The sequence below is a fragment of the Lytechinus variegatus genome, chromosome 1 (assembly GCF_018143015.1).
Source record: "Lytechinus variegatus isolate NC3 chromosome 1, Lvar_3.0, whole genome shotgun sequence".
In the NCBI taxonomy this organism is placed as follows: Eukaryota; Metazoa; Echinodermata; class Echinoidea; order Temnopleuroida; family Toxopneustidae; genus Lytechinus; species Lytechinus variegatus.
In genome coordinates this window covers 41,840,942-41,913,030 of record NC_054740.1, presented here as the reverse complement: position 1 = coordinate 41,913,030, position 72,089 = coordinate 41,840,942, and the positions used below count along the sequence as shown (strand labels likewise).

At 37.1% G+C, this 72,089-nt stretch overlaps 1 protein-coding gene across 1 annotated transcript; it reads left to right on the top strand.

Annotated features, from left to right (window-relative positions):
- The first annotated feature begins 46,156 nt into the window (after positions 1-46,156).
- On the top strand, positions 46,157-69,410 carry LOC121414291 (carbohydrate sulfotransferase 14-like). Its single transcript, XM_041607422.1, has 2 exons — positions 46,157-47,472; positions 64,054-69,410. The coding sequence occupies exons 1-2, from the start codon at positions 46,798-46,800 to the stop codon at positions 64,882-64,884; spliced, it is 1,506 nt and encodes a 501-aa protein (XP_041463356.1). The 5' UTR covers positions 46,157-46,797; the 3' UTR covers positions 64,885-69,410.
- The last annotated feature ends 2,679 nt before the right edge of the window (positions 69,411-72,089 follow it).

Here is a 72,089-nt window from a genome sequence, read left to right as displayed (position 1 = left end):
AATAATATTTGATGTTTTTACAGTAGCTCCCACTGTCGGGTGACGTAATCTTCTGCAATTTAATTCTGGATCGCATAATTAGACGAAACTATTGTAACATAAATGCCAGTCGAGCCTTGTACGTCTTTTCCTGCAACACACAATACATAATTTTATCTTAGAGCGCGAGATGTAAAATCTGGCATCTCGGAGAGGGGGGGGGGGGGGCGGTTAGAGGGATAGGGACGGTTGTCAGAAAATTATTGAACCAGCCATTTTCATGGCTGAATATGAAACTTAATTAGAGCAAGGTTAAAACGCGAAATATGATCTTGCTTTTTATCTTGGATAGTATGCGGAGAGTGTGTTCAATGTACAGGCGAAGAGTATGCATGGACGCAAAAGGAGGGGTCACCCCTTACCTCCTTGGAGCTACGCCAGTAACGGGAAGCGGTATATTATCGTGATGGTGCAGGTTGACGCACATCCCTGGCACACGTGATAATACGAGTGATTATGGGTTATGAAACTTGTCATAAATATAAACCAGACTTTAGTATAATTCTTGCATACTGTCTTATCAATTGTAACATGTTACAATTATATTTTTCATTTCTCTTTTGCTTTCCCTTCTTTATCACCCCCCCCCCCCCCTTCGTTGAAAGACAATTTCCTTTGTACACAAGGAAACAAATCAGTTGTAAATGCACGTTTATTGTCTAATGGGAATACAAACAAAGTAGAATGAATGTAACGATGAAATATACTTCAAAATACAGATTGCTAATCCCTATTCATGCTGGATAAGATAAAGTTATGTTATATACTAGTTTCTATTCAGCATGACCAATACATTTTTTTTACATTCGAAATTTGTATCGATTTTCAAAGATTTTATAACATCAGAAATACTGTATGGATAAACACTAAGATGAATAAAAGTACTAATACCATACGCTCAATTGTCATAATTATGGATGAGAATAAATGGTATCATATTTTTGGTTGGCAAATGTTTTACTTTCATTTTACTTGGATTCCCTCTTTTTACTCATGGAAGTGGAAAGGCGAATTGTAGCTCGCTTGCTTTGTTCGGTTACAAATCTTCATAAATTTTGCGTAGTATGTATCAAGAAGTCCTTCTTATGCACCTACTTATCATGCTTATTCTATTTATACTGTGCTACTGATCAAATGAGTGCATTACCCCCCCCCCCCCCCACCTTTGAAGATGGTTGGAGCGCGGTCAAATTTTGGCAAACCCCTAAATTGACCTAAAATTGAAACGGTAAGAAAAAAAATACCTTAATTATTACGATTATCAAGGAATGAGTGTCGCAGTCGAACTAGATAAAACATTATAAAAGGGACGAAACTCAGCAAAAAAAAATTGTAAAACTAAAAAAATCGGAAAGAATGCCCACTTTAATAAAACTGAAATAACAAAGAATATGTCGTAGCAAAATTCTGATGCTTTTTGTATAAATAGGTCCATGCTCATAGCTATCTCATTCCATCATGAGCAAAATGCTGTAGGCACAGCAGCTTTAGACGATGGTGAGCTTCGAATGTTTTTATCATTGATCACGATAAAGGTCTTGAGACACATCACTTGGGAGACCTTCCGTCTCATGGGGTCTGCATACATCAGGAAATACCTCTTTAGCTTCTAATCGTTTCGCTGCATCAAAAAACTACCGATTCATCACACCCCGGGCCCTGCGCGCGCGGCTCAGCTAAAAATAAGGCGGGAGAAAGGGAGGATTGGCGCAGATAAGGGAGCTATAATGAAAAATGGTTTTAAGATAAGACAAGGTTGGGACTGGGAACATTGCCTGAGGATTGGAAGGGGGAAGGGAGAGGAAGGGAAAGGATTGAAACCAAGAGGAAAGGGGAGGGTAAGAGGGTGGGGGAAGGGGAGGATATAAGTTCGATTCAGATGAAGATAGCTCTTGACTCGTTTAATTGCCATATCTTGAAAAGCAAACTTTAGTGTTTCTTTAACAACGTTATCGTAACTATCGTTATCAGTGACGACATTAGGCAAATATTTTAGGGTGCAGATATTTTTTAAATATATATTTTGAGAGAGTAATTAAAGGCAAAATATATATCAATACATGTAATTGATAAGTAAATGATTTCGTCGTACGTTGGCAAATCTAAAATCGGCCAAAAAATTATAATGCCGTATAATACTCGATTTGTGATTTTTCTTTGGGTTTGAAAGAGAGGGAGAGAGAGAAAGGGGGGGGGCTCCTTTCCAATACAATCGAAAGTTTTCCGTTTCAATTTTAGTATTAAATTGCTTTCTTTTACAAGCACTCAGTTTTACCACCGACCTGATCATTACAGGGGCGCGGAACGGTTTTCAAAGTGGGGAGGGGCTGACCATGGAAATAATCACAATCGCATGGTTATTTTTGCGTTTTTGTACATAGTTTTGGAAAAAAAAATGGGGGCTGAAGCCCCACCCCCCCCCCCCGCTTCCGCGGCTCCTGCATTAAAACAGCCCGTAATTCGAAGATATCGGCAAGCAAGAATATCTTTTAGCTTCAACATGTTCAACTTAGTGAAACGAGGAGTATGCCTCTGAAAGAAAATGAAAACCAAAAAGTACACGAAACAACAGCATTCCTTATTAATACAAAGCCAACATGGAAAAAAGAAACCCAAAACCAACAAAGCAAAAATAAGCTGACTTGCTGTGATAATAGACGTCTTCAGGCATCTAATAAAAGACAGATGAAGGGGGAATTATCTACAACAATTGTTAAGTTGTATAAAAAATTAAAGAGACTAAAAGCAGAGAAGCATAATGTCTCATTAAGAAATTTTTGCTCCACACAAACGATGGATTCAAGAACATAGAAAATATATTGCCAGATTACCTTCAAGACAAAGAACCCCAAGCTAGAAGTCTTTGTCAAAAATTGGTGAAGCACATAAGCATCTTCGTCTTGGACTCTGAGCAAATTTGCAATTTTTTCAATTTTTCGTTCAGTTCCAAAACTTAGGACCAAATTGCTGTTCCGGTTCATCAATTTTCGACAAAGACGCACCAGCTGTTCTTTGTCATTTGACGGGTAGTTTTAATACATTTGTTCTTGAATCCATCGTGTGTCCAGTAACAAAAGCTCGCTATTATAAAAATGGTGCGGTCAGGTTGGAGCTATCAAGGAGAAAGGTTAGAAAGAGGAAGAATCGAATAGGCCCGGAGACGTATGAGATAAAACGAAACACCGTGAGCAAGGATTGCTGCTTTCTGTCCAGCCCATATGGGCATATGAAATATGATTATTTTTATATGGACATAATGGAGCTACCGAGCTAGTACAAATTATGTTGCTACTCGCATGGTTTGGTAATGATGTTAAATAACTTGACCTCTAATGAATCACTGAACTCCATTCTAAGAGTTCTAAGAGTTCAGTGTTCAGCTTACAGGATAGATCGTCACCCAAAGACCTTCAAGAAAAGAACGAACTTCATTTGCAAAGCTCCTATGGACAATAAACCTAACACGAATATTTATGAACATGGTAACGACCTTGTACTGAAGTTTAAATAAACTGCATTACTATTTAGCTATGATTTTGACATTGATTTATTGCGCACCAAACTTGCAATGTCAAGGACGTCATTTCATTCCAATAACCCATTGAAATTTCGGTAAGGAAACCGGGGAAGGAGGGGGGGGGGGGGGGGTGGCGGTGGTTGAAAGGAAAGATGGAACGATTCCTTTGATTAGATTCGTATGGAAGCTTAAAAGTGCCACCGAGATGTTGAGATAATTATCTTGGGAAGTCGACATCATGATAGCAAAAGATCAGATGACAAGATCCTGGATCTCGTCATGTCGACATATTGTAGAAGAGATAATCAGATGACAAGATCCTGGATCTCGTCACGTCGACATCTTGTAGAAGAGATTATCAGATGTCAAGATCCCGGATCTCGTCATGTCGACATATTGTAGAAGAGATTATCAGATGACAAGATCCCGGATCTCGTCATGTCGACATATTGTAGAAGAGATAATCAGATGACAAGATCCCGGATCTCGTCATGTCTACATCTTTTAGAAGAGATGATCAGATGACATGATCATGGATCGAAGATCTTGTCATCTGATCATCGCTTCTAAAGGATGTCGACATGACGAGATCCGGGATCTTGTCATCTGATCATCTCTTCTACAGGATGTCGACATGACGAGATCCGGGATCTTGTCATCTGATCTTTTGCTATCATGATGTCGACTTCCCAAGATAATTATCTCAACATCTCGGTGGCACTTTCAAGCTTCCATAGCAACGTCCACAAATGATACGGAATTGTGCTTATTTTGTCTGCCGGGATCTCGTATTGGTCCTACACTCATCCTTGTACCCCATCAAGGTCGCCAGCTCGCTTACGTCCATGCAAACAACTCAAAAGTGTTAATTAAGCTTGTTCAGAAAATTTTTGGATTGGTCATCAGAAATTGGGATAAAACATATCAAACATCATCTAAAGAGACGAATGTTTCCGCGACCGACTCAGAAGAGCCGATTGAACGCTGAGGAGAGCGCGTAAACCCAAGTTCTCCGATATAAACCAGCAGATGAAAATAATAATTGATTTGATTTGATCTGATCTATTTATTTCAACATTCCAATAACAAAAGCATATACAAAGTGTAATCATTTTTTTCTTAGCATAACATAACAATAAGCAAATGGCATGATTGATAAGACATGCTTTATATATACATGTACAATCTAATAATCTAATTGAAATATATTCATACCTGATAAATTTCTTGTTTTTTTAATTATTAAAACAAATAGCAGAAAAAATGATATATATATATCGACATAATGCATTTTAAAATGTGGGAGACCCTCATCTTAAGCTTAGAGCTTGAAATTGATAAGGCCTCAAAAGGACAGGGGAAGGAAAATCAGACAAACATAATTCGTATTCAACTATCTACCTGATTAGTGTTAGATGAACATTCATATTAGATATTTTAATGTAATTTGTATGGCAAACTCTATCCAAAATCTATTGGCCCAACTTCATCAAAGATGGGTAAATAACAATTTTCCCTATGCCGAATATAATTTCTGTTTATTTTTGCGCCATTCTTCAATAAGAGCCTTTTCCTTGAAATTGAACGCATGTCACACCAACGAAATCAACCACAGACTGATACAATATTGCGTTATTTCGAATGGCATATCATCAGATCGTCGTCAGTTTGGAAAGGGTTCTGTTGGTGTGACTGTCTCTGAAGCGGGATCCTTCTCTGGCTACCTGTCCAGCAGTGGCGTACCTAGGATTTTCCACAGGGGGGGGGGCAAAACCGTCCGCCAAAAATTTTGACAAGCAAAAAAAAAATTGACAAGTAAAAAAAAAAAGGTCTTCAAGATCGTCAGGGGGGCAATAAACGTCTTCAAGCTAGTCAGGGGGGGGGGGGCAATAAAGGTCTTCAACCTCGTCAGGAGGGGGGCAAAAAAGGTCTTTCAAGCTCGTCGGGGGGGGGGGGCAGGGATACGTCCTTTGCATGGGTTCTGGCTCGTCAGGGGGGGGGGACAGACTGCCCCCCCGAAGGTACGCTAGTGCTATCCAGATATCTTTTACCACCATGACCACAGTAGCCAATCTGTCAAAGGAAGCCGTTTCCTCTCCGGTTCAGTGTATCAAAGTCACCTGTGAAACAATGTCAGTTGGTTGAAGGCTTATCGTCTCTAAAAAGGCATTCGAAACAAAGAGGTGAATATATTTGGATTAAAAACAATTATCACCTAACGCAGGCTATATCAGACTTTTATTGATGATAATGGTTGTTAATTAGACCTAGTCCTTCGGTCCATCCGGTCACTTCGATAGTTCCCTTTTCTCTCTCTCTCTCTCTTTAGAACAAGACACTGCACAGACAGTCAACATGCTTAATTATTTATGAGTACTAAGGCTCATCTTGAATGATAAGAGAATGAGAAGAAAGGCTTGATGACCAAAATTTAATGAAAAATAAAGTTTGCATAATTTTTAATTGTTACTTTTATTATTCAATTATTGTAGACCTACATCATGGCCCTAGGAAGTGGGAATGGGGTGCTATCATAGCCAAGAGGGGCAGAGTCAGGTGATATGATTATGCAGCATAGGTAGCACCCCCTAGAAATATTTTTTTTGCTTCCGAACAACCCTTAAAAACCGTTCCCAGGGCCCTGAAATACATCCTTATATCGGATTATGATAATCATAAGCTATTCAACATCGCAAATGACCGTACATAAAAATGATAATTCCTTCGCGACATGACAATATCTTTTTTTTTTTTTGGGGGGGGGGGGTAAACAACAACTACATCCGTCATATATTCAATCGCGGGGTTCGGGGAATAACTACTTTCGATTTGAATCAAATGCCAAATCGAGATAATTATTATGGTAATTATTGTCAGTCAAAATAACAGGTCTCTTTACCCCCTCCCTTTTTATCGTCATTAAAGCTTGTGTATAGTTTTGGTAAATCCACCAAAATGCACCTATCACTATTCCAATTCATTGCTAGCTAATATGAATGGATATGCCCTATAACAGTTATGATGTGGAGGATATGAAATGAAAATGTGTTTTACAGGATAAATTTTGCGATTTTAAATGGAAATTTAACTTGATCGGGTCACCCGATCAAATTAAAATATCTGTGTGTTTTTTTGTCTTTCAATAAAATCCTATTCCAAATCATGGAATGGGCTGAAACTTTCAAGATATGTTCTTTGTCTGTAACTTTTGGATATCTAATCACTAAATTTATAAGATAAGTGCTTGAATGCCCATTTTTTTTTTATTTAAAACAAGCATCGCCGAGAGAAGGCGCTATATATATCCAAGATTTGAATATTTGAAATTTTCTCAGAGAAGTGCAGTTGGAAAAATATCTAACGGTCTCTACGCTTCAGTAAGACTGTCATATTAGATGATATTCGATTATCAATTACATTGTTGACCCTTTACCAAAGCTATGCACAGGCTTTAATATCCAGTGCAAGCAATATCCAAATGAATAAGAAAAGGGATGAATTTTCGAAAGAGATGTGCTTTATATTAATGTCGACATTGTCATTTTCATTGGCATTGTTAGTTTCTTATTTATGCTAAAATCCAGAAATTTCTAAAAAAATCGTGTTCAGGATTTAGTGATTTGTCCACATACAAAATGTCCAATTCTGATGTGCAAATTATCGGATTATAGAGCTATGTAGATACCCCCCCCCCAATGTCACATTCGGTAGGCTATAATGGTATCGGACCAATTTATAGGCCCTGCATGCTTTATGAATGACGTCAAATAGGCCTATGAGTAATATGAACGTGTAATACAGTACAGTTCATCAAAATTATGTTCCATCGTAAAAGCGGTTGATGTCAAATGCCGAGTAAATACGGTCTGTGCAATAAATACCATATTTATGATTCAATTTTCCACTGAATACAAAATACATAGATTCAATGTGCTCCTGTAGCCCGATACTATACTTAAGTTATTGATTGACGTCACGCAGTTTATATTTTACACCTGCAATAATTTTGAGCTCCAACATTAGGAAAGATACCAAAGTCCATCCCCTTGTTAATCCAGCCAAGACTTAAAATAACAGCCGGAATTATGTCATTAACACCTCATGTAATTGGAGCGAGTTCAAAATACTATCCATGTGTATTTTCGTATAACCAAGCTATTCAAGTGAATCGGAAGTCAATTTCCAAGTCTGGAAGAGAGTTAAAACGGAAATTATTGCTTACAAATTATACGTAATAATGAGACACACCAGATTCACATTAGTGATGATGTCATGACAGGAAGTATAGTATGTGGGACCTTGTGGGCGTATTTAGAGGCCCAAGATTTGCTCGGAAAGTTGTTGATTTGTCTGTTTATTTATTCAATTTCTTTATTTCTCATTTTATTCACGGTCAATAGAATGTATTTGATTCTGTCAACGTTTTATATATTTTATATTACTGCAATAAAATTTAATTTTCACGGTTTGGAAAAAAAAAGAAAGAAAATATTTGTAGCTCCTTATGCATTACCGACCCTGAATGATAGCCAACACATGGGCCCGAATTCACAAAGGTGGTTTCATTTGAAACCATGGTTTCTGCAGAAACCACCTTTGTGAATTCGGACCATGGCGTTTGCACTGTGCAAGGGAAATAAATGATATGCTGATAGCACATTAAAGGGGAATCCAACCCAAATAAAAACTTGTTTTTATAAGAAAAAGAAAAATCAGACAAGTTGATAGGTGAAAGTTTGAACAATATTGGACAAACAAAAAGAAAGATATGAATTTTAAAAAGTTGTAAATATTGGTAATCACTATACCCATGGAGATTTCAAATTGGCACATATGGGATGTCATAGTGATGTAAGGCAAGGACTACTCTTCCATGTACTCCAATACATATTATGCCTAAAATGTCATTTTCTCAAAAGTTTTATTTCAAATTATATTTTTCTTTCATGAGGACATAGAACAATATACTACATGGGTTATATTTAGATTACTGCACCAGGGGAATGGGTACTTAGAAGAAAACCACAAATCCCTGATAATAAAGTACATGGCCTATGGGAAAGTTGTCCTTGCCCCTTGTCATAATTTACTTCCCAAGTTGCCAATTTGAAATCTACATAGTATTAGTGATCTCAATTTTAAAGCACCTATAACTTTCTTATTGCTTGTCCAATTTCTTTCAAAATTTCACCATTCTGTTTAATTTATATTTCTCCTTCCCAACACAACATTTTATGGCCAAGGCTGGATTCCCCTTTAACGTACTGTGAATTCATATATTATCATTTTGCGAGGGAGCGAGTTGCGATGGGAACGAGATTTTTTTTCAAATAATGTAAATGGTAAAACATTTTATTGTAGAGCAAGATGGGATACTGACTTATATACACGTAGGCTTACAACGCTTGCATTACCTACATGTAGATTTTTTTTCTTGTGGTCACATTTTATTTCTAGTTTTATTTTATTTATTTATTTTTTTTGGGGGGAGGGGGAAACTGAGCAATTTCTTTTAGGGGCGGGGCTACAAAGCTCCCACCCAGCTCCCGCCCCCGTGAAACCACACCTGGGGTCGACATTTGACTTTAGCATTTGAATGACGTGACCAAGGCTCGAACCTCTGCATCTTTTTTTCAGAACCTACCCTACCATGCCTATATAATGTGGTCATTCGAAGATTGCAGGCCCAGGCCGTAAAACGGGTTATAATACAAACAAACACAAGAGGACGCTCGACTGTTTGTAATGTTAGTATCCAGGAACACTATGTTATGTCAATGCCAACCTCAGGATGTAAACATTCATGTTAAAAGGCACTGTTCGAAAAACAGGCTCAATTTTGAATTTTTACCAATGCCACACTGAACACATATATATTTTGGAATTTCATAAGTTGCATCTGTGGCTTTTCTCATGAAAAGAAAGTCTACAGTTATTTTTCAGTTTGATCGTAAAATATTGGAAACGAAGAATGATGCGAAATGAAATCCTGCAGATAAAAAAACCTTAAATCACCTAAATCAAATGAATTACATAAAACCAGTGTTGGGCTAATTCCGCATCTTATTTTATGAAAAATCAATCAAATTATCATTATACTATTCAAATTTTTGGAACCTAAGCGATACAATACCTGATTTTGATACAAATTCCACCACTTTTGTTTTGTTTCTTTTTCGCAGAAACCTTACTTCCAATTATTGTACTATGATATTGAGTAATTTTCACTTTGTCAACTTTATTGTAACCCAATTATTCTTTGTTTATGATGTAGATATGTGCTATCACTCTGATCACTATCAACAATCATGATTATATGCAGATGATATTTATATTTTCTTTTCATCAATCAAACTAGCATGAACTAATGCAAAACAAGCCCTGTGCAATTCTGGAAGGTGCATGATGGACATTGACACTTGTTTAAATTCGAATTCGTTACTTTTGAATGTGTGTTTTTAGTTTTTGACTCAAAGTCTCAAAAATTGGGAAGAAAATCACCAGCTTTGGAACTTTATTTGACTGGCGGAAGGATTCTGACTATTTTACTGTTCCAAGTGATGACTTTGATCCCACAGGAGATATCTTCATAAATGCCGATTTATTTTTACAATGAGCCGGTCGATGGACCCTTTTCTTGTCAGATATGCATCCCATCCACACTTGAAGTAAAGATTCGACCCCCGAAATTTATATTATTGTTTATTTGAGTTTTTAAAAGTGCCACTTTAACTAGCATGGGGAATGTTCTAGGCCCGTGAAACCTTGACAAGACCCCGTTCAGTCACTTTTTCCCCTTCTAAATAAACAGCGCCATCTTTCTTGCTTAATTGAACAACAGGCAATTTGTCTACTTATTATTATTATTTCATTTGGCAGAATATCAAACAAGTCAAATACAATGATAAAAAATAATTGTATCAAAATGTTATTCCACGAAGATGTTTAAGTTTGTAGGACCTACTAATATGATAGGTGGATGGGTGACTAATATTAATACGTCATATAATCGTCACCAATGGTTTGACGTCGTATGGATCACTTTCCTTTGCCGACGATGTCCTACTTACGAAAGCACTGGCCAGCGCGTATAATCTGGAGAGATTGAAGAGCGCCATCATATTCAACAACAACATCAACAACAACAACAACAAAGAGCAAACTGTATTTTCTCAAATCGAGCAAATAATCAAGTTAGCATTAATTTGAATTCATTCTTTTCTGTTTTTCTTCTCCCTTCTTGTTGTACTTGCACATATTGAGCTTTATATCTACTGGAGATATGCCTGCGTTTTGTGAAATAGGACGGCTTTCTTTAATTTCATATTTTAAATGAATTGTTGATTCAGTTAGATTAAAGTTGATTCATTTATTCATTTTGGGGTACTTTTTCTGCAATATTTTGTTCTTGTTTTCATAGGTTCGAATGTTTGATTCACATTTTATCGGTCTATGCTGATGACAACAAATCATTTTTTATTTATGTTATCACAAAATATCTTTAATTTTCATCAATATTATATTTATTCTTTATCATCATCATCCTAAAACAAATAAGACTTTTTTTGTAAAGTACATGATACAAGAATGGAAGAGGAAGGGGTGTCAGAAAGAACGGGAACGAAACGTCGGGCATGTCGGGTGAGACAACCCAAAAGGATATGCGGATCGAGAATAATTATCGACATATCTGCATGCCTGAATGAACAAGCAGCAAGATTGTCCTCTTTTACATCTCGGAGGGTGTTTAATTAGGAGGTTCAATACCTTACCTTCCTTGCCCCCCCAAAAAAAAAAAAATGAAAGCTCTTATTAGACCTGCACCTTTCGTCTCCGAAAAATAAAGAGCTCCCCGAAATACTGTTTTCCTTTATTTTGCTTACATAGGTATTATAAATATATTAGTTCTATATCGGGTTTTTAAAACAAATATGATAGTAAATGGATGTTACTTCATTCTTTATTTACTTGAGAGAAATTTGATGCATCGTTATTGTTTGAGTTCATTCCCTATTGTATAATCATATTTTGAAATTATTCCACTCAATAAAGGCATTTGGAGGGCTAAAAAGTCACATTTTTTCTAGCTAAGGAAAATTTAGTGGGTTTGACCCCTCCCCCCGAACTGGTGTTCGTAAATTGGGTTGTATTTATTCCAAAATTCTCATACAGTTTGAATCAACCTCTGTCGATATTCTCGTTAAGGTGATCCGAAATGCATAGTTAAAAATAATTCAAACGCTCGTTGTTTAGTATGTGAATCGCACAGTAGTTCTTTAAACATTTCAAACAAGTGTTTATACTCTTAAACAACAAAGTTTAAATTCAAATATCTTATTATCAACAATTTAAGCATAGTTGTTTAAGATTTTAAACACTTTGTTGAAATGTTTAAACAACTACTGCGCGATTCACGTAGTAAACAGCGTTGTTTAAATCATTTTTAAAGGGATGGTCCGGGCTGAAATATTTATATATGAATAAATAGCATGAATAGAATAGAATTCACAAAGCAAAATGCTGAAAATTTTATCAACATCGGATCACAAATAACGAAGTTGTTGAATTTTAAAGTTTATCAATATTTTGTCAAAACAGTTATATGCACATCATCATGAACATTCATTAGGTGAGCTGATGATGTCATATCCCCACTTTCCTTTTTCTTATTCTATTACATTAAATCATAATTGTTTCATTTTTCATACATGTGTAAATGATGTGTATCCATTATGATGAAATAAGTTGCGGCAATAAACAACTATTGTTCATAATCAGTTGTCAATCCAATTGTTTTAGTTCTTGGTAGAAATATTTCAATTAACCTAATTTCATATACTAAAATACAAAAGAACAAGTGGGAATATGACATCATCAGCACACCTAATGAATATTCAGGAAGACGTGTCTAGAATTGTTTCATCGGAATAATGCAAATCTTTAAAATTCAAAAATTTTGTTATTTGTTATCCAATTTGATCAAATTTTCAGCATTTTGGTCTGTGTAATTTACTCAAATTGTTTCATTATCTCCAGCCTGGACTATCCCTATAACAGTGCGCTCCTGTGGTAACTGATCCGCTTTTAATATCTCAGAGAGCATAGGGATAGAGTTAGCATTGTAATTGAATTTTTGGATCAGAATAATAGGCCCTATTCGGGGGCCCTATTAAGATTAAGGGTTCGGTTTTGGAGGTTAGGTTCTATGTTTGGCTTTTCAGATTTGGCATATTTTCAATCGGAGCAATAATTGTAGACGGAGCTTGTGTCATGGAAGCCTCGTTAAAAAGTTGTTCAGACCACTGTGAAAAGTTCGATGTTTTAGACGGAACGTTTTAGAGGGAGGTAACAGGGAGCTGCTGTATAATAATAATATCCTGGGCTGTGATTTGCGCTAAGTCAGCGTGTTGCGTCCGCCGGCAGGGGTCACGGGCATTGTCAAACCGTAGTCTAGAAATCCTGACTTCAGATTAGAGTAAAGAAAGTTATCGTATTTTTATTCTGCAATTCGCCCTATGTCCTTACGTACATCCCTTTCATTTGGACGTAATAAAGCTGAGACGAAGGCGTCGTTGACTTCTCTCAACTTTCAAACGACAATTATTGAAGACGAAGTCGGAATAATGAACTGAAATACGAGTGAAAGTTCTTGAAGGAAAACAAGTGACTCAGAGAACTCAGACAGGAACCGTGATACGTGGGCAATGACACTACTCGGTGTAGTAACATGCTGGTTGTACTGAATGTCAACACCGCGGAGTTATACTCTTCTAAATAGGATCCTGTGGCTTACTTATGAAACCAGTAATGTCATTACCTTGGATTTAGCATATTGATATTTTTGTATGTGTTAGCAGCCTCTATCGACTGACAGAAAGTGTACTGCTACCCGCAAAGGGAGAGAAACTTCGAGATTGAAATGGAGAAAGAACGCGAGTGTCGAGATGATGACAATGGAACGGACTCCCATAAACGATTGCTCGATCTTCATCACGATGAAACAATTACGAGCCTGCATGGCACGGAGCAAAACTTTTCTAGCTCGCTGGATCTTCTGCAGCCGAATCCAAAGAAAGTTGTGAAAGGAACAATGGAAGGAGAAAGAAGTGTGGGAACACATAGAACAAGGGGAGATACATGGGAACATATCAGACTTATATGCCGCAGAGTTATGGCGGGAACTGAACACTCGGCATGCCGTCTGCTCGTCGGAAGCGGTGCAGTACTATTCCGAAACACACGATCCAGGGGGATGTTCCTGAGCGCGTTGTGTCTACTCACGTTGGCCTGCATGCTGATAACAACAATGTTTATAGCTCCAGTGACAGATTTGAACTTTGAAGTTGACTCGTTGACCGAAGGAGGCCACATGTCGGCGAGGATGAGACGAATTAAAGTAGAGGTAAGTCCAGTGCCAACGAGCCATGGAGACGCAAATGGAGGTAAAAACCTCCACCATGTCTATGCTTCAATGCTTGTCTTCATGAATGGAAAACTAATCTATGTAATCATTCATAACCTTGACAACACGTAGAGTCATCAGTCATGGTCGTGAAACTCTTTGGATATTGCATAATATCCTCTGCTCATCGAAACAGAGAATTGGGTAATTTTCTCATCAGCAATCAGCTTTCACTTCTTCAGCAAATGACCAACAATGGGTACTCGTATTGATCGAGGTATGGATTTACAATACATGTAGTTTCATAAATATAGATAAAAATAGATTCGCATGTAATAAAGCGGGTAAGATTGTAAAAACATGATTTGGCAATTTTGGGAAGTATTACAGACACCTTGACAGAAAATCTACATATGGGCCTAATAGGCCTATAATTCAAAATAGTTCATTTGTCCGATTTCCGATTCTTAAAATGAATACGGTCCTTTTTTCTCTCTTTCAGGCACATCCCCTGTTTCCCTATGTACTCTCAATTCTAAAAAGGTTGGCATCTCGTATTCGTATGGGATGATTCAGTGGCTTATTTCCGATTGGTCTAATGCTAATTCGTCCAATTCCCAACTCGACTACTTTCATTTGGTCTACCATCAGTTCGTCCGCTATCCACATGGTCTAATTGTCATTTCGTCCACTGGCTTCATTTCGTCTAATAACCAGCTGGTCCAGTAGCCATTTAGTCCGTACTATCTGGTCTAATTGGAAGTGCTAATTGGGCCTTGGGCGAAATGAATGAAAAGAAAGTGGTTATTAGACCAACTGGTTAGAAGACGAAATGGTCATAGACGAACTTGTGATTACACAAAGTGATTATGGGACCGAATCGCTGTTAGACGAAATGTTGATGGACGGAATGGCATGAGACGAAATAACGATAGACCATGTGATGAGTGGGCGAGTTGACAACAGACGAAACGGCAGTTTGCCGTTCCAGTCGCACACAGTAATACAGTCACATTACTAAACTGACTCCGAGGGTATGCCATTCAAAATAACATTTGATCGATCTGTTAGTGGTCTCAGCTCCGTCCAGTGTGACTGAGTTTGCTTCATAAGCTAGTCATAACATCAGTCCATTATAAAATGCCATGGACATCTGTGGTGGTATCTCCAAGTTGATAAGAGGGGTTTTCGTTCAGTGATGCACGACGAAGGATTTAAGAACATAGAAAATGTATTGTCAAATGCGAAAGAAGTCTTTGTCGAACTCGAAAATCGGTGAGTCAAACCAGCAGTGTGTTTAACCCTTGATTCTAGACAAACAACTATTTTTCGTCAGCTGTGTAACGAAAGACGGATTCAAGAACACAGAAAATGTATTGAAAATGCCCGTCAAATGACAATGAACAGCTGAGAAGTCTTTGTTGAAACTTTGTGAATCTGTCCTTAGTTTTGGGACTGGCAAAAAATGCAAATAATTATGTCGTCGTTTTGAGTCCAGAGCGAATTGTTGTTGTGATTCACAAATTTTCGACAAAGACTTTTTAGCTTTTAGTTGCTATTTGTCATGAAGGACATTTGACAATACATATTTTATGTTCTGCATTGCGCCATGAATCGAAAAACTATCCTTGAAGGGGGGGTCACGTGTATGAGTGCAAAATATGGGGGGCTAGAGAAGGCTAGCTTGAATGGCAATAATGCTATTCCAACATGTACAAGAATAGTAACGTCCAACCCTACGCCAGAATTGCTGCTCCAAGGACTTTAAAGGGGGTGAAATCTGGTAAGTCGCTAATGATGATAACTTCCTCGTTACCACTTTAACCCAGACATGCTGACGTGGTGAACAGGGGAATTCCGTTTGAGTAAATAGGTGTTTGAACTTTCAAGGTACATACTCGAGATTTATCACAAATTCATTGAACATAATTATATATTTAGCAATAAATAGCATAATGGTAGAAAATAGAGTTCTTTTGAAATGATTTTACCGGTGAAATTGAATATACCTACATGATACACTTAACGTGAAAAGAATATATTACATGGGCCAGCATGCATGTGAAACGACTGTACAATCATAGAGCTATGTACAATGACACTAGCTCTGTAAACCGTGGAGAATCTTTTTACTCACGGTAAAGTAGCAATTCGAACACATACTATCTAGAATGATAAGGGCGACACTGCAAGTGAAAGGTCATTTGTATGTTATTATTTGCATAAATGAATAACCTATATCCCACATCAAGATTTTTTTTTAAGGTCAAGTCTACCTCAGAAAATTGTTGATTTGAATCAATAGAGAAAAATTAGAAAAGCACAATGCTGAAAATTTCATCGAAATCGGATGTAAAATATGAAAGTTATGACATCTCAAAGTTCGCTTATTTTCAACAAAATAGTTATATGAACGAGCCAGTTACATCCAAATGAGGGAGTCGATGATGTCACTCACTCACTATTTCTTTTGTTTTTTTATTGTTTGAATTATTCAATATTTCAATTTTTACGAATTTGACGATTAGGACCTCCTTGCCTGAAGAAAAAAAAATGTTAAAATAATGGAGTTCCACATGTTCAGGGAAGAATGAAACTTCATTTCACATGACAATGACGAGAAAATAAAAATATTTCATATTTCATGTAATAAAATACAAAAGAAATAGTGAGTGAGTGATGTCATCAGTTTCCTCATTTGCATACCGACCGAGATGTGCATTTAACTGTTTTGTGAAATGAAGCGAAACTTTAAAATGTCATAACTTTCTTATTTTACATCCGATTTTGATGAAATTTTCAGTGTTATGCTTGTTGAATTTTTCTCTTTTTATTCAAATCAAGTTTTTGTTGGGGTGGACTTGTCCTTTAATCTTCTTCTTGTCTATTCCTGTTCATTGATCAACGTGGCGGAGGCAGGATGATTTTTGGTCTATATTACTCCGAGGAAGTAAGATTTGGTGTAAATAAATTAATATTTAAACGAGTTTACAGGGATGTGTGAAAACGCTTTTAGTTTAATTGTTTGATTTTTTTTATGTTCTCAATAAACATGTCTTCATTTGATATTAAACCAAATAAATGTCAGTCTATTACTGTCGCATTTTTATATGTTTAAACACTTCCCCTTGTTTCCTTTGTAAACATCTACTGAGAGCGTTGATCCGTATTTTCGTTTGCTTCACTTTGCTATCTTTATCAAACATCATGGAGCACTTGAAGCTCTTACAGCAACATTTTGACCATTCTTCTTCCTTGTTGAAAACTATGATCTCTGCAGCCTTGTTTATTGCATTTATTCATGGCGACAAACTGACAAATGACAACAAAGAAGTATTTCAAAAAGTAGAAAATAAAAGCAAATAAATAGGCCTACACAAAAATTACTATTTGTACTGCAGTTATTAAAAATATAATGGTCAAGTTCAATTCTAAAAAATTGATGAAAATGAATAGAGAAGAAATCAAACATGAATAACGCTGAAAACTTCATCGAAATCGGATGTGAAAGTTATGACATTTTAAAGTTTCGCTTATTTTTCACAAAAACGCTCTATACTCAACTATAAGTGATATGCAAATGAGAGAGTCGATGATATTACTCACTATTTCTTTTGTTTTTATTGTTTTGATTATACAATATTTCAATTTTTACGAATTTGACAATTAGGACCCCCTTGCTTGAACCACGAAATGTTAAAATAATGGAATTCCACGTGTTCAGGGAGGAATGAAACTTTGTTTCTCAATACATGCATGACAACGACGAGAAAATCATAATATTTCATATTTCATATTGTAAAATACAAAAGAAATAGGAAAGAGTGAGTGAGTGATGTCATCTGTCCCCTCATCTGCATACCGAACAGGATGTGCATATAATAAAATGTTATAACTTTCTTATTTTACATCCGATTTTGATGAAATTTTCAGTGTTATGCTTGTTGGATTTATCTCTTTCTATTCAAATTCCCTTTTTGTTGGAGTGGACTTGTCCTTTAAGTGCTGGGATACAGTAATACGAGTGAACGGAGTACTAATTACCTCGTCAGCAGCTGCAGTAAATATAGACGACATGTATAGAATGGAATGGGGGGGGGGGGGTGTGAAAGTGATTTAAAGCTGCAGTAGACACGAGGGGTTAGTATTACAAAGAAAATAATGAATATGTTAAAAAGCTGAAAAAGGCAAATGCTTAGTAAATCACATATGGTTGGTTTGATTGATTGATCGATCGATCGATTGATTGAGAAATAGTATAGGGGAGGGGGTAACAAGTCCAAGAAACAGTGATTAATATAAATCAATGATTCAATGCATTGTTTAGGGGGCCTCCCCCTTTCTCAGGGTGAGACAAGATACCCTTGATGAAGGAGGAGGCCCCCAAATGGATGTTAAAAAGTTCTAATGAACAAGCATGCATTGACTCATTGGTTGTTATCGCAAGAATTCATATTATGCTTATTGTTACGTGTTATAGAACCAGACAAATTAGTTGGATTCAAATGTGAATATCACCTTGACGAAATATAGGAATGAAATGGTTGGATAGCTGAAGATCATGGCATACAAACAAACAGCTTTGCACCTTAAGTCCTTAGCTACTCATATCTGACCAGAAGCAGAACCCATGATGCAATATTCTATTTCGTATTCTTGCATTGTATATGCTGTCTTGTTTTTTATTTCTGAAAGTGCCGAATAAACTATTACTAGTTAATAATAGATGAAATTGTAGGCTAATTCATTTTCTTTATCATGTTTATTACAGGTAGTTATTTAAAAACGTTATACATTAAAACCAACAATTTATAGCACACAGTCAATGGGGGACCACATACAGTGTTGAAGAGTTCGCTCCCCATTTACAGGTAATTTTTCAATTAATTAGACGGACCTCTGTCATTGAAACACATCCAGGAATAGGTCTTACATAATGGGAGGCAGAGGCTCATTAGACACCTAGGAAATACACCGAAAAGTAATTATCACTTGGCAAAAATAAAAATAAAAATTAGAATCTACGGTATCTTCAAAAGCAGTTCTGTTTTTCATCAGCCGGTACAAACAAGGTGAGCTTATCAATCTCTTTCATTCGAGTGGGACGAATACATCAAATTTTACGAAATAATTGATCGAACTGATACACTAATTCTGTCACCTGTTATTTTTGTGTCAAGATAATCCCATATTTTTTGCCTACTGTCTGTATCTGGAGGAACGTGGTATTTTTTTTTGGTGGGGGGGGGGGGGGGGGGCGCCTCCCATCCCCACCCCTTAGAGTAATATGCTACATCCCCGAAAGTGAAACCGCAGACAGACACATTCTTGTAAACAATTGTAAAAAATGTTCAGTAGAAATGTGACACATTAAGGGCAGACCAAGGAGATATCACCTCTCTCCTTGGGCCGACAATATCACGAAACGAAACTTGACAATTTTCGTCACAAGCCGGTGTGGCATGGTGGTGGTCAGTGGGTGAGGTCCGGTCTGCAGGCACAGACCCTGGCTGAAACTTTGATCAACAAATGGGTCTGCACGCAAAGGCTAGCTCATGTAAAACTTGCTGTTTCAAAGCGAGAGGGCCTTCAGTACACACGACATTGTAGGCTGCACATTCAGACTCTTAACTCGAGTGAAGGGTTTGCACGGGAAACTAGCCTTCCGTATTGTAACGCAGATTGCAAATGAGATACATCCTCTTATAGATTTGCATTTGAATTTAGTATTACCATTACCTTACTCAGAGACAGGGAAGCACAGGGGAAAGAAGTTTGAATTAAACAACCCTTTCACAAAATCAAACCAACGAAAAAATACTGAATGCATACCTGAACCGACCTGTGTGGCTAATACATGACAGAAGATTTTGCGTTGAAAACAAATGCAATGAACACGAATGGTATTTAGACCCTCTTTTAAAATTGACAAATGAGGAAGAATGGAAAGGGAGAAAGTAATGAGACGAACTATCATCAATCGAAATAGAAAAAAAATGACATGCTGAATTACTGTACAGCAACTGTCCGACAGATGACAATTGGTACGTGGTTAGACCAATATTTGATGGTTGAACCAACAAAAATAATAATTAGTTTTCATCATGTTACCATACCCTCGTCCCATTAATAATGATATTAACAATAATACAACCCAATTGTGTATGCATTGGAATCGAGATCAGCGCCCCCAGTGTGTTTTGTCCCCTTTTCTTATTATCTTTGTACAATACATGTACTTTTATTTTTTTTAAATCTTTTTATAGCTAATTATTCACAAACCATTGCTTATGCCTTGTAAAGATTGCAATTTTTACATGGTTGAAAAGAAATTAACTCAGTGACATTAATGAGAGAGTCGATGATGTCCATCACTAGCACTCACTTCTAGTATTTCTTTTGGTGTTTACTGTTTGAATCATACAATATTTAATTTTTTTACCAATTTGTCATAAAGGACCAACTTAACTGAACCATAAAATGTTATAAAAATGGTAATACCACATGTTCAGGGAGGAATAAAAATTTGTCATAGGAAATGAGAAAAATTAGAATATTTCACATTTCTTATAATGAAGTACAAAGAATAGTGAGTGAGTCATGTCATCAGTTCCCTCATTTGCATACCGACCAGCATGTGCATATATCTGTTTTGTGAAATTAAGCGAAACTTAAAAATGTCATAACATTCTTATTTTACGTCCGATTTTGATCGGAACTTTGAAACTTTCAGTGTTATGCTTGTTTGATTTTTCTCTTTTTCTTCAAATCAACTTTTTGTTGGGGTGGACCTGTCCTTTAATAATTTCGCTCGCTAGCAGCTTTGGACGAATATTGCCCCATACGTCATGTCTGGCCCTCACAAAATTATAGCCCATTATGCTACCGACTGTGGTGAAAATGAATTAAAGCCTCTTTGTGTCAAATATTCACCTTTCAATTCGTTCAAGTTCACTTGTTTCCGTCGACTAAGCAACTGCTTCCTTTGGATATTCTATTCTTGGATTTCTTGGTCAAGTGAGCCGATGTCATTTTACACCATTTCAGTCCATGAATGATTGCGTCGGTATTGCTTTGCGTTTACAATTTCTTCCCTTTAATAGTGCGTCATTTCCCATTCTGTAAATAAATACTGGGTACTTGATGACAATGAATTTTAGAGATATAATATGCTGCTAAACTTTCTTCCTCAGTTTGGAAACAGGTTAAATTATATTATAGTAAAGTCCTTGAAACTCGTTCATTTTCCTTTCAGCCAAATAAAACTGCATTAGACTTTAACGCACGGCTAACGAACATTAATTGGAAAGTGTCAGCTTCGCTTTTTTCAGCTTTGCTGCTTAATACAAAATTGATCTTTTTAACCCATTTTTCGAGAGCTAATGATTTGTGTTCACACTCGCTAAATTGTTTTGCTCAACAAGTATCGAGGAGAAGCTCAATGGAGCAACCCTCAGATTTTGGAGAGCGCCATCTACCTACCATAGAGGCGAACTGGAGCAAAAGACTCTGAAAGCAGCTTTGTAGCAATGCACCGTAAATCTATTACAGAGAAATTGACAAAATAATGAAAAGGCTGGAAAGAAGTAGCTTCCATGTAATATATGACAGGCCTACGTAATGAAGAAAAATGAAAAGGTCTACAAGAAACAGAGAACAAAACACTGAACACGGGAAAAAAATCATAATAGACAAACCAGGGCAACTTATACATAAATTATTGTGTCAATCGAACCAGTTACTAAATAGCCAATCATCATAAAACCATAATAAAATTTTCCAATGAGCCTTATCTTATCCGATATACACTCGCAATCAAACAATATTCTCCATAATTCCATGTCTTCATGGAATTCATTCAATTTTCTTCTTTTTCATAAAGAAACTTAATTATTTCTTTTTTAATTCTTTTTTAAATTTTCCGCGCAGAGTGAGATTTTATAAGGAATAACGAATACACCTTCTTTTTTTTCTCATTCGCTTTGAGCATCTAATTAAATTGGACATTTCGTTTAAACAAATCCTATAAATTATGATTATTGCTATTATTATCATTTATTATTATGACCTATTAATACATCTGAGGTAAAGGCCATGCCTTGTCACCGAATTCATATTTTATAGGGATATTGTTACATCTCTCCCAGCTTATTATTTCATCTGGAGCGCATATGACCTTCATAAATGTACTTTGCGACAGGTTCAACTGATTAATTAGGAAAGTTTAGCTTTCTCTGCATGGTTAAATTATCACGCCTATTGATACGTTACCTAGATATTGTTTTAAAAATGCATCGATTCGGTGAAATAGCTCTACATAATTAATTATGTCTTCGAATATGCAATGAATACACAAGCTGATGACGTCATCTCCTCGTTTATTCTTTTCGTATGAAAATCATACACTCTATCTGGTCCCTAATCATACTCCCCTAAGAGGGAGACGCGGGACCATACTTTTTGGATTGTGATTTACATGTTTTGAAAGTGGATTTACCTCTTTTGGGAGAGAAATTATCGATAAATTTGGAACAATCTCCCCTACAAATTCGCAATGCTAACTGTGTTAATACAGTTAAAGTTATGCTTCAAACTCATCTTTTTAAATCTTAAATTGATCATATCATATATGTTTATTGGCCCATTTGTTGGTATTTCTTTATTCATGATCTGGTGAGAAAGTTGTAAATTGTAATATTAGTTTTGATACATTTTGTTGTGCAAATTGAGTATTCCTATTTCTATTTCCTTTATACTTCATTTTCCTTTCTCTTAAATGCAAAGGACGTATCCCTGCCCCTGCCCCCCCCTGACGAGCTTGGAAAACCTTTGCCCCCCCTGACGAGCTTGAATACCCTTTTTGCCCCCCCCCCTAACGAGCTTGAAGACCTTTTTTTTTTGCTTTTCAATTTTTTTCTGGTACAATTAAAGACTTTTTTTTTTGCTTGTCAAATTTTTCGGCGGACGGTTTTGCCCCCCCCCCCCTGTGGAAAACCCTAGGTACGCTACTGGTAAGTAATGATAGATAATCATTGATGAAATGACTATTCAATGGATTACCTTCACCAATATTTCAGAAATTATTTTCTGCTATTTTTACAGCAAACTTTTCTTCAGGGTGAACTTCCCCTTTAAATAATGTTCATTCAAATTAATTATAATAAATGTTACTGAGTTACAGTAGGCCTAATGCTGAGTGAAACAGGTGGCATTGAAATTAACTTTCCACCACATCGCGTCGCAGCGTCTCTCTACATCACCAATCTGGTTCCTAAAAAAAGAAGAAAATTATTAAAATATTTTACTTCAGACGAGTTATGTGAAAGATGATTTGCCCCGACGTTGAACCGGATATGGTTATGTGATTCGCAGAACTGCACATGGTTAGATTTAGAATGTGGGCAACATTTCCCAATTCCATGCTCACACAATGTCTGGATAAATATAGGTTAGTTAGGGCATGGACCTGCTCGTATAGGTCCATGGTTAGGGCGGCACAAGACTAATGGTCGGGGGCAGGGGGTAAGACGATCATACACAAGGGCGCCGGAAGTGGGGGCAGGGGGACACTTGCCCCCCCCCAATATATATATATATATATTTTTTTTTTGGGGGGGGGGCAAAATCTCGTTTTGCTCCCCCAATGTGCCCCCCCCCCTAAAGAATAAAAAATGATGAATTATTCAAGGACAAATTAAAGTAAATGATGAAGGCACTTTTCTCCCTAAAACTTGTCATTTTCATTGTCAAAAATGAAAAAAATTCGCCCCTGCCGGGGCAATTACATAATCATAGTAAGCCTCTTGTCTTTTGACTATCATGTCCCTCTGTGAAACATACCTGTGATAAGCCCCTTTTCCATCTTATTACAGTGTGATAAAGTTTAACCTTTTAATGAATACATTTTAGACTAAAACCGAATGGCAAATTGAAAGTAGTTCACCAATGCAATGCTGGCTGTGTCGGCTAACAAACGCGCGGTCGCCCAGACCGGACCCGATATCACTAACGCGCGTGAACGCTAGTTACTCGAGCAACGTATGGAATCTGAAAATGACTGTAAAACAGAAAAGGTTCAAGAGTTAAAGAGGCTTGAGAAGTTGGATTATTGGATAAATGAGAAGATGCTAGCTTGAGTCGGTGAATGGAGTGCAGAGCAGGAAGACTTATCTATTAAATACTCAATCCTCTTCTACCTTTTCTGGTTTACTGTCTTTTTCAGGACTACGGGCATTTAAACAAAAAAATTACTTGACTATCAACTGTTCACTTCCTCCCCTATCAATTTCACTTCTTCCTCTATCCACTTTTTCGAAAATTCCAGATGGTGTACCGCTAACCATATCCGCTATTGGAATATAATTGTTTCTTCTAATATTTAATAATGTTAAATAATGTACATTAGTTTGTCAAAGGAATGGTCCGTGCTGAAAGTATTTATAGTTTAATAAATAGAGTAGAATTCACTGAGCAAAATGTAGAAAATTTCAAAATCGGATAACAAATGACAAATTTATTGAATTTAAAAGCGTAGCAATAGTTTGTGAAAACAGTCATCATGAATATTCATTAGGTGGGCTGATGATGTCGCATCTCCACTTGTTCTATTGTATTTTATTTTATGAAAATAGGTTTGTTCAATTTTTTTTCCTCCAAGAACTAGAAAAATTGGATTGACAACTGATTTAGCGCATCATATATTTATTGCTGTAACTTATTTCATTATAAGGGAGACATATTATTTACAGAAGTATGAAATAATTAAAAAAATATGATTTTATGTAATAACATAAGAAAACAGAAAATGAAGATGTGACATCATCAGCCCACCTAATGAATATTCATGACGACTGTTTTCACAAAATATTGCTAAATTTTAAACGTCAATAACTTTATTATTTGTTATCCGATTTTAATGAAATTTTCGGCATTTTGCTCAGTGAATTCTACTTTATGTATTAAGATATAAATATTTTCAACCCGGGTCATCCCTTTAATCAGTTCATGATTATTTACAAAGTTCTTGGAATTTGATAATCATCAATTCCTAGTTATGTCACATTTTCCCCAGAAAATATGTAAAGAAAAAAAGAAGATTTTGAAGGGGTCATCTAAAAGAGCTTCCCAGCCTTACAAAACATGCAAAAGGACACACATAAATCGAGTAATGAATGTTTTAAACTTTAATGATTTTCAGAAAAGTCAGAAAAGATTTAAATTGTTAGACAATTAAGCTTGACATATTTCTTTTTCCTTCAGTTACAAAATATGAAATGCATTGCCCATGCATGGATAATCAGGGACTATCTCCAATGCTGATTTCAGAAGTGATTTGCATAGAATGGGTATTTCAGTGCTTATCGGCGTCTGCCACGTCAGAACAGTATGACATTTTGAACTTGAAAAGACATTCATTAGAATTTATTTTGTTTCTGTTGTTGCGCTTCTTCTGCTTAATACACTCCTTGTTCTGACAGGAATTACTTGAAAATTATGATGATTGTGCTCTCTCGCGTCGTCCGTGTATGTAAATATACATATAAATATTACTGAAAGGATATTGCATGAAAAAATGTAATTTCTGGTATTTTGAGTCAATATAGGAAATTTAATTGATCAGACACAAAAAAAACATTCCGAAGCGATCGTTTTGAGCGTAGATTTCATAGGTTCTCATAGATTGTGAGTATAGTCTTTCGTAGTGAATTCTAGTCTTTTGTAGTGAATTCTATGTTTGAATTTCAAGAAATTTATTTTTGAATGCTCTTAGAAACGCAATTTTATACTCCATTTTTACACAAAGTCCTTACGGGGGGGGGGGGGGGGTCCAACACCCTCTCCCACTCGATCGCTTCGGTATCTTATGCTGTCAAAATATTGTGCCCCCTTCGGGATTTTGCCCCTCAAAACTGAAAGTGTTCCGGCGCGCCTGACCATACAGGGTCATTGTAGAGGTTCACATGCCCAGGCGGGTGTTTCATAAAGCTGTTCGTAAGATAGTAAGATACCAATGACCACGACTGGTGATCCTTTCTTGTGCAATCTGATATCCCTGTATAATTGATATATGACCTAAGAACATGTTCCAGTCGTGCGTAAAGTCGTTCGTAACTTTACGAACAGCTTTATGAAACACCCACCAGGGGAGCGTTATATCAACAGTTTTTTTTGTCCGACAAGTTGTCAGATCTGACAACTTTTCTGGATTTTGATTGGCTGAGAGGCACAGTTCCTATGGTAACTGTCGGATAAGATAGGACATGTCGGATAAAACGTCTGACAAGTCCTTTCATTAAACGCTCCCCTGGCCTCACACTTCTCTACTTTTCACCCTTCTTTCTTCAGTCCCCTATTACTTTCCTTTTAATTCTCTATATTTCCTTTGCTTTGGTCATCACTTGAAGTTGAAATCGGAGAAGAAAAAAAAAATTTGGGCGGTTGCCCCGTGGCGCCGCTCCCGTGTGTATTGTGTAGGCCTATGTCAATGAAATAGGGAAGGAGGGATACAGGTATGCAGGAGACTATATGAAGGAGAGGACCACAAATTTAAAGGTCAATTCCACCCCAGAGAATTGTTGATTTGAATCGATAGGGAAAATGAAACAAGGAGGTGCCGTGGCCGAGTGGTCTAAGGCGCCTGACTATATACATGGAAAGTCCGGGGTTCGATCCCCGGCCGCGGCACCTATTCCCGTGAGCAAGGCAGTTGATCTACAATGCTCTTTTATCCTGCTTTCAAATAAATGGAAATGCTGTATGCATTATTGGTAACTAGGTGTGCACTTGTTAAAAAAAAAACAAACATAATGCTGCAAATTTCATCGAAATCGGATGTAAAATAAGAAAGGTATGAAATTTTTAAGTTTCGCCTATTTTTCACAAAACAGTTAAATGCACAACTCAGCAATATGCAAATGAGAGAGTCAATGATGTCCATCACTCACTATTTCATTTGTGTTTTTTTATTGTTTGAATTATACAATATTTCCATTTTTACAGATTTGACAATAAGGACCAACTCATACTTACCATAAACTCTTAAACTAATTGTAATTCTACATGTTCAGGGAGAAATAAAACTTTGTTTCACTTGACAAGGAGGAGAAAATAAGAATATTTCATATAATAACATACAAAGGAAATAGTGAGTGGGTGACGTCATCAGTCTGCCAATTTGCACACCGACCAGGATGTGCATATAACTGATTTGTGAAATTAAGCGAAACTTTGAAAAGTCATAACTTTCTTTTTTTTACATCCGATTTTGATGAAATTTTCAGTGTTTTGCTTGTTGGATTTTTCTCCTTTTTTCAAATCAACTTTTTGTTGGGGTGGACTTGTCCTTTAATGATGGAGGAGGGAGTAAAGGAAAGGGAGGAGTGAAGCAGGATCAGATACAATACAAACATATTCTTGAATCTTAACTATACACTGCAAAAACTCTGGTGTTAATTTAACACCAGCCCGGAACATATGTCCACACCAGTTTCGTTTTGGTCTAACACCAGATAGGTGTTTATATACAGCAGTATTAACACAGCATCGGTTTGATTCCAAACTGGTGTTGTTTCAATACTTCTCTGGCGTGGACATATATAGATTCCAGGTTGATGTTAAATCAACACCGGAGTTTTTGCAGTTTAATGATTAAAAAAGGAGGGGGGGGGGGACAAGGGGATACCTAATCTGCAGCATGAAGACAAATATTGGTATTCAGACTTCTTCAAGTCCCGGTCTAAAATTTGGTATTGTGTTCAGCTATAGTACCAATAGCAAAACGGTATACTGCTAGACAAGGATTATGTGAGCTATTATGTTTACTGCAAATTAGCGGAACTATTACAGTGCATGCTGTGGCAAAAGATTATCTTTCACACTGAAACTGCTGTAATGAGTGATGATGCAACTGCTGAAATGAGTGAACTACTTAGTACTCTCCTTGTAAATATATAACTTAGTATAATTATTTCAGACCCAGTTAGAGTCAACAAGGCGACGCTGATCAATAATTCCCGGTTTACTTGTGTTTTGAAGATAAATACCAGTCGTGCTATCGATTTCAAAATGAGTTCGAACAGGATCCAATAAAATGACCACCCAAATATTTGTATGTATAAATATAAAATGTGGCAAATGACTATGGAAATAAAAAGTGTAATTGCTGAGAAATTAGCAAAATAAGCACAGAATTCTATTATATGCCGGGTATTGTCCAAACGATATTAACACATCGTCCCACATTTTGCACATGCCTTTTTGTGTCAGGGATCATCAAAAGTAGCGGTTTTCTGCTTAAATTGTATGATTTCACAAAGATAAGTTTATTTCAATAGATCTTAAATATGGTGGCAATTAACCTTGATTTTTAAGACTTTCTCAAGAAGTGATTGTTTGCTGCAACTACTGGTCTTTTACCTTCGAGTCAAACAGCGTATTCACCTCCATCTACTTGTAAAAGGACCCAGGGGGAGGGGGCGCACAGCCAGCCCGCCCCCTTTGAGAGGCACAATTAGAATTACAATTATGTTAAAATGGAAGTGTGCCCGTCCCCCCCCCCCTTTGAACGTGAAGACTTTTTCCGCTTATCATTTTTTTTTCGTAGACGAAATACCTTTTTTTCTTATATATATATACTATAAGTAATTAATTTCTTCAAAAGTAATAGAACAACATATCATAGGATGTGTAAAACTCTTTTTTAGAATTTATTTCATGCACTCAGAACTCAGAATTAGAACATTATATTGATCGAGTACGAAATGTAAGCTTTGAAAATTATAATCCAGCCGATATGAATTCGAGGCAATTACCCGGGGGAAAAAGAATCCTGTTTCACGTTTTCAAGAAATCTGTTTTGAGGATTTGTTAGAAATTCATATAAATTATTCAAAACACAGTTTTTTATTATTAATAAAAAGAAAGAACACACATGAAAGATCGAAATATTTTAGAGCGCCGTTCACGGTGATGCACTTTCGTAAACAATAGGTTGATTGTCATGAAGTTATGCATTTGTGTTTATTTGATATTGTGTGTAGATGACTTCTAACGCAGTGCAGGTGAGATATGAACATTGCAGTACGATGACTTCTGACAATGCGACAGTCACACCTACGAAACCGACTCTACACCGATCAAAGTTATCGTGTTATCCCGTACGGCATACCATTGATCGCTTTGGAGTCGGTTGTAGTGTGACTGTGAACAAACACGACCGTCTGTTGTTTACCTACTCCATAATGACACCAAATGTTTATTCAAGACACTCCGCATTGTCATCCTTTTTAAAGGGACAGGAATATGTTTTTATTATCCTGTTGGTTGTCTTCGTTGGCCCTGATAAGTAGGCCTATATTATAGTACGTATGCCTATTTACCAAAGCCCAAGTGTCGTATATTTATGTAGGTAGAGAATAAGGGAAGATCTGACAATGTATCAATTTATCGATCCATAAAGTACTGATTAATTATTTTGGGGTGATGACTGATGAGGACAATATGCTCAAATTTACGAAAACATTGCTTACTGGGATATGGTGTAAATAATTACGAATGAATACTGTTTAAGGGGCTAGTATGTAGCGCATTATTTTGTCTCTATGATATGCGCTTCAGAACGTAAAGAAAGAAAAAAAAGTTGTGTATGGGGGCAGGGGGTGACGGGAGGGGCTTGCTTGGAACACGTGTGTAGCATTGATTTATTTATTCTTTTATTATTATTTTTTTTGGGGGGGGGGTACGTTACCCAGAGTCACTGGTTTGCGAGGACAAGGAAATTCAAAGTAAAATGCAAAATAACGAGAAACTGAACGATCAATTTCAAAGGGTTATCACTTCTGTGGGCCCTGTATATACAGTAGCAATAATGTTTAATTACCGTTCCCAAATCTAATATTTGATTGCCTTGCAAAAAAAGGCAAGAGGCCCAGTTATCAACCCACTTCCTCTGCCTGACGTCTGGTCTTCTTTCAAACTTCCTGATCTTACTCCAGCAGTTCGTCTTCAGCATTTGGTCTAAACGCAATTTTTAACCATTTCCGGTTAAGACTGTATAGGTCCACATCATTGGTTTTTAATAGGTCCATGGTAGACCATATTGTCATTTGGTTCAATGACTTAGTGGACAGGCCTATTAGATTAGACCTAGACCAAACGGCAGTTAGACCGAAGTGAGACCTGAGATGTTAACCAACCTCTTGTTAACTATCTCTACATATGCTCCCGTACAAGCACCAGCGCTCCTTCACTATCCCGCCCCTTCATCCCGACTTTAAAGACGATCATCATCATATCTTGAATCCGTCGTCGTTATGATCGTCCTTTTTCAACCATCACCACCATCAGCCTCATGTATTATTATTCTTTAAACTTACCACCCTTTACAATTCCGATCTCCATATTCAGTGGATTAAATCCCAGGTGTGAAAACCTCAACAAAAGGTTGTGTATAGATTAGATTGTGAAGCAATACCGCGCCATATTTGAAAGGGTGTTTTAACATGAGAAACGTGTCTAATCATTAACTGAATGTCTGTGAGTCATAAGCCCCCCCCCCCCTAGGATGACAATAACCTGCAGTGCTCCTGCTGCTGAAACAATAGTCCTATATCGATGCTAAATGGACATACACGTTGAATAGGAACTATGCCCCATTTATTCCAAAATGTCTACAGGAGTCGCGGAACGGTTTCGAAATAAGGGGGGGGGGGGGGGGGGCTGACCATTCAAACACGCACATTTAGATTATTTTTTTACCGTTTTTAACAGCTTATTGAAAAAAAAATCGTTCAGACCCCCCCCCCCCCTACACGCTAGCCTTTGATCTTTATACGCCAGTGATATAGGAAGATCGAATTCACTGACATTCTCAAGTTTAGACCATCACACCTGAACACAACTCCGCATTTTATTCATCACAATTGCACTTAATTGCCCCACCTCCTAAGCGAGCTCAATTACTTCAAGACTTGTTGGCGATATGTATTCCCAGCTTTGGTAACACGACCTTGATTTGTTTCATTGGAGAGTGCTATAAAGCCTTTCGGCTTTGACCTTGCTTTCACAGCCACAGGCTCTTCAAGCTAACACTCTTTTATGGGCATTGTCCCTCTGGCCACGCCCACTTCGTCTGGTTTCCCTTGCTCTGAGGGGGAAGCATCACAGTTTCCGATGAGCATCTATTCTTGTAAATCAGACTAAGTTTGGAAAACTTTGTGAAAGGATATCTCATTGAATCGTGTTACTCATGACTATTGTAGTTTTTATTCCTGTCAAATCATATACTTCGTCCAGTTGCCCTATAACTTTATGCTCTTTTGCAAAACAATAAACAGTGGTGGCATCAGTAGGGGGGGGGGGGTGGTAACCTAAAGGTAAGGCCATCCTTTTTTCCCATGCTCTTGAATTCTAGAGATTTCGTGTTGCATGACACATATGTCTCCTGTTTATACCCTTCTTTCTTCCACTTTCACCCCCCTCTCTCTCTCCTCTCTCCCATTTGAACTACTTGAAAAATACTAGGAGGCGGCGACCACTCTTTCCCTGAAAAGCTAACAGCGCGAATAGCCAAATAAATTGAACTACCCATAAAATATATATGAGTTAATTGTTAATTGCTTTTCGTCAAACTTTTTTTTAAAACTCATATACCTCGAACGTGATATAAGACTACGGTAAACCAGCCACGTCACAGTAATTTCGGCAACGAAACGTTATACTGAGTCTGTGCGCCTGAGACTAACCCGAGTCTGAAGTGCGATTCGGAGACTGCGAACAGCTTCCTAAATTACCAAACTCTCGTCCATCATCACTACCACCACTACCGCACATCGAACCCGGTCTCACTCCTGCATCCATCTGTTTCTCTCGTAAAAACCCGAGTGGATGTCGGCATTCGATTCCTGGAGAGGGGCCACTCTACTTCTCGTGGCGCTCACAGCTGGCGACCCTAACCGTTCCACCAGCCGAGCATTTCTCTTTTCATCTTCTACATCTGGAGTCAGACTTCGCTGACTAATCGCAAACTTATCCGACTGTTCAACATTCATGATTATAGGCCAAGGTACTGCCTCGCGTCTTCGTGTATGCTGATCTCTTTTATTTGCATCTTTTAAGCTCTCTTCCACTTTGGAGAGTGTGACTCTTTCTCTTGGTGAGATGTACAACGTGAACTGTATGCTGATACTGAGGAAGGAAGGAAATAAAAACCATAAGGAAATAACAACTTGTCTCTAGCTCTCTCCGTTGATGTATTTTTCGTCTTCTAAAGTAAGTTTCACGCTATGGGGAAAATAACGGATGTCTGCGTTTACTTTAATGGTAGTTTTTATGACCAGTTTATTTGAATACAAAACGTGCGTTTACAGCGTTGAACAATAAAGAACATGCGTGTTTTCCTGATTCGTTGGTATAGCCCTACTTATACGTTTGCGTGGTATACAACAGTTCTTGATTTATGCAATTTAATTTGTAGGAAAAGGGATCTTCTATGGGATTAACTAGTGATATTCATTTTCACGGATTAATTTGATTGATTTGATAACCGAATCGACAACCCGTTTTTCAATCACGCGTGTTGGGTAATCAAAGTGATGCTGTACAATGGTGGATATGAACGCGAGAAGTGAATATTGTTCCATCTATGGACCCTAAGCCGGTCCCACTTCAAAGTTCATGCCTTTGGAATTATGTTGCTACACAATCGACAAGGACATAGAATTGTCTTACTGAATGTGGCTACGGATTGTCATATCTGGGATCGATTTTTTAACGGGTTTCACCATGGCAATGAACTACTTAGATATTGATTTCTTGTGAAATATTTCATAGGCCGACATGTCTGAGTAAAGTGTTCAACTATACCGGGTCCAGTACTATATTACGAGTACTAACAGTGACAGGGAAGAGAGGCATTCTTTGGGTTAGTAATACTGTTTTTGATCTTCTTTGACCGTTTCATTTGCCCGCATATTTATATGACCGTGTATTCTTCTTGCATCCGATTCACATGGAAATATCTCAATCGATACTGTCGAATATGATGGAACAAGGAAATACAGTGTAACAATATCAGTTTATCTTGCTGTTTGCAACCTACATTGTGTATGAATGAATGCGATATTGTCTAATGATTTACTAGGTGAGCACCTCCGCGACGAGATTCCCATCGAGTCCAATTACTCCGTCTTTTTGTCTCTAATGTCACACACGAATGTGACCGATGCTGTCTCTGGTGAATGCGGATCAAATTTTCCTCACATCCTGGCCTTGTAAGGATAAATTTACGAAGATACTCTATGACCTTGCAGCTCACCTTAAACTGATGATGTGTTGACACAGTTCTGTAAGCCAAGATGTCCCGTCTGTCCTTACCCGAATGGAATAAAGATGTCGTCATGACCGTACTTCACCGATGAAATGAAAATCGGAATGTTGTTGACGATGAAGAACTGATGAGCACGTTTGCCTTGACCGCTTAACTGTTCCCTGTGAGCGATAAGGGACTTCCACCAGCCTGATCATCCTGCAAATAGACTTGGCGCTAATTTCTGGATTTTAGGGTCTTGCTTAGGCCTGTGGACGTGCAATATTCAAGGTTGGTGGTGTGATTTCGGAATCTATCGATCGTTCCATCAACTAATAATAGTTATCTTACATCAAATTCGATCACTCATTTTCAACCCCAATGTTCTGACGGAGAAGTTTTCATCCTACCAAGTACCAAAAATGTCTCGTAGTTACTTTCCGTACTTCCTCGCCCTCTTGGTGGGATCAGTATTATGTATCTTCGGCGTTTACGTTTTAGATTTGAACAGCTCAGATGTAACCGTTTTGAGGAGAAAACTCTTGAGCAGGAGAATCTCTATGACGTCACAGAGCGGGTATCGGGCGTATTTCTCCAACCGGCATCCGTCCAGTGTGGCGACGGTCAACGATCTATTCCCGAGCTACAACAAGACATCCCTACTACCCGCCCGCCCTAGATTATACCCCTACAGAAGACGCAGTGCCTCTGAGATTGAGGTATGTATAGCAATTCGATTCAGCTAAAAGGGTACTCTCTTCCAACTGACATTAGTTTTCATTCAAGTAAAACACATATTCCCCAATTTATATTGTGTTTTTTTGTAATGTAAATTAATTCGAACTTCGAAGTCCATTATACTACAAAAGTAAAGAATTTATGTGAATAGGTGTGGGGTAGAAGCATGGGCGGAAATACCAGGTGGTGAGTCCCCCCTTCTCAAAATAGTAGGGGGACACAATATCAAATGTCCCCCTACTATTTCAGGTCTTGTATGATGGAAAGAAATACATCATTCAAAATCCCAATAAAACATGTATTTTGGATGAGATGACCTTACTTTATGGGGTGATAATAACCCCCTTTTTTTTGCTTGTCAAATTTTCCAGCCCCTGGTCCCCGCTACCTTTGCGGAGAGATTTCCGCCCTTGGGTAGTAGGCGTAAATTCCAGGAAGCAGAATCTTGCGATGAGATAAACCAATCAATGCACAATAAGATGCACGATAATATTGTTCTCTTTTGAGCTTGTCTATGTAAATAACATTGAATGTGAGCGTTATAGTTTTGTTTTGATGAATACAAATGAGAGGACGCGATTGTCTCTGATTCGCCTAAAAACCAAATCACAAATGATAATTCGCAAATTCATGCCGTGGAGATAAAGTGTAGTCGGGAAGAAATTTTGGCTCGCCCCCCCCCCTTCTCTCCCGGGCCCGCCCCATTCCACCAGTAGGCCTATACGATACAGTGTACACAAGAGGGGTTGCATATACTAACACAAGGCAATGGGGATATATTCAATGTTTTGTGTAATGTTTTTCAGTTTAAATTTTTGTGATAAAGCTTTGGGGAAAATGGTATAAAAATTATGGAGCAACCTATATACCTCATGAATCTTGAGATAGGTTTTTCCACAATTTTGATGACATTGATATCACAACAATAACACACTGAGACAGATTCAAATCTGTGTGTAAAATGCCCTTTTAAGAAGCACGCGTAGACGGTGTATTATCCGTCTATATAATAAGAAGGGAATTTTTTTTATAATTATATATTATTAGTAGTTCCTAGACCGCCAGGCATCTTGTTCAAATTGTTGGTAACTAACTATTGCCTACAAATAGGCTCATTTGAATTTGAATTTCTGACCATTCACGAGTGGATACCATGCGCGACCATGGGGTCTGGAAAAGCACCCTAAACACGTAATTTCCATATTCTGAAAATGCACCCCTTAAACAAGTATTGGCGTGTGAAACCCTACCCTTAACAAGTATTGGAAACAAAACGATACTCATGGCAAATATTCCATGAAATGAACCCCTAAACAAGTAGAAAAAATTATTGTTACGGGTCCTTCGGTCGTCGGCTTTACCTCATTTGGTTTTGTACCCCGCCTTCTACATGTATATACACCTCGCGCAAATCGGACCCTAAACACGAAGTGTTGGGGCAAAAAGGACATCCTTTATAAAACTCTTTAATTTTGTGTTATCATCCCCGCAAATTTGACCCTAAACACGTAATTTTTCTAGCGAAATACATACCCCTTTTTCATTATTTTTGTGTTTTTGACACCCTTATCACGTATACGTACGTAACGTGCCCTATCACGAAAAAGACATCCTTTTTACGTGTTTTTTGGTCGCGCATGGTATCAACTCGTCAATGTAAGTGCCCCCCCGGGAAAAACCCTTTCAATTCCATCGTAATGAATTATAATAAATATGTTATAATCGTGCAGCCACACACATCCGTAGTTCTGAATACATGTACATTAAAAAAATCTTTTTGCGTCTTGACATGCACAAGAGTAGGACAACTTTAACGAAAATTTCTTGATTTATCGATCGAGTTGATATAGGTTAGTGCCTTTTGCATTCTAATTGAAAATGGATGACTAGAGACCCGTTGCGGAGAGAGTGATACTTTAAACGCAACTCATAAATAATATTAAGCACATGCAAGTACTAATACACCGTAGGTATTTGATTTGATAAAAATCAAATTGCGATTGATTGTTTGAGTTACGTTGATTGGCAGCTCTTTTTTGCAACGAGGACATTGGGCCTGGTGCAAGATATCAAAGTCAGGACTAGAATTGGATTGTACCCCAAACATGGTAAATGAACATATCTGACTTTGCTTAGGAAACTGATAGGAAATAAGGACACGAAGACACTCCTCATTCTCCGAGACAAGATATTATGCCAAGGGAAAAAAACTAAATCTTCACATTTCCCGAAATTGATCTCAATGATCTAGGTTACGGTTTCTCCAGGCGATCAACAGTATATGCTTCATGGAATCGTTGTCGTATAATGTTTCTTTATGCAAAGATCCCGTGGTTTCTATTTCGCTTAAATCAAAACAGAAGATCCCCCCGACAATGTGTCATCCTCCAACATGAATGTGACTCCCCCGGGATATCTGTGTCACCGGTCTCGGCAAGATGGCGGTGAATAATATCCCTTTGCCTCATTTTTGTATTGAACTTAAAAATTATTCTCATACGCTATTAATCCAATTACCAACAACTGTGACCATGGTTACGCTTTTGTTCTTCTTTGACGCTCTTATTTCTGCCAGTTTAATTTCTTTGTTTTTCAAACTGCTTAACCAACCTCATACCGTACCGTCAATCAATAGCATACCTACGGGGAGGGGGGGGGGAGGGGGCAGTCTGTCCCTGCCCCCCTCCCCCTTGAGAACCTTCTTTTTTTTTTTTGCTTGTCAAATTTTTTGGCGGACGGTCCCCCCCCTGTGGAAAATCCTAGGTGCGCTACTGCCGCCAATCAAATATGTCTTATTTTCGTGTCATCAGAAGGTTGGATGGAGTTTGCCCTTTTTTGTGTGTATATTGATTAATCATATCATGGAGCTACTACGGATCTCCATGATATATGTCTTTTACTATTTTGTATATTTTATATACTGGTCTGTCAAATTTATACGTGAATCTTTTTACCTTACATTTGTAATTCAGTCACTGGCTGCTAAGAATGATTTGATGCTTAATAAAGACCATCATTATTATGATACCTCAATGCATGTACAAAGTGGCCGTGCCAAAATGGGGGGGGGGGGGGTGAGCAAGGGCTCCCCCCTTGTCAATTTAAGATAGATGCGATAGGATATTGGTATGAAGAGTGACGTGAACAACATAAAGGCTGTACCAATACACTGTCCAGCTATATTTTGATTAATATAATTGGAGGTCTTTAAATCCTTTTTTGTCATCAGTTCAAAATGTTCCGGCGCTGGGCCTGCATGGAACATTTCGTTGATAACAGTTTCAGCAGGTCCATGGTTTGAACATAGAGCTATTACAGAGCTCTATGGTTTGAACAAGCTTCTAAGACGTAGAAATATGAGGGGCAGTTCAGTGGCGTACCGTGGGTCACGGCATTGGGGGGGGCACCAGCAAAATTTTTGAGTCACTTAGTGAGCGCGCGAAGCGCGCTCAGTTGCTAAGTATAAAGACAGTGCCATTAAATGGATATGAATGTCACTGATCAAATAATGCGAGCGCGAAGCGCGAGCTGAAAATTTTTGATATTCAGACCTAAAAAGGGACATTATAAGCAAATTGTTCTATACATGATACGTAGCTGTCTCGCTAAACAAACAATGCGAGCGCGAGCTGAAATTTTTGTATATATTAACCCAAAAGAGAGGGATATTTAAAGGACTATATATTAGGAATCTATTAAGAGCATACATATTTCACCAAGGTCATCTAATGCGAGTGCCAACCGCTTGCTGATTTTATTATAATTACATATAAACACATGAAACACTTGCAGTAATAGTACTCATGATTAACATACGCATCTCACTAATCAAATATTTCGAGCGCGAAGCGCGAGCTGAAAATTTAGGAAATTCAGATCTGAAGAGGGGCATTCTAAGGCTTGTTTGTAGGAATTCACTAAGACCATACGTATTTCACTAACCAAATGATGAAAAATTTTGATATTCCAGATTAGAAAATGGGACATTTTAAGGACTGATTTTAGGAATTTATGAAGAACAGACGTATATCACCAATCCACTAATGCGAACGTAAGCACGGACAGGAAATGTTTTATATTAAGACCTTAAATTTGGGCAATCACTTTAAGTAGTCATGAAAAAGAATCATATGTCACTACATAAAACAATAATAACTCGAAGTGCGAGGAAATGTATTTGGTGTATATTGACTTGAAAACCGGTGGTTTTAGTACAACCGGATTATATATCTCGTTAAACAGACACTGCGAGTTCCAGGAACAATGAAGACATAGGCCCTGAGCAAATTATGTTTCATAAAGTTATGAAAAAAAACGTTTCTTGTGTAATATAACATAACATAATTATAATTATTACTATAATGAACAATAATTTCTTCTTTCCCACTACCTTCCTCCCTCTTTTTTCTCCTTTTCCCCGTTTTTTTTTTGGCCAGCCGATTGGGAGGGGGGCACGTGCCCCCCCGTAGTTACGCCACTGATGAGGGGAATATATTGGCCCTCATGAAAAAAATAGATGATTATTAAAAAGAAAATTATTTAAAATGGTCCATCATCCATGTATTTTTGTTTAAGAATGGTATTAGCAGAAATTACATGTATTTTCTGACAATATTACCATGTTCATGATTTTTGTCTCGCCTGCATAGCAGAGCGAGACTACATGTATCATGTGTATAGGCGCTGCTTTTCCGTAGGCAGCGGCGTCAACATCAAATGTTAACCTAACATTAAGTTTTTTTTAAATGACACCGTAACTTAAATGACACCGTAACTTTCGATATTGCTAAAAATGCATGTAGTTCAATCTTCCATCGTCCTAGGTAACAGTATCATGATATTTTACTCTAATTCCCCTTATTTAGAATTCAACAACTTACTGGAAAGTATTCATCGGTTTATCTGAATATTGGTACTTTATATACCATACAACTAAAGAAAAGTAAAAAGAAAAAACATATGTAAGCTATATAGCAATCAGTCGTCACTGTGACACCTGACAATACTCTTCTTAGTTGGTCATGTCAAGATTATGAAAATAAAGAAAAGAAAAAGATAATTGACTGTGTATGTATTGTGCTTCATATATTTATGCGCATGTGGACTGAATATTGACTCTTTGTATTCCATACTTTTTTCCATATACTTCTTTCTATATACGGAAATTGAATATTGACTATTTACATGGTTCATATTCTATATCACATATTCACAGAATATTGAAAAGTATATTGTCAGTTTAAGCATTCCAATTCATATACCTACATATATGGAAAATTAATATTCGACAGTTCGTATTCCATATCATACATTTACTGAAAAGGGATATGAACTACTTACCCCTACATAAATTTTCAAGCTTGCGGCAAGCGTGCGACTAGCTTGCGCAAGCTTGCGGCATGCTAGTAACTAGCATGCGGCTAGCTTAATACGCGTGCAGAGTAATAGTTAAGCGATCTTTTAACGAGCAGGGACTGTTCGCTAGCATGCACTCGCTTATTAAAGGAGAATGAAACCATTGGAACAAGATAGCTTGTGTGAAAACAGAAAAATCAAAGAAACAGATCAGCGAAAGTTTGAAAAAATCGGACAAATAATGAGAAAGTTATGAGCATTTGAATATTGCGATCACTAATGCTATGAAGATAGCAAATTGGCGATGCGACAAAGATGTGTGATGTCACTAATGCAAATGTGACTAATGCAAATTGGCGATGCGACAAAGATGTGTGATGTCACTTGTGAACAACTCTCCCATTACTTTGGTATATATTTCACTAGAATTGCCTCTTTTCCATAAATAATGTGTTCTGTTTACATGAGGGCATGTAATACACATTTTTTAAGAATACATCATGGATTAAGAGTTTGTATCATCATAAGAAAAAAGCAAAAAGAGACATTTTGAGGGTATTTTATAGTCCACCAAAGGGAAAGTTGTTCATCAGTGACATCACACATCCTTGTCGCATTGCCAAAGTGAGGATCACTTGGGCAGAATAATACGCTCATACATAAGCACTCATGTAAACCTATATTGCCATTCCATCTATCCACCCGCTAGATGAGAGCAATTTTTCCCTTATGTTTCCTAAACCGTAAATGACCAGTGCTAAATTTCACTTTCATATATTATTAGGTGGTCTGTCTATATGACAGATCACCTAATACCGGTCTTTTGTTCAGTATAGGCTATACCTATGTGTAGTATGTTGTGTGTGTTATGACACACGCGATTGCTGAGTTTGTCTGATCTGACTGAGTTTTCTTTTATTTTGTTCTTAAACTCACAGCGGGGATGGTTTATTCACACACCAATATCGACAGACCATGTTTTCCTGCATTGTTATTTCTTTTTCTGATTTTACCTCGTAAATCTATTTTCTTGATAATCTCTTAATTTATCTCTTTTTCCCTTTCATGATAAGCTCGAAAGGTCATGACGGGTGTTATTCACAGATAACTCTGTATATTGCTTTTCATATTCGCATATGCACCTGCACGCAACTGCACAAGGACCTACACTTGTTTTCTTATCTGTATTTCCCTTCTGGGGTTTCAATAATTCATCATGGCGATGAATAACTATCCTTTTATTTTTTACAACGCTATAAATGAATATCCTTTTGAGAGAAAATATTATACTCCTACTGAATTCAGTGAAACATTTCAAGATGATATAGAAGATGTTAAATTATTGCATATCAATGCTAGAACCTTAAACAGGAATTTTGATGATCTTCAAAATCTTCTCGATTCATTAAAACATTTTAGATTCACTGCAATTGGAATAAGTGAAACTTGGTTACACCAATCTTCCCCACCATTGTTTAATTTACCTAACTATAATTTGGTCAGAGCTGATCGTATAGGTAAGAGAGGCGGTGGCGTCGCATTTTATGTAGCCAATCATTTAAATTTCAAAATTCGAAATGATGTTAAATTTGATCAAACAGAAGTTCTCTTTATTGCAATTGACAATCTTCAATGCAAAAACTTAATTTTAGGTGTAATATATAGAGCTCCTGATACTCACTTTGATCTATTTTATGATAATTTCGAGCAATGCGTTAGCAAATTAGCAGACGAAAATAAGCAGATATATTTTCTCGGTGATTTTAATGTTAACTTTCTTCCATTGCATCAGAACAATCTCTCTAATAGGTTTCTGCAACTGATGAATTCATATGGATTTTATTCTTTCTTTAACAGGCCAACTAGAATTAACATACACTCCTCAACCTTAATTGATAACATATTTTTAATATACACGACAAAAAGATAACTGGAGGATTGCTGTATTCCGAAGTATCTGATCACTTGCCTATATTTACTGTGTGTGGAAAATCATCGACTCGTTTTAAACAACCACTGCTGCTTTATCGAATCGCGTATTGCAGGCGAAACTGCCAGAGGCGTTCCACTTGTTAATTGTCAAACAGTATAGGCCTATAGAAATTTATAGCTTTCCTTTTCTGTCCAGTATATACAGTATGGTCAGTTCCCCCATGTCTGCGCGGTCTCCCAAGTCTGCGCACCCGCGTATCTGCGCAATTCTAGTAAAAGAAGATACGCAATGAGCACGAACTTTACACATGCAATACAGACAGGTATTCATAAAAAAATCTGACTCAAAATGGTGGAAAAATAATGAATTCAGGGCATTAAATGCGACAGCCTCAAAATGCAGCCTTTGTCATCAAAATCCCCGAATCGTGTGCAAAGTGAATGAGTGCGCAGACATGGGGTACCATTTTTTTTTTCAATCTGAAAATGACACCCCGAGGTTTTTTCCAAGAAAATCATATATTTCTTTCAAATTTTTATGAGATATTTCGCAAACTAACTCATTATGATGTAAGAAACATTATCAACTGAAAGATTTTGTGAAATAAAAAGAAATTCACTTTAAATCTTAACTCAAATCGTTAGGTGCGCAGACTTGGGGCCCACCATCATATACATGTGGCTCGCACTTTGCACTTGCATAATGTTTTCGTAGTGAGATACGGGCCCTGTTTATGATTGCTAAATGTCCGGTTTCAGGTCTGCTAATCAAAACTTCGCGCTCACTTTAATTGGTAAGTAGAGGCATGAAAAAAATGCTTAGATTAGAACATTCTGTTGTGGGGTTTAACCCTAATTAGACTGGGGGGGGGCTGATTCACCCCTCGACATTTTTCGTGATAAATCCGCCGCGCAAAATTGTTTGAGCGCGTCGCTCGCTGACTTATTAACTTTCAACTTCGAGGCCAAAAAAATGTGACCCCGGGTACACGTTTCCGAAATTACGCACTATTTTTGTATTAAGTGCATGCAAAATTGCTCAAAAACGTGAATTTGTGTATAAATCCAAGTAAGTAGTATTTTTAGTAAAAAAAAACACGCGATCGACGGTCGAGATCAAAAGGGGATGGGGCTGAATCGCCCCCACTGTCTTCTAAGGTGTTGAAATAGCCCAGTCTTTTGAATGTTAAATTCCCTAAATAATTTATGAACATTTCAGGTGGCGATTCGCACTCGCATTATTTATCGAGTCCTTATGAAAATAATGCCTAATCTTTGTGTAAAAATGAATCTAAACTGTACTTAAATTTCAGTCTTAAGGACTACCCCCCCCCCAATTAGACATTGCCGAATTCTTTGCCGCAAATCATTGTCGTGCTCTTCCTTCATAAACTGTTTTCATGAAAGCACAAGTAAAAACAAAAGAAAAGAAAACATGGACTCTATGATAAGGTAAACGAACATTGAGGAATAATACTGTATTACATTTAACGTTATACAGAACGTATGCCTGAAATGATATGTCAGAATCTTTAAAGGTCAAGTCCACCTCAGAAAAAATATTGATTTGAATCAATAGAGAAAAATTAGACAAGCACAATGCTGAAAATTTCATCAAAATCGGATGTAAAATAAGAAAGTTATGACATTTCAAAGTTTCGCTTATTTTTAACAAAATAGTTATATGAACGAGCCAGTTACATCCAAATGAGAGTCGATGACGTCACTCACTCACTATTTCTTTTGTTTTTTATTGTTTGAATTATACAATATTTCAATTTTTACGAATTTCATGATTAGGACCTCCTTGCCTGAAGCAGAAAATGTTGAAATGATGGAATTCCACGTGTTCAGGGAGGAATGAAACTCCATTTCACATGAAAATGATGAGAAAATCAAATTATAAAATACAAAAGAAATAGTGAGTAAGTGATGTCAACAGTTCCCTCATTTGCATACCGACCGAGATGTGCATAAAACTGTTTTGTGAAATGAAGCGAAACTGTAAATGTCATAACTTTCTTATTTTACATTCGATTTTGATGAAATTTTCAGTGTTATGCTTGTTGATTTTTTCTCTTTTTATTCAAATCAAGTTTTTGTTGGGGTGGACTTGTCCTTTAAATGATTAGTCGATCCCAACAAAATTGCAAAAAACAAGCATGAAATTAATGTTCGTCAAAGTCTGATGTGAAGTGAGAAAGTAATGATAATTTAAAGATTCGCTTAATTTCACAAAACTCTTTATAGTCATGCCGGTCGGTATGCAAATGACGGAGCCGATGACGTCACTCAGTCAAAAGAGTCATTTTTTTAAAACAAGCAAAAATGCAAAATGTCAATATTTACTTATTTTACATGAGACTTGATATAATTGTCAGTGTAATGTTTTTTTTTTTCTTTCTTACATCACTAATAGATCGAGTATGCTTATAGTATGAAGTTCAATGTGCATGGTAGGCGCGGAAAATATTTCCGATGGTGTACGTCTGAAATTTAATAGCATTTAATATCGTACCCAATTTATTTTGTCATGCATGGCTGATCACGGTTTGCAACTAGATGAAAAACAAAGGCAATACCTTTCTCTTTCATCACGTTCATATTATTTATAATTCATTAGCCACTAGTGAATTAAAGCCTTTTTTATTGATTGCCCGAATGGACACTCTTGTCATGCGTGCAATGCAACTACGAGTTGCAGAAAAATTAAAGGGGAAGTTCACCCTGAACATGCTGAAGAAGAGTTTGTTGTAAAAATTAACAGAAAAAAAACTTAAGTGAGGGTTGGGGGAAAATCCATTATAGATAAAGACATTTATTAGAATTTTAAGGGTTTTTTTTATTTGTGACGTCATAAACGAGCACCTGTCGCATTAAGTTATGAATGTAACATGCATTAATTCCAATTTTATAATGACTCGTGATTACTTATTTCTATTTTCTATCTAGAAACGGATATGAAATGATTTGTCTATGATATTTTGAAGGTGCAGTAAAAGCTTTTTGATTTTTAGAGAAAACGACATTTCATTGATTTTTTTTTACCACACCATGCATGCGATATGGCGGAAAACTGCTGGCATATGACGTCACAAATCAAATAAATAAAACTTTACTAACTTTCTTATTCTTTGGTAGATTTTTCTAAAATCTTCGGTAATATTTTTTGCTGCTATATTCACAATAAATTGTTGTCAGGGTTAACTTCCCCTTTAAAAGTATGAACCACGCGTTATCTCTGACGATTTAATTGATTGGTTTATGCTCGTTTAATATCATCCGTCCTTCTCACCGCTGGTCGCCTGCTACTGCCCCGGTAAAGGTAATTACGGAGGGAACAATGTACATATAAACAATGCGAATGCTCATCCCTGTATTGGTTACTTAACTGTTAGGCTCTATAATAGTTATACCTGCAACAATTTTAATGTATATGTTATAGAAAACACTACTTTATTATTTTTTTTTGTAAATAGAGACGCTTTTTTCAAATATTTCCTTGTTAGATCATGTAGATGTAATTTCTAAAAATACAGATGTTTATTTAACTTTATTTGTAAATTTGTTGAAAAGAGTTGTAGGAATAAAAAAATTAGTGAGTGCATATTGCTTTAAAGGTATTGTTTAACTTTGTGAGCAGCTGATTTAAAAAATTCTCAAAACAAGATAAAACATGTGTACAAATGCATGTATTAGAACTAATAAACCCTGAAAACAACCTTTATTATTGAGAATGAAAAGCTAAAACTACAAGGCCAACCCCGATTTTGTAAAAAGGCGTCTTATAGACACCTAAATAGTACACATATTAAGTGTATGGGATGAATTTAAGATGGTGTTTCCGGTCACTTTATATTTCAATTTTTGAAGCACTAAATAATTATTTTCGAACGCAATTTTTTCTGGGCTTCATTTTTGTAACATATCACAGACACAGGTGACAAGTGTGACCTAGCTCAGATTTTTTAAAAGTCAAACCAACGTTAACCAATCACTTTAAACAAATCGTATTCATAGTTTATAATCTACCGATGGGCCTATTCATTTTAGAATAATTTTGGTCGAAAATGTGTTTTATTCTAGGCAACATACATATCATTTTTTTCTCAAAAACAAGTTCACGCATAGTTAGCAAGAATGCATATAAAATGTCTACATTAGCATTTCCAATTTTGTAGGATAAATCGACGCCAGTGGCGGACCCTTGTGGATATAAGTGGATGGAACGAGCTAAGGTCTAAGCCTAAGGATAAATGAGCAACGCGTTGAGAAGACCTGAATACCTTGGTCTCAGGCATACGTGCCGTGGCCGAGGATCGAACCCCGGACTTTCACGTGACTGTCTGTTCGGGCGCCTTAGACCGCTCGGCCGCTGCACTTCCATATCGACGTCTTTCAAACCGGTCGATTGTTTACGTACTATTCTACACCCAGGATGACGAAAGGAGGAATACTCGCCTAAGAAACATTGCGTATCTTCTACTGATACCTGCTACCTATCATTGTCTATGAATGCAGACTGATATGGTTGTTGTTAGTAAAATTATTATTATTATCATTTAATCGAAAATTACAAAGAACAATTATATAAGGGAGAAGAAAAATAAGATACCAATAATGGCACCCTGTATTTTCAAAGGTGCATCTGTAAAAAATAACTTTTTATTGCCACTTGAGACATCTATGATTAAATGCATGGTGGGTTTTTATGATACCAGCCGATTGAATGATCCTTGCCTGGGCAGTGTTCCAAGCATTTCTCATTAGCGGGTACCCACTTTCGATTTCAGATCAACAACTTGTAGTCCCACCAGCCAAAAAACATTGCTTTTTAAAATGCTGCAAACTCGTTCTGTTCCTTTTTTCTGTTCCCATTTGAATATTCGATACTGGTAAAACTTTCAGTTCAGCTTAGTTCATGTTAAAGTCGGTGGTGGTTTCCATGACTCGTCATCTTTTCGAAGTTTACATTACGAGTCAAAAAGGTAATCCTGTTATCTGCAAATAACTCTCTGGTGGTTTTATATTTGTCGTCGGTTTTCTCGTGTCGTCGTATTCATTTTTTACCTTCGCATCGACACTTGCGGTCCTTGAGACCCTCTCTTCAAAGAAAAGTTTTGCAGGCGAACGCCCTCTCCTCGCTTTACTATCGCCGAACAATAGATGAGACCGGATTATCTGGAAAAAGAACCAATAGGGTAGGGCCCAGCCCAAAACACAATAGGCCACGTCAAACAAACCACGCTTCACTACTCATAAATAGGTGTCAGTGAGAGGGGTTTTCTACGACGATTCAGTATTAGACTATAGACTATAATATGTTTCCCTCAGCTGAATAGTTGCGTTCGTCTGTGGTATAAACAACGTGAATATATCACCGGGAAAGAGATATATAACTCGTCTCTTCTGTTGGAAAATACGAGTGTTTTTCATCTTTTACAACTATTGGAACACTACTAAACTTTAAGTTGTTGATATCTTCAGCAGAAAGAACTGCAACTTTTCCCCATGAAGCAGATACCAGGGCCATCATGTACCATGGTAAAGAGGTACTACACCATCAGAGTGAGTCGGACGGTGGCTCACGTCTTCTGCCTCTGCTTTGCCATTACATTCTGCATGCTCATCATTGCGCTACCGACGTTGGAAAGATCGCGCCATTCGTCGACATTCATTGACGTCGGCTTGCGGGCGGGATCGAGCGAGCACGACGAGGGGGTGATGGACGAGGCCGACGAGCCGATGGTCCTGGTGGAGTACGACCCTGCCGAAGCGGCCAGAAAGAAGGAGGAGATGAGGAGACGGGATGAAGAGAGGAAACGAGAAAAGAAGATTAGGGAGAGAGAAGCAAAGGAGGCAATTGATAGACGGGACACCGAGAGAAGGCAAGAAGAACGCTACAGGGAGATGGAAAGGAATAGGGATGCAGAAAGGGAAAGGTACAGAGAGAGGGTAGAACCTCGGTTACCCCCAAGGGCTCCTGTAGTAGAGGCTATACCTGATGAACGCAGAGAACCGGTTCGGAGGACTGAAGATAGACGAGCAGAATCGTCACCGGCTAGAGTCAAGCTACCGAATGGTATGAAGGGATGTACCAGGCCATCTCCTTATGGACGAGGTTATAACGTCGATCTCGACACCACAGGGCAACTAAACCCAACCTGTAGGATGGATCAAAAAGAGGTAACCTGACACATCTTCTAATGTCCCCTGAAAGGTCTTTAAAGACTTTTCTACTTTAGGTCCCCCACATTGAAATGATACACTCTCCAAATTGTTGGACAAGGGATTTGGGTATTTTGATCCTTAAGCAAGTTGTCCAGGCACCACTATCCACTACGTTGAGTGTTCTTTGACATGTTTGGTCATACAACTAGAATTGTGATAAAGTTCACATCAATTATAAAAAGAAAAAAAAGTACATGTAATTTTCTGTAATAGACATACAGTTCCTCTGCCCTTCGTTTGATACCACTAGCAAGCTTTTACCACGTGAGTACACCTCGCCAATCCCCAATTTAAAGGACAAGTCCACCCCAACAAAAAGTAGATTTCAATATTAAAAACGAGAAAAATGCAACGCTGAAAATTTCATGACATTGTAAAGTTTTGCTAAATTTCACAAAACAGTTTTATGCACATCCTGGTCGGGATGCAAATGAGACTGATGACGCCCCTACTCACTATATTTTGCATTTTATTATATGAAATATGAAAAATTATAATTTTCTTATTGTCGTGTGGAACAAACTTTTATTCCTCCCTGAACATGTGGAATGGCATTACATGTATTCTAACAGTTTACGGTTTAGTCAAGTTGGTCCTTATTGTCAAATTGAAATATTTCTCATTCAAATAATAATATAAAAAAATATATAGTGAGGGACATCCTCGACCCACTCACTTGCATACCACTGAGTTGTGCATATAACTGTTTTTTGAAAAATAAGTGAAACATTAACATGTCATAACTTTCTTATTTTACATCCCATTTTGATGAAATTTTCAGTGTTATTGTCGTTTGATTTGTCTCTATTGATTCAAATCAACAATTTTCTGGGGTGGATTGACCTTTAAGGAAAGAAAATATACCATGCACGCATGATTATTACATATGGCTGGAACAAAGTATTTTCTCTCAAATAATTTGATACCATATTCATATGGTATGTCTTCACTCGTGGATTACCAGGAGGTATTCTTTGCAGTGATGTAAATTTTGAATAGCGCGTCAGTAAAGCATGACTGCAATGAATGAATCCAGATAATTCTACAAGGGTGGCATTGAAATCCATTTCAAAACAACCTTTTAAGTAATTTACATTATGATTTTAATAAACACATTTTAGTATCGATTCTCAGGTTAATTTCATTCGAAATGGCTTAGCAACTAAATAGCAAGTATATTTACCAACTCATGAAGGATTTCTGACATCATTGGCATCCAGATTCCTTCATTGCAGTCATGCCTTACTTTGGCGCAAATCAAAATATATATCACTGCAGAGAATAGATACTGGTCATCCAAGCGTGAAGAAATACAACATAAATCACGTAAATATCGTATCAAATTATTTGAGAGGATCTCTTTCCAGTCATATAAGTAATAATTATGCGTTCTTAAGTTGGGGATTTGTGAGGTTTCAAGTTTTTTTTTTACTCACACGGTATAAATGTATGAAAAAAAATAAAGTCGTTTGAACTGAACAGGGTTCAGAAAAATTATCAGAGAAAATCAGAGAAATTATCTGAAAAAATAAGTCACTAAGTCACAGGGGCCCCGTACATTTTATTCTATTCATTTTACTATTTTAAACTTATTTAAAATATACGTGCATACCAAACAACGCTATTCACTTATATTTTATATATCACTGGTTTTGGTGAAAGGCACTTCAAATTGGCCCTGCACGTATTTGATCGTCCATTCCTTGAGTTTACCATGCAAATGTTTGCTAAAAAAAACTTGATGGGCGAGAATGAATTTCGCAGTGCTTTTGTCGCTTTCTTCCAATTCACGTTACACCAAATACATGTACATGTATGGTTATTTTTGCCGACGATAACCCCGATGCACGTCAATTGCTGCAATTCATCGTGATGGTTGACTTGCAATATGTATCATCATGCTCAACTGGTTTTATTGTGTTCCCGTATACAAGTAAATAGGGCTTCATTTTGACTAACAATCAATCTGCGTACATGTACATGCAAACATATGTTGGCAAAGAAAAGTATATGGGGGGGGGGGGGGTAGGCCTACTTTGATTTGTGGAACTCCCGGTGGAACTACGACTGCTGATGTGGGTATCCTATGCCACATGTACGCCTATTTCATGACATCTGGGGGGAGTATTTCAGAGGAGAACACTGGAAATCATTTATCACAATAAGACTTCTGAGACACCGCCTTTTCACACGGTAAAAATCGTAATTTGAATGATGATTCCATTGAAAAATAAGGCTAATGACGATTTTTTTTTTTAGCACATGAGAAACTAAACTAGAATCACGAATGCTAATCACAATTACGAATTCAAAATCTACTCCGGAGGGGAATTAAGTTAAGTTTCACTCAAATTACTCTACGAATTTTCCGTGTGAAAGGTCCGATGATTTTAAAGACGAATTGCAATCATTACCAGGGAACACTTCCCAGATCATTACAATGATGATTCAAGATTCACGTGTGAAAAAGACCCTTGGTTGGATCAGGAGCTGTGTGGGAAGTGCAGTGTGAAATGAGCTAAATGGCAATACTTTATACTGTCCCTTTTCTCCTAACCATACTTTTGGGTCATTTTACACGAGGAGGGGAGGGGGCTTACCGCCCCAGTAAAAGTACTTTCAGACGGAGAAGTATATCATGAAGAGATACATGGACGGATCTAGCTTTTTCCAATAGGGGGGGGGGGCATTCTTCCCCGATCCCATGCTTGACGAGCAAAAAATTGTGTTTTGTTAGAGGGGCATGGGTTATTTTTAAGTACATTTTAGGTTTATTTTTACAAAAAAAGCTGTAAGGTATCTTATGAAGCCTGAATACAAATGCGAGCGCGAAGCGCGATAGAGCATTTTACATAGTGATGTTAAAGATTTTATATTTTCCAATTCTTCTCGAACCCTATTTTATTCACGTTTCTTCCATCTCTCCTCTTTCTTAAAAAGAATAATCACACTCTTCAACATTTCTCAAAAATAACGGAATCATTTCCTTGAATCCAACCTCAGTCTCTCATTGAAAAAATGTTTGTCAATATGAAACATTCGCTGATTAATTGAACCGACTTCTTTCTAAGTAGTGAATATATTAAAATTTCAGGAATAATAAGGAGAGAAACAGACTTGCAGGTTTAAGTACTCTCTATCTATATCCTAGTTATCCCATACAAAGAAAGCTTCGTAGTCCCAAAAGCTAATGGTGTGTGTCAACGTTAGTGCGGTAACCATGCAAAATTGAGCTCTTTCTCGATTTATTTGCAAGAATGGTTCCATGTGAACCATTGCACAAACTCTATTGTTGACATGTTCATATAGGCGGTATGCCGTACATTTAACTGTTATGGGACTTTGGGCGTGAGTGTAAGCTTTAGAAGTATGACGTCACAAAACTTAAGTACTAGTAGTTTTTTGTTTGTTTTTTTTCACGGCAAGTTTCCTGATTTTTTCTCTTATGTGAATGAAGGCGAAGAATGATTTTTAAAGACCCGTGTTACGCGTATTGAAAGCAAGAAGACGAACTACGTGTACATATATTGTTATTTTTTATATTTTAAAACCTCAATTCCGATGCAAGACAATCCAAGATGTGATTTGCTCATTGATATCCATTTAGAAAACAGCAAACAGAGACCAAGTATGATTATAGTTGAATTATTTTTTGCTCATTGCAATCATTAAAGGGATGGTCCGGCCTGAAAGTATTTATATCGTAATAAATTGAGTAGAAGTCACTGAGCAAAATGCCGAAAATTTCATCAAAATCGGATAACAAATAACAAAGTTATTGAACGTTAAAGTTTAGCAATATTTTGTGAAAACAGTCGTCATGAATATTCATTAGGTGGGCTGATGATGTCACATCCCCACTTTTTCTTTTGTATTTTATTATATGAAATTAGTTTTATTCAATTTTTTTCCTCCAAGAATTAGACAAAATTGGATTGACAACTGATTTAGTGCATTGGATATTTATTGCTGCAACTTATTTAATTATAAAGGAGACATATTATTCACACAAGTATGAAATAATGAAAACATTGTGATTTTATGTAATAACATAAGAAAACGGAAGGTGGAGATGTGACATCATCAGCCCACCTAATGAATATTCAAGACGACTGTTTTCACAAAATACGGCTAAACTTTAATCTTCAATAACTTTATTATTTGTATCCGATTTTGATGAAATTTTCGGCATTTTGCTCAGTGAATTATACTCTATGTATTAAGATAAATAGACAAGATAGATAAATATTTTCAGCCCGGACCACCCCTTTGCACATTGCTTTTCCAAGCTGAACGATACGGCGCGCTGTCTCGCTCTTATCGTTTTCATGGTAAAGCATCGAGTATGATCGTTTTGAGCGCTGACGTATCGCTTTTATTATTGATATTAATTAAATAGCGTTCCGTTAGTTTTCCAAGAAACGCAGATCAAATTCCTTTTAGAAATCATATTCAGTGCCTTTTCTCTTACTAGGGCTCTTTTATTGACATACTCATTATGAAAACTATTCATACAACATCGGACATAAAGTGTATTACGTCTATAGATCGGCGTGGTCAGATGATTATGTTGTTTGCAGCAGACATGCATTTACACGAAAATGGATACATTTAAAGAAAGATATCATTGAAATCATTTCTTCTAAGTGGTATTATCACTTTCTCAATAATCCAGTGCTGCATGCACCTTGATCATCATTTTTGATGAACATGAAGGAAAGTTTCTTGTAAAACTATTTACGGGTACCTTGTCCAGTACCAGCTGGCTTGAAAGATTCAGCATTGATGCTGCAGATGTGAGGTATCGTACAGGTTGATTGCAAATGACAGGCCAACACTTTTTCTCTTTCATATTTAGGGAAGAGGCTATAGTTCCAAATTGGTTGCGAAGGACACCATTGACAAACAAACCTCCCCTCCATCAAGTTGAAAGCCATGTTGGGAAGTTTTACCATCTGTTCTAAACATGCTTTAAGCATCTGTAATAGCTCTATGCTTTAAGCGGTTCCACGTGGAAGGTGTTGTACAAAGTATAGTAGGCATGGTAGGGCCCTTGGTTGTGACATTGCGAAGTGGACGGATTCGATGGTAGCCAGTAGATTTGGAATGATGTCGGGGAGGGTAGGGGGTTTGCCCGGTATAGGCCTGTTATGGAAAGAAAGAAAAAATGGAACTTACAAGGAATTTTTTTGATAATTTCCTCTTCTCTTGTCACATCAAAACGTAGGGCCAAAGACTATGTATTAAATTCATTTTATTTTTCCACAAATTCTTAATTCGTGCAACAATTATAGCATGATGAAAATCAGGCTAATTGAATAACATGGATTGGAATTCAGCCAAATTATTGTGCTAATGATTCACAGATTACGGCGCAGGTAATTTTTACGAATTAATTTCGATGCAAACATATCCTGTACATTTATTTCAGAAAATTGTGCTCAAATCGCACGTTGCGTCTTAGCTAAAATGGCAAAAAATGGCCGATAAATAAGAGTCGGTTAGATTTTGACCCTTCGCTCCTACTCCGGTCTCGTACGCAACCCCCCCCCCCAAAAAAAAAAAGTCTGCCCTAATAGGGTATTGGTTCAACCAGAAAGTTAATGAAGTGGCCCGTATCACAATGACGTCCCCAATCTTATTTTTTTTAATCTTTATATTTGAAATATCTAATGTTCGGAATGCCTGGCTAAGGGTCACCTTATAAATGTTCTCAACTTTATCATGTTTATACATGTTCGTAATAGATTTACAAGAACATAGACTATATGCAAATATAATTGTTTGTTTTCTTTAACGAACAAATGTCGTCCTGACTCCCGACTAATACCACCTTTTCATCTCGTCAAAGTAGTTTGTTTTTCGGTTTGAAGTCTTCGGCATATTTATTAGTGGTCATTGTTAGTGTGATGAAATCTCTTAAGTGTTCTCATCTGCCTTGAAATGGGTGTGTATGTTTACCCCTCCCCCAAACCTTCTTTTCTTTACCCCCTATCTCAAGATTGCTTGATCCCTCTCAAGTTTGACGTGGTTTTGTGTTGTGTTAACCAATGACATGCTAAATACTGGTCTTGACGCTTTGAAGACACTATATACTTAGCTTCCATCATGGAGGTAGAATGCTTATAGCATGCCCCTTCAAACACAAAGGTCCGCCAGGGGCTACTTATTTACGCTTTTACGGTTTTACCCGTGTCTGGAATGTCCATTTTATTGTTCTTTTGATCTTTTGCGCTAAGCTACCCTCTTTTTGGATCAAAATGTGAGAGCACATACAAAACGTAGAAAAAAGTACCAGTACTAAAGAATGCAAATACAAAACGTAGAAAAAAGTACCAGTACAAAATAATGCATTACATAACTTTGGTATTATTCTCCAAACCCTTGGCCAAACTAATAAAATTTCTCATTTGCATAAGAGTGCTTGCATTTTCTTCATCATTTTTTTCTTCAATATTCATGGTAATTGCTCTACCAGGGGTATACTTAAATAATATGAATTCGGCCAGTTCCGTTTTACCCTCTTTACTTCTCTTTTTCTCTTTATATTTTGTGATTTTGCAGTACATGTATTAAATAAATTCATATTTTATTAGGTTAAAATAAAAACAATTAAGTAAGACAGTTTTGCCTCTTAATAAATAACACTTCTGTCATATGCTATACACATTCATTGCATTGATATTTGCTCTATCTCGCGGAAAATGTTGTTGATTTTTGGTACCAATTTTTAAACGGTGAATAACTTAGGCAAGTTTCCATAAGTCTGCGCAGTCCTTGTCTGCGCACACGCGTATCTGCGCGATGCTAGTAAAATAAGATATGCAACGGCCTCAAAATGCAGCCTTTCTCATCAAAATCTTTGAATCGGGTGCAAAGTGAATTGGTGCGCAGACATGGGGTACCATTATTTTTTTTCAATCTGAAAATAAGTGCCCGAGGTTTTTTTCCAATAAAAATCCTATATTTATTTCAATTTTTTTACAAGATATTTAGTACATTTGCTCATGATAATATAAGGATCATTATTATCTGCAAGATTTTGTGAAGTAAGAAATTCTTAACTCAAATTGTTAGGTGCGCTGACTTGGGGACCAAAGACGGCGGAAGCGGGAGACAGGGGGGGGGGGCTGTACCCCCTAAATTTGAGGTGGGGGACGATCCCCCCTTAAAGTCAGGTGGACCCCCTAAATTTGTTGTGGTCCCCCCTAAAATTTAGGTTGATGACTTTTTTTTTTGCTTGTCGAAAAAATTTTGGTGGTCCCTCCTAAAATTTTGATTGATAACCTTTTTTTTTTCTTGTCAAATTTTTGACCTGTGTTCATCCCAAAATTTCAGGTGGATCCCCTTAAATACTTTGCCTTCCACCGCCAATTTTGGGGACCACCATCATAAAAGATTATATCAGAATTAAACATGCCAAATGAAAACAGTAATGTTTGACTCGTTTCCGGATATGGGGTTACCCCCTAAATTTCTTTATTGACTATCTTGAAAACTTGTGCTGGTATTGAAATTTTAGTCATTTGGGTTAATTCTAATATAATTTCCTCTCAGATATTAAAAGTGTGGACTTCAAGAGACCAAACAAACGAAAATTATGTAAATAAAATGAATGTTATGTATATGAAGAGTTTGGTTGCGAAAGGAGTTAGGTCCACTTTGGACCATTCCGAGAAAAAAAAACATGTTTTTTATTCTCACTTATTGCAATATTCTTATGAGAAACTAAATTGTCTTGATGTACTACCCTATCATGTGAACATAAAATTAGGTATAAAAGAAATCTACCTGTCTTCAATTTTTTGTATATATATATATATATGTGTGTGTGTTTTCATTATTGTGGACCTTATACCCCTTTTGCAAGTACACTGAAATTAATCCAATCTCTTTTGATAAATAAAGTGATTTTTTTTTCTTTGCCACTTTTTATCACGTTTTCATTTGAATTTTAAATTTTCTTCGGTATCATCAGAGTGACTAAAATTTAGAGGTTTAGAGACAGAAAACGAAAAAAAGTTATGAAAAATGGACCTAACCTCTTTTGACAAATGAGATCTTCAGAAGAGGTTTGTTGCAAAATGGGTTAGGGTCCAGTCCAAGAAAATCATTTTTTAATTCTCCCATATTGCAATATTCTCATGCGAAACTGAAGTTTCATGATACCCTTCAATGAGAACATAAAATTGGGTATAAAAGAAATCTACCTGTCTTCATATTTTTTATGATATTCTTTTCCAAAAAAAATCTGTGTTGCAACATTTGAAAAAAAAGGGTTATTTTTCTTTGCCATTTTAGTTCACCTTTTAATAGGACTTTCAACTTTTCTTTGGTATCATCTTATAGATCTACTAAAAATCTATACATTTAGACATAACAATCAAATTTGTTGAAATATTGACCTAACCCCTTTTGCAAGTGAGCTCTTCAAATATTGACTATGGTATTGCTGCGACGGTACGTGCATAATTACATTCAAATCAAGGTAATTTGATTGCATGATTTGAAGAAAAATGTGTAATGAAGAAATGAAAAAAACTAGAACATAACATCGCAGTTTAATAACTCGAAGAACGGAGTCGAAAATTTAGGTGATCCTATAATGAACATACCGAAACAATCGAGAGAAAAGTTTGACCGTTTAAAAAAATCCGAGTTTGTGAGAAATTTTGGCGTAATAATCTAATAGATTATATTCCACCTTTAATTATTTTGTTTATCCTTCTCTTCAATCATGTCTATGGTCGTATAACTTTTTTTTTGGAGGGGGAGGGTGAGGGTCCATGGCCTCCGGCCACCATCTATATGGCAGTGATGTCTTTGGAGAACGAATTCGATATAACCAGACCCCCGATGGGAGATATGTCACCTTTATATCTAAGAAAATAGATATTTTATAATTGTTTTGACACAAATGTCAAGGATTTAAGACCGTGTTTTGATACTGCCTGGATCGTGACCCGATAAATATCTTTTTAGAGCCTCGTTAGATTTGACAAAGGCCGGTGACCCCCGGGGCTTGTAAGGGGGAGGGGGGTACCTCCACGATATCTTAAATTTGTATGTATAGGGGCCATCTTTTGAAGGTTTCAAGTTTCAAAATTTATTGATCAAAATCTACACATATTGGATCATTCTCAATTTTACAAACACTTATATGGACAGGGAGACACAAGTCACAAATCAAATATATACATAAATATAGTGCGTATAAAAAAAACGGGACAGATTTGAAAAGTCTATAAAATTTTTGTTTCAAATAATGTCTATATTTTGGTGTTAATAGATGCTCTAAGGTCTTATCTTTGAAATGCAATTTAAAAAAAAATTTTATTCATGCGTGAGCGAACACGGGACATTTTGGTTGGGGGTTCAAAAAGAGGCTTGCGCCAGAATTGCAGAATATGTGTAATACAATGATCAGACTTCTTGCTAATGAGGAGACTTCCTCTTGACCTTTTGATTATCTGTGCCACAATTTTCGAATTATGCTCTCAAATTTCATTTAAAAAGTTATTTATTTAATTGAATTATTTCGTTTTTTCATTTAATCTTCTCTTACCTTTTTAATTTTCCTTCATAAGTAACTGAGAAAAGAAGATTTTTTTTGTCAACCCAAGCAAGAAGTTTTGAATGATTAATTGGGAAAACTTGTGATTATTAAAATCGTTTTATTATGTGAAACAAACAATGTAATGTACATGTACCTTTAAAAGACATGGATATATTTTTCAATGGGTCATTAATTCCTTGACCAAGTTTAATTGCTTGACAGGAAACACAGGAAGGGATTCATGTCTTTCAATGACAATGGTGTATTGAGTCAATTTTGAAGGAGCTAGATATGGCAGATCCGGGGTAAAAAGTTGTGAGCGAGCGAAGTGAGCACGCAAATATTCCCACTTTTTTTATTACAATATCAAATTTTGTGATAGATTTTGACATAATATTCATAAAATAATATCATATTTTACTTTCTATCTTTCCTTTTATTTCCTGTCCACTTTTTTTAGGTCATGATTTTTTTTAATTGGGGGGGGGGGGGGGGGGGAGCAACCCGAGCGCCCACCCATCTGTATGGCTTTGTTCAAAAGGCACCATAATCTTTGTAGCACATAATGAAAGGATTTCAATAAAAAAATCCATGCTCTCCCATAATTCGGTTGAAAAAAAATAATTTTAGCTTGAAGAAGGAATATTCAAACCTAACAGAGAGCATATTAAAAGGAAATAACAGAATAATTCAAGCAAATAAATAGATCTGAAAATGCATTTTGACCGCATGATTTGAAAATTATGGCAAAGATAATGAAAAGGTTAAGAGGAAGTCTGCTAATAAGCCAGAAGTCCGATCATCATATTGCTCATATTCTGCAATTCTGGCGCAAGCCTCTTTTTGAACCCCCAACAAAAACGTCCCGTGTTCGCTCAAGCATGAACGAAACTATTTTTTTTAATAGCATTTGAAAGACCAGACCTTAGAGCAACTATTAACACCAAAATATAGAAATAATAATTTGAAACTAAAATTTTATAGACTTTTCAAATCTGTCCCGTTTTTTTTTGATACGCACTGTATAGTTACGGAATACAGAAAAATTATGGTGAACGATTTTTCATGTTGAGCCCTAGAACAGTCGATACATATTCAAATCAATTATGTACCTCTTATAGGTAAAATTATATCTTTTTCTCTTTTTTTTGCTTCTTTTGAAAGAATTTTAGGCTCAACTCACATTAAATATGATTAGATAAAACAGCCTATCAAAAGGATGATAATTATCACGGGTGAGAGTCGGCAGTGCAGGACCCCCACCCCATCTCTAAATAAAATGAAGGTTGCAAAGTAAAAATATTTTTCAATTTTAAGACTCGGATATAATCAGAAATATCATAGTTAGATATCATGTATAATACTGGTCGACGCTCTAATGGTATAATGATTCAAAATATTGAGGGAGTTTGCCCAAAGTTTTTTTTTTTTTTTTTGGGGGGGGGGGGGCTTGCGAACTTATTCCTCCGCACCTACTTTTTCATTCTTAACATCCCTTATTCATATCACCATTCTTTAAAATATGTCTTGTATGTTATTCTTTGCTCTGTTTGCTTTTACATTGTACGTGGTTCCATTTTCAACTACCTAATCGGATAGGGTCACTCGGCCACCGTTCGATGTTTGTACACCCCCCCCCCCATCCCACCAATTGTGCCCTGACGTGAACCATTTTCCGTCGGTCTGCAAACGTTAGGGAATGCATGTGTAAATCATAAATGGAATCAAGTAGGACACGTAATTTGAATCGCAGGGGGGACACCTCTGACATCTCCCTGCTGACTGGTTATCTTCCTAGAGTTTTGATTCCCAAATTTCCAAAGCCTTTCAAAAGTAACTGACTATGCCATGTAACTGTTCTACCCCCCCAAAAAAAAATGTGCAGCTGTTTAATCTTTTGAGCATTGAGTTGTAAGGGGGGGGGTCTACAATAGGCTGCTGTGCATAATTTGCATGGAGGGAGATGGGGGGGGGTATGCGGATCGCAACACAAAATACATATCGGCCTACAATACTACTACTTAAATACTTGTCTTTCTTGCTGGTAATGCTGGCTCGGATGAGCAGCTTTTCGAAAAGTTTTTGTTTAGCTGCATCTTTGTTTATTTACCTTGATTGTAATTGATCTAGAGATCATTGCACATATCTCCTCATCATTAATGAATATCATTTTATGCGATTAACGTTACGTCATAGGCTACATGAAGCCATTAACAAAACCATTTGAATGGGTGCCCCCACCCACCCTTTGCGGTTAACTCCTCGTTCAAATTAATCAATAAATAAATTGAGACCAAATTCTTAGCGAAGCTGGTATAATGGGTGACATCATCACCCCAAACAATAGCAGTTAGTCGCTCCAAGGACCTATCACTTCGACCATAGAGCTATTAAACAGCTCTATGCTCCGACCAGGTACATGTACACGTAGGTCCATGCCCTCGTGTCGGCTACAGGGGTGTGATCATACATGTATATAGACTTTGTAATATAGGTCCATGGTCTGATACAGTAGTGTTAAACCAGGGAAGTGTTATAAACTGAGAAAACAAAATAATGTAACACAGCATGAGTTAAATAGATCTGTCTGCATGGTTATCGTACAATGCACTCTGAAAAATCCCCAATATTGGATAAAGAGTAAAGGGAACATGCGTATTTGTTGGGTAAAATGAAACCAAAAGTTGTGTAAATCTTAAAGAAATGTGGCGTTGAAATTTACCCATAAAACAGACATTGACCCTACAACATGCGAAGGAGATCTTACCCAACAAAGTTGTAAGTTCCATAGAGTTTTACCCAATATTTGGTTAACTTTCCTAACACATAGTGTTGCTCGGCACTATGCTCTTCTTGAACTCGACTGATTTTTTACGGTCGTCATATGCCACGTGTTAATGGTGTTGACGATTGAACAGCTTTCGGAGAATAGTTCTCAGGTCAATTTCATTTTCAGGCGGTGTGGCCAATATATTTTGTCGAGGCTTCGCAGCTGGAGAGGTAGTCAGAGATGAAATGGGTTTAAAAAATGTATTTAGGTTTTCATTCATGATTGATGAGAACACATGAGGCGGGTCATTAAACGGTTTTGATTTCTGGCACATCTGTTTGTGAAAACCTGCTCGCAAGATGGCTGTTACTGACCCAAGTTCAAGGGCGGATGGATGGGGCATTTGTTTAGAGGAGTGGGGCATGGACGTCAGAGCGGAGGATTATCTTTTGTGCCGGGGGGGGGGCAATAGATGCCCCCCATGAACAAAGTACAATCCTCTGCGCTGATTCCCATGCAATGGGGTGTCTTTTTATAGGGAAATATTCTAATTTACTAATTCTTATTTTGGACCCTTCTCTCATACAAATGCATGTGCAAGCTGATACTGTCGCCTTGCATTTTGAACAATGGCTAATAGTGAAAAAAGGGGATAGATGTTTCTAGTAGTTCGTGGGTATGGTCGGCGAGAAATAAGTTTTATTATGTATGGTTTAACTTAAACAAAAGTCATGTAGCCTGTTTGAACGCATTTTCAATTTTACAAAAGTGAAGAAGCCGGTGATATTTTTTCAGCCGTCGCCTCTTTGTGAAAATTTGAATGTTAAACTTTAAGATGTCTAGCCCCCTCTCTTGATCATTTTCCTTCATTTTCTTTGAATAATAATAATAATATAGGGTATTTATATTGCGCACATATCCACCTTGTTATCTGCTCAAGGCGCTCCTATATTACCCGGGTAAGCTAGGCGTTCATAGCGCACACAACTTTTTAAGGAATTACTTCCTACCGGTACCCATTTACCTCACCAGGGTTGAGTGCAGCACATTGTGGATCAGTTTCTTGATGAAGGAAATTACGCCATGGCTGGGATTCGAACCCACGACCTATTAATATGACATATTGTCAAAATTGAGCGCTTAATTTACAAATTTAGTAATGTAATTCAATATATGCCATGTACTACATCATATAGTACATGGCCTATATGTCTACATCAATTTAGAACATAGGCCTTAATTCGTGTAGGCCTAACAGACTGTACATTGACGGCTACTTTAGGGTTTACCAAAACTTCACACTCAGAGTATTAGCATTTTAACACTGTCTCATTTAGAGACTATTTACTTATTGGGATACAATATAAAGATGAATGAAAGATCCGATTTAATCAGCCATGCTCACAATTTCAATTGTGATAGACGAAAGTGTGAACAAAGAAATGAAGGCCTATGTGTCGTAGAAAACATGTAACAGACAGAAATTTGATTTTTTTTTGGTGTTTGAAACCATTTGAAATGCAGGTTCAGGGACGTCAGTAGGCATCAATCTAGCACCCACTATTGGGTTACTATGGCCATGGACCTATGGCCCAGTGGGCATGGTGGGGGTATGGTCTGGTATTGGTCTAGACATGGACAGTTGTCCTCGCATACTCCTTGGTCTGGAGCATTTTCGGAGAATGTCCGATCTCTATTCGAATTATGCCGATCAAAAGGCATATCAGTTTCGTTAAAGAAGAGTGCATTGGACTAGGATGAGCAAGGTCTATTACCTTCTTACCTTGGGATAACGGTTGGTTAATCAGAAACATTTTATTTCCTCTGGGACAGGAATGATAGATGAGCCTTGCATATCGAATGGCTATTGGAATATCCATCACTACATAAAATACAGCTGGCATAAGACGAGATGAGATGCATCTCGCTTTGACCTCTTGGACCATATATCAGTTTACTAATGGCTGTTGTCGTCAAAATTCCAAGCAGCAGTTGTCTTGGGAGGAATGGGGGCATCCCTGGCGCGGAGGATGTTAATGTCGGCATGGATGGTTCTCCCATGTTATCGGCAATGAGGATGGGAGCGTTCCCATTCTCCATAAAGATGCGGTTTCGTGAAACGAGCTCAGGTGATGATAAATCAATTTATTAAATCAAAAGATAATTTTATCTTAACCTTTAATGTATACACTATTCAAAATGTTCAACTCCTCTTTATTCTCGATCATAAACGACGCCTGAAAAGGAGTTTTTGTCTCACCTGCACAGCAGAGTGAGACTATAGCCTATAATAGGCGCCGCTTTTCCGACGACATCTTAACTCTGAGAAATTGTATTGGTCTAGTTCATAAAACTAGTGTTACATAGTGTAGTAATCAAATATCACTGACAAGACTTAGGTCACATGATCAAGGTCAAATGTCATTTAGGGTCAATGAACGTAGTATTGTATCCTTAAATATAAATGGTGTTTTTGTGAATAATTATTTCATAGTAGTTTTCAAAGTCAGCCTTGCTGCTATATTGAATCGCTTAATGCAGATGAGACTACCTGAGGCGCTTCACTTTTCCGAATATACTTTATATAACTTCTTTCTTTCTTCCCATTGTATAATATTTCACTGTAAACTTATTAGTTCTTTTGTTTGGATTTAGAGTGATTCGGCATTCTCATTAAATTGAAATACCAAGCACTAACAAGGTAAATGAGAGGTATCATCTCATCTGTTAGTAGCAACTCCATGCTATCATAATTGAATGTGAGCTTACTGTGATTCTGTTTACGGAAGTATAGTTATTTTGGATTGTAGCCTAGAATGTCTTGTCAGGAGAGAGGATCGTGATGAAGGATCACTTCTAAAGTTTCTCACACAGCTCCCAGACATAACAACTAATCTTCGTATCATAAGAAACATGTGAACTATTCGTCCATGTATTATTTATTGTTAAACAAAGTGACATTCAGACGCTAACAAAAATTATATGCTGCACGATGTAAAAGTTGAGATACGTGTAGTTGAATTTTTTCGAATAATGAAAACCAAAAAAAGCGAGCTTTATACGGTTGAACAATTTCTAAGACTTCATCTGGGGAACGGTTAGGCAAATATTTGAAGTTCAACTTGTTTTGAAGCGCTGTTGGTCGGTTTTTCATATAATGAAAAAGAGATGGGTGACTGCTAGAAATTTGTTCTTATTTATAACATCATTTATCACATGGTTTTTCATGTTTGGTGCATGTCTCACATGCAATTTGACTAGGCCTTGGGAATGGCGTCATGTTTCATTCCATGCTAGGCAAGAATCGTTGGATTCGGGCACAAGAACATATAAGAATTACAATTTTAGCCAACTAAAAGGTTCCCCAGTCTAAACAGCGCTTCGGCCATTGACTAGGGGTTTAATTTTTTTAACGTCAGAAGGATGTTTTTTATTATTTTTTTAAGATTGTTCTTTGGGCCTGGTGTTACCATCATAGTAGTGGCCCATGACTGCCACGCGTCTTAAAGTTCATTCAGACCTTTAATTTTAATATCTTGACACTCTCTAATAACCGGATCTCTGTCACGTTACTTCCGAACCGAAAGTACTCGTTTAAAAGCTCTTCAAAATACATTTAAAAATGCACTCCTAAGAAGTGATAACTGTGAGGTGATGTTGAACAGAAAGGATCATCGATTTGACCTGTATGTAAACTTTTGGAATCCCAGAAATGCAGTTTTACTCATCTAAAGTGGTCGATGTGACAAGAATATAAAATGGAAGAAAACCTCCCGACAAGATAAATGTCTTTCGGGGTTATCTGTTTATTTCACTGAAGGTTAATTCCTTTTTTTATCATTGAGAGGATTCTACATTCCACAAATGTTGGCTTATCTGATTTCGAATATAATGGAGTTTCGATTTGAATTTCCACTATTATTGCGACCAGAACAGTGTTTATATAAGTCTTTAAGTAATGACAAATATTTATATCTTTGTTTAATGTGATCTATATTTAGGTTTTATATGATTTTTGTTTCTTTTAATAATATTCCTTATATCTTGCGTTGGTCAATCCGCCTTGTTAATGACACAAATAACCTATATGTCTGTGCATAAACTGGTCGTTCTATAATTGTGAAATATCTCATCAGCAGAAAGGTAACTAATTTTGCCCTTTTCACATAACCATTTAATTTTATTCTTTATTCTTGTATCTTTTTTCCAGGTCATTCGAAACGTCAGGAATACAACGGTCAGGTCTCTGTGTGCGGTAGAGGAACTCAATGACATCTCTCTCTTAAACAGTGAGCAAAGGAGAACTCTAGACGCCCAGGTCCTTGTAGATGATGCTCACAAATTTATATATTGCTTCGTACCGAAAGTAGCATGCTCTAACTGGAAGCGTGTCATAAAATACATGAACAACAAGGTGCCTGACTTGGAGACGCCGATGAAGATGGACCATAAAAAAGACTTGGTCTTTCTACGTGATTTCAGTGAAGAGGAGGTACGGTATCGACTGAAGAATTACTACAAGTTTATGTTTGTCCGGGACCCCACTGAGAGGCTGTTATCGGCATACCGTAATAAGTTTGGTGAGAACATAGGGTCATACAATTCTAAGTACGGCCCGCAGATCATTAAGAAGTACAGGAAACCCGGTGCGCTGATTGAGGGGTCTGATCAGTCTATGATAACTTTCGAGGAGTTCTTGCGGTTCCTGGTAGACAGTGACTACCGTAGGATGGATCCCCACTGGAGACCTATGCACGAGCTTTGCCAGCCATGCGCCATGAAATACGACTTCATAGGATCCTTCGAGCAGTTGTCCGAAGATGCCAACTTGGTCATCAACAAGGTTCGCGGCAGCAGTGACGCGTATTTCCCAGCGAGACAAAGCTGGTACAAACCCACGACAGATGATAAGAAGAAACAACAATTGAACAATGTTCACCCCACCTACATGAAACAGGTCGTAGATAAGTATGCGCGGGACTACATACTGTTTGGCTATCCACCACCAGTTTCCGACGTCACGAGGCCGAAGGGTTTATGATTGTCACCCTCAAGAAATATGAATTTATATTTATTGTGTGTCTATGAATCTTTGAGCTTTTATTTTGGTGAATGCGTCGCTTACGATTGGAAATTGTGATATACTATTTGAATATTGATGTGGTCAGCTACAATTAAACCAAAGATATGATCCACGATCGCAACTCACTCGCACTTGGCCTAATCATCATGACCTCAAAGAATTTATCAACTCTCAAGTTTATGAATAGGCCTAGTCATCACCATACATGTATCATCAGGGAACTCTTAATCAATACACATGTCACCCTGACCAGGGAAAATATCGGACGTTCCCCAGTTCTCCTGGAAATATGATTGGTATGCACACGCCCCTATTCCCTTGATGTTTGACCCTGGATACAGAAAGACATCATGATTGCCCTGTATGAACAGCAGCTATTGTATTGGGTGAAAGAAAGGACTAGCGGCTGTGAGGGACACCACTGTCAATTGTCCAGGGACTGACTTTGGGTGAGTGTTACTCCAGAGGGTGTCGAGGAACATTCCCTAACTTGGGATACTCATCCATAATGATGACGCGTCGCCCCGGGCAATAAACCCGTTCATATCTTGACTTTGAAGGGTAGTTTCAAGCATGCGGATTCTTACCAAGACGCTAATGGATCAAGCTGCCCATCACTGTTTTTTTATTGAGCATTTGATCCTCGCTGTCCTAAGGCATTTCGGTAATGTGCCCATGACATATCGGATTTGAAGGAAGACGCACCGTCGATGCAAGACAGCCAAAATCAGATACAAACTTATCGGTCAAAGATAATCGACTTTAATGGTTGGGGATGTTCGCAGTGTATTATTGCGGACAAATAATTGTAACTGAAATTTGTTTCTTATGACGCTTTTATCCTTCGATTGGGAATGTTCAGACTCAGAGCATACGGACGTAGTTTAAACAAGATAGCTTTAGTTGAATCTAAAATTTACTTTTGATTATAGAGCCTCCATTTTGTGGAATGCAGGCCGGTATATACACGTATTTGAGTTCGGATTTCACCGCTTCATAATTTCGTGATCATTCCAAATCAACGAAAGCAATGATATAAATTTTCGTAAGCATTTCATGATTTTTGTTCATGTGTGTGTTTAAGTTTCTATCGTCACAGTTTGGATGGTATACCTCTAAATTAGCAGTATGGTAAAGATGTATGTCGTACGTATTCTGGTGAAATTGGAAACTGTTAATTAGTTCATCTCAATTTAATGGCAGGGACGGGTCTATAGGATATTAAAAACAAAGGGAAAGGTGGTACTTGAAGTGTCATTTGATTTTTTTTCCAGAATTATTTTGCAAGCAAAAAACAAGCAAAACAAAGAAACAAACAAAAACCGATACCATAGGTTCTCAGAAAGAACCGGATTTGCACCAAGACTAAAAAAAACCTGACAAACGAATTTCCCCGAAGTCGTCCTCGCTCCAAAAAATAAATTTGTGCCTATTTGAACTCAAAAGAGCAAAAACATTGCAAAAATACTTTGGACACGTGCCCCCTTGCTGTGTCCCTTGGATCAGCCAACTTTCATTGAATATTTTTACAGTGTATCATTTACAATCCTTATGGCATGACACTGTCTTGCAAAATGTCACGTTACATAAAAGATTACTTGCTGTGGCATATTTGAAAAAAAAATCGAGATATGAAAAAAAAATGGCGGAATTGGCGGAAACGCATTTCAGAATACATTTGTAATTGCGTCAAACGTCGCATTGGGTTATAATGGGTCGCCGTTTTGGGGTTGAGGTTTACATGTTTTATAAGTAGCCATCGAAGCACTTTTGTCAGGCCTATATTACCAGCGAGTATTTCCAATGGTTACTGTTGTCAGTAAATATGTTATTCGTTCAAGCATTGCAGTACTTATTTGGATGTTTATTAATGTTTGATTAATGCTATATATTCTAATAAATTTACCAATTTAGATTCAGTGTTGTTAATTGTGTATGAAAATTATGTAAATGAAAATGATTTGAATATGAATCGAAAGGATGCTAAATAATGTAGTTAATAAATATAGGTCTCGGTATGATTGATGTATTTACAGAGACAGCCTAGTTCAGAAAATCATGGTCTTGTGACAACAGCAATATAGGCTATGCAAAATCAGAATACCTGATGTATATTTCTCAATACCTGGTGTATATAACCATTTAACGAAAACAGTAGATATAAAGTTATGACTTGCTTTCACGAAAAAATATGAATGTTACTGGCCTTTGAAGCTTGTTCCTATTCAAGTCCGAACATAGTCTTAATAATTTATACAGTATGTAAGATTCTGGGCTAGAAGAAAACATACATGTACATAATTAATTACGATATTTTGGGTTCAATTCAAAATATTTTACCCTCTTAATATTGAAATTCGTACTTTTCGTAAACGTTTCATTGTGACGTTTTATTCCACATATTTATGTGTTATATGAGTCAACGCTTGGATGACCAGGAGGTATTCTTGGCAGTGATGTAAATTTTGATTTGTGCCAAAGTAAGGCATGGCTGAAATGAAGGAATCCAAATGTCAATGATGTCCTAATTTTAGCATCAATTCACAAGATAATCTCATTGAAAATGTATTAGCAAATATGTGTACTCACTCATGTATCATTGGCATCTGGATTCAATCATTTCAATCATGCCTTACTTTGTCGCAAGTCACAATTTACATCACTGCAATGAATATATACTGGTCATCCAAGCGTGAAGAAATACAACATGAATATAGTTGATATTATTTGCGAGATGAAACTCTCTCTAGCAATATATAATGCTTGTGCATTTATGGCATATTTTCCTTTAATTGGGGATTTGCGAGGTGTCATGTTTTTTTGTTGTTGTTTTTTTACGAATGATTTTACGACCAACTGGAATATGGCAAGCCAAGTTGGTGTGATAAAGGGGAGTATATCCTGATGTCAAAATGGTTTTAAATGCTGACAGGACAATAAAGAAATTAATCAATGGATATTGATTATCAGAAAAGGCACTTTTATGCAAGTCAGGATTAAAAAAAAAATATTTCGGCAGTTTATAGTTGTTCGTAAAGACGTTCATAACTCTATGAGTCTTGTGGTTAATATGAAATAGACACCAACCCTCTACTCTACGTGTCACCTGACATACTCTACTTGTCACATGATAGTCCAAGACTCCAGGTTGCATTTAGATATTGCCTACAGAAAATTGGGTTGAAAAGCGTGGTGACCTAGTCCCGTTTTAAAGGAAACGTCCGCCCCAACAAAAAAGTTGATTTTTTAATGAAAAGCGGAAAATCAAATGAACATTCATCGAAAGTGGATGGAAAATACATATGTTTGAAAAAATTGTTACATTATTTATTATGCGCATTCTGATTTGTATGCACATGAGGGAACTGATATGACGTCATCTACTAACGTATCTTAACAATTCCTAATATAAAAAAATGGCATATTGTATATTTCATAAAATAAACTATCAAATAAATGATAAATGTGTGGAATCGCCGATTCTTTTATTTGCACAGAAAACGTTTTGTTCAAATAATTATTGTTCGTTAATTGGCAGAACTTAAATCTTTAATCACTTTCTGAGTTTAAGTTCAATTTTGAAGAAAGTTTCATCGTTAAGCTTGTTTGATTTATTTTGTTTATTCAAATCCCTTTTTGTTTGGATGGACTTGACCTTTAAATCATCTTTAGATCTACGCAGTTAGAAAGTGGATCGCATGACAGTAAAAATGCATAAATAGGCAATTTGTTGATTATTACGTGGTCTTCACTGGTTGAGCATTTGCACTTATCTAACGTCCAATTTAATCTGTTACAGTTTCGTTCCGTAGGTATGTATAGGCCAATTATGAAGCCATTCTTCGAAGTAAAAAACACTCGCAAAGAGTGAATAATCATGACAAAAATAAAACAGTAGGCTATTACCTCAGTCACATTTTGCCTACGACGGCCGTACAGCGAGAACACCCGTTTTAACATTTTGGTTTGTACCAGCTACATACAGCGCGTCCCCCCCAAAAAAAATGTCCCACTGACAGAGGGCCTAATTAATTCCAAAATGTGGTAGTTTTCTCAATTAAATGTACGGGAGTAGAAAGCTCATTTCATAATCTAACTTCTACGAAAATTTCATTGGTCTCGCTTCAGCGGTTTTGAATATACACTTTGTTACGTAACAGTGGTGCATTTTAGCCCATTCCAAGTTTGCAGCATTGATGTATGGCATATTAACCACTTTTTTACATCCAGGATCTGAGCATTGACACTTGCCTAATCCTATCCAGACTCCTCAAATCAAAAACTTGGGCATGTTCAGAAGGACAAGAAACTTCAAAAATGAAGTTTGTTTGATGATTATATACATGTACATAATTAAGGGGAATCAGTGCACCAACTCGAAAGAACTTGTGAATGATGGATGAGTAAAATAAGGTGAACAATGAAGGGGAATCCACCAGTTACACTTTGCGTAAGGGAACTTTACCAGTGGAAAAAAAATCATTTAAAAAAGTGCATTGAATTAACTTGACTTCAGTAGCTTATTTAGTAACAAAAAAAAGGTAATGAAAAACAGGAATGCAATATTCTTTGGATTAAAGCATGAAACAGACATGACCTGTTGTCTCCATCATTATGCATCTCTCATTATCAAACATGAAATTAACTATCAAACACTGTTTTTGCCCTTCTGAACATACTCAATGTTGTGATTTGATGAACCTCACTAGTGTACCTACGGGGGGGGGGCAGTCTGCCCCCCCGATGAGTCACAACCCATACAAAAGAAATATCCCTGCCCCACCCCCCCCCCCCCCGATGAGCTTTTTTTTTTGCTTGTCAATGTTTTTTTCGGGTACGATTGGAGACCTTTTTTGATTGAAGAACTTTTTTTTTTTGCTTGTAAAATTTTTCGACCGGTTTTGCCCCCTCCCCCTGTGGAAAATCCCAGGTACGCCACTGATGAGCCTGGTTGGTTCATGGATATATCCCTTAGTCAGAATGATCAGTGGGAGTTGATAATGCTTGAAAGTGCAGAACATACAGCAGTGTTGCATGCATGTAAACTTGGAATGGGCTGAAAAGCACCATTTTTGTCTCACCTGCGAAGCAGAGTGAGACTATAGGCGCCGCTTTTCCGACGGCGGCGGCGACGGCGGCGGCGGCGGCGTCAACATCAAATCTTAACCTGAGGTTAAGTTTTTGAAATGACATCATAACTTAGAAAGTATATGGACCTAGTTCATGAAACTTGGCCATAAGGTTAATCAAGTATTACTGAACATCCTATTAAAGTTTCATGTCACATGACCAAGGTCAAAGGTCATTTAGGGTCAATGAACTTAGACCATGTTGGAGGAATCAACATTGAAATCTTAACCTGAGGTTAAGTTTTTGAAATTTCATCATAACTTAGAAAATATATGGACCTAGTTCATGAAACTTGGACATAAGGTTAATCAAGTATCACTGAACATCCTGCATGAGTTTCACGTCACATGACCAAGGTCAAAGGTCATTTAGGGTCAATGAACTTTGGCCGAATTGGGGATATCTGTTGAATTCCCATCATAACTTTGAAAGTTTATGGATCTGATTCATGAAACTTGGACACAATAGTAATCAAGCATCACTGAATATTTTGTGCAAGTTTCAGGTCTCATGATTAAGGTCAAAGGTCATTTAGGGTCAATGAACTTTGGCCAAATCGGGGGTATCTGTTGAATTACCATCATAACTTTGGAAGTTTATTAGTCTAGTTCATTAAACTTGGACATATGAGTAATCAAATATCACTGAACATCCTGTGCGCGTTTCAGGTCACATGACCAAGGTCAAAGGTCAATGAACTTTGGCCGAAGTGGGTGGATCAGTTGAATTACCATCAAAACTTTGAAAGTTTATGGATCTGATTCATGAAACTTGTACATAAGAGTAATCAAGTATCACTGAACATCCTGTGCGAGTTTCAGGTCACATGATCAAGGTCAAAGGTCATGTAAGGTCAATGAACTTTAGCCATGTTGGGGTTTTTTGTTGAATAACCATCATATCTCTGTAAGTTTATTGGTCTAGTTCATAAAAAGTGGACATAAGAGTAACCATGTATCACTGAACATCTTGTGCGAGTTAGAGTAGTATTCAAAGTCAGCACTGCTGCTATATTGAACCGCGTGATGCAGGTGAGACGGCCAGAGGCATTCCACTTGTTACATAATAGACTGTGTATTCAAAACCACTGAAGCTAAACCAAAGAAATTTCAAGAGACGTTACTACATTGAATAAGCTTCCTGTATCCACATATTTAATTGAGAATATTTTTCAAGTTTGGAAGTACTTCAGCCTCGTATCAGAGGGACATTTTTAGGGGACGCGCTGTACATAGGTGGTTTAAATAAACTTGAATAAAAGGGCTGTTTCGACTCGCCCCACGGCCGCCGTATAGGGGGAATTTGACTGAGGTACAATGACAACTTTCTGTATTCTACTGTGACAAATGCCTTTCAACATGTTCAAGCTGATGTCATTGTGTTCTCATTCTTCATTCTGTGAAACCTAGACTTTTGATATGATTATTCAAAAGTCTAAAGACATATTTGAACTAATAAATATTTTTTCGAAATAAAAATTGCTTGATTGTTTCGTTAGTAATGCTTGATCGTTTTATTCACTTTTAATAAAACAGGATCTGCATGTAACTGTTTTGTGAAATAAACAAGTCATATCTCTCTTATTCTCACATCTGATTTTGACTGAGTGAAACAATTCATCAGTTCGTAAATCAGTTTGTATTATTATATCCCCACTAAATTGATTTATTTGAAATCGCCAAAAGCGAACAAAGTCATGATAGTTCTACGTTGATTTTGTAGATTTGATTCAATATGTAACGATAATACACAAAAAACCTACTTTTAGTTGATATCGACCTCGGTCATACAATATGTGAGAGATTATACATGGTGGTCATGAAAAGAATGGTGAAAGTTTGAAAGAAATGGGACAAACAAGAAAGGTATGACTGGTTTAGAATTGATGGCACAAGTCCTTATTATTGTTCAAAAACGCAACATCATGTTTTTACGACCCCACCCACCAAAGAATGTAACATGAATATAATTCATCCTTCCAAACAACATGAACAATGTTGCCTATTTTGCGGATCCGATTGATTTAGACAGAA

Bases quoted from the DNA above. Each gene is read 5' to 3' on its own strand.
- LOC121414291 (XM_041607422.1), top strand. From the start codon at position 46,798: ATGAAGCAGATACCAGGGCCATCATGTACCATGGTAAAGAGGTACTAC. The intron at 47,473-64,053 runs GTAACCTGACAC...TCTTTTTTCCAG, and splicing joins GTAGGATGGATCAAAAAGAG to GTCATTCGAAACGTCAGGAA.